General features: G+C 42.3%; 2 protein-coding genes across 7 annotated transcripts in view; both read right to left on the reverse strand.

The window, feature by feature from the left end:
• Positions 1-16,991: 16,991 nt before the first annotated feature.
• Positions 16,992-44,571, reverse strand: PSMA6 (proteasome 20S subunit alpha 6). Its single transcript, XM_023189650.2, has 7 exons — positions 44,310-44,571; positions 26,602-26,696; positions 25,680-25,761; positions 23,552-23,707; positions 21,391-21,569; positions 19,962-20,056; positions 16,992-17,217 (listed from the first exon to the last, which is right to left on the reverse strand). The coding sequence occupies exons 1-7, from the start codon at positions 44,383-44,385 to the stop codon at positions 17,160-17,162; spliced, it is 741 nt and encodes a 246-aa protein (XP_023045418.1). The 5' UTR covers positions 44,386-44,571; the 3' UTR covers positions 16,992-17,159.
• An 18,580-nt stretch (positions 44,572-63,151) lies between these two features.
• PRORP (protein only RNase P catalytic subunit) overlaps positions 63,152-72,089 on the reverse strand; it is a 146,636-nt gene continuing 137,698 nt past the window's right edge. For 4 of the 6 annotated variants that reach the window (XM_023189619.3, XM_023189618.3, XM_023189621.3 and 1 more), the window contains 3 exons: positions 70,607-70,755; positions 66,930-67,125; positions 63,544-63,798 (listed from right to left, as the gene is read on the reverse strand). In XM_023189619.3, coding sequence (XP_023045387.1) covers positions 63,667-63,798; positions 66,930-67,125; positions 70,607-70,755 — 477 coding nt within the window. In that variant the 3' untranslated portion in view covers positions 63,544-63,666. Of the gene's footprint in view, positions 63,799-66,929; positions 67,126-70,606; positions 70,756-72,089 lie in introns of all 6 variants that reach the window. The other 2 variants (XM_023189617.2, XM_023189620.3) reach the window with 2 other exon arrangements.

A 72,089-nucleotide genomic window follows, 5' to 3' on the forward strand; every position in this document is an offset into this window, starting at 1 on the left:
GCCTGGACTGGGGTTTTTCAGAAATGAGAAATCAGCTGTGAGCACCTGCAGCCTCTCCTGCTTTAGAAGAAACAGCATAATACCCTGTTTTACAACGACCTTTTGTTTTTTTAAGTACACTTCACAGAGAAAGAAAAAAGAAAAACCCAGAAGGGATCTCCACGTAGTCTGGTAGTCTGCGGCAGGAAAGGGGCCTCTTACGGTTTTGTTGGTAGCTTTGAATCATTAGAGGCATCTGCTCAGGACCTGCTGAAGGCCCTCACAGAGTCCTTCCCAGGAAGGAGGCCTGGAAGCTGGCTTTCCACAAGAAACATCTGCATGCCCAATCTGCTTCTGTAAAGGCCGGACTGCCACCGTGCTGGATGCAGATAGGATGCAAAGTGGCCACAGATATCTCAGTGGCAGCTCAATAACTTGGAGGAGATACTCTGCAAGGACCTAAATTCTTAGCCCCTGGGGAGACTTAGTCCGTCTTGGTCATCACCCTATGCCCCAGAGCAGGGTCTGACTTATAGGAGGGGCTCAAAAGTATTCGTTGATCAATAAGAAGTATGAAGAAAATGTCTCCTAAATTGACAGGAGATGGTGCAATAACATGGACCCTGTACAGTCTTCTTCCTTGGGTTCCCTCTTGAAGCACATGTTCTCAGGTGGCTGGGGACACAGAGGCAAAGAGAAGCAGGTGGCCTTCCCAGGTCCCTCTGCAATGATGGGTCTCTACAGCCAATCCATTAGGATCACTAGGCCGTTTTTCAGAGGAGGCGATTTTGCCCCCTGCTGTGTCCATCCACAACTTAGAGCTTGACCACTGTCACTTACAAAATGCCACACAGCCATCTTCACCGACACTGTTTTGCCTTTCCTCTTGAGGACTTGTATGGGATGAGTTCCTAGAAAAAGTGGCAGCCGGGTGGCTGGAGGCTGCCCAAGCAGCGTGGCCCCAGTTTTACCGAGTGGGGCAAACAGGTCTCTGAGGTAGTTATCAAGCAGACGGCTAGACGCGGCCAACATCCGCGCTGCTGCTCACGGCCTCTATCCCTGGAAAACCCCAGCTAGGCCCGGCACTCTGGGGCTGTTCGCTGGGGCTCTCCCCAGATCATCCCTCCTCTGCCGAGGGAACAGGTCTTTCCTGTTCTTCTTCTGCTTCTCCTTTTCTTCCTCATTCCAGTCCTCAGTGGAGGCTTAATCACCGCAGTGCACTTGGTAAAACCTAAACCACTATGTTAACTCTGAGGTTTACAGGTCACCCCCCTGCAGTAAGGCCAGAGCCTGATTTCTGTGGAAAGCATGCCCCTAATCCAAACGATCTTCTTGTGGTAACTGCTCGAAAGGGACGTCAGCAGCTTCACCAGAGTTTATGCCAGTCCACTTGCCATTTGGGACAGTGCATTTCCTTGGTCTAAATGCACATTTCCCTACATTCCCCTCGTATCTCTGGATGTGGGAGAGGTCTCTCAGTGACAAGAGGCTGTAGCAGGGCCTGGTGTAGCTGCCACAAGCCCTGGAAAGGGGAGCCCCAGGCTGAGGTTGCCACTAAGAGTTAATTACTGTTAGACATTTGCATTTGTTATCCCCTGGTCTGGCTGTTGGAGTCTAGGATGATGTCAGCAAAGGCACAGATGACATAAACCTAAGGCACAAGGTCACCTTCTGAAAACACATTTGACTCCTCAGCACACCAGTAACCTCCCACCAACCAAGAGAGCAGCACAGGTGGCTGAGTCCCAAATACACTTGACTGTGATTTTTGTCACCTGCAGCTGCTGCCCACAGTGCTTCCCAAGCAGTGGCAAACGCCAGGCCTGACTAGGGTACACTCTCAAAAGACTCATGCCCAGAGCAGTGACCTGGGAGACTTGGACTTGATAGATGAGGGCTGAGGGCCTGGAACTTTATAGCCTGGAACTCCTGGGCTCAAGCAATTCTCCCACCTCAGCCTCCCAATTAGCTGGGGCTACAGGCATGTGCCACCGTGCCCGGCTAATATTTTAATTTTTTTTTTTTTTTTTTTGAGATGGAGTCTCACTCTGTTGCCCAGGCTGGAGTGCAGTGGTGTGATCTCGGCTCACTGCAACCTCCACCTCCCAGGTTCAAGCAATTCTCCTGCCCCAGTCTCCCAAGTAGCTGGGACTACAGGCGTATACCACCATGCCTGACTACTTTTTTTTTTTTTGAGACAGAGTCTTGCTCTGTCACCAGGCTGGAGTACAGTGGTGCTGTCTCAGTTCACTGCAACCTTTGCCTCCCAGGTTTAAGTGATTCTCCTGCCTCAGCCTCCCAAGCAGCTGGGATTACAGGTGTGTACCACCACACCTGGCTAATTTTTTGTATTTTAGTAGAGACTGGGTTTTACCATGTTTGCCAGGCTGGTCTCAATCTCCTGACCTCGTGATCCACCCGCCTTGGCCTTCCAAAGTACTGGGATTACAGGCGTGAGCCATTGCATCTGTCCATTTTTTTGTATTTTTAGTAGAGATGGGGTTTCATTATGTTGGGCAGGCTGGTCTCGAACTACTGACCTCGTGATCTGCCCACCTCGGCCTCCCAGAGTGCTGGGATTACAGGCATGAACCACCTTGCCCAGCCAATATTTTAATTTTTTGTAGAAACAGGGTCTCCCTGTGTTGCCCAGGCTAGTCTCGAGCTCCTGGGCTCAAGTGATCCTCCCGCCTCGGCCTCTCAAAGTACTGGGATTACAGACATGAGCCATCCAAATTGAGCAGATTGTGTGGAGAGTTCACCATCCCACATCAACTTTCCCTATTATCAGTATCTTGCATTGGTGTGGCACATTTGTTACAATTCATGAACTAATACTGACACATTATTATTAAAGTCCATATTTTATATTAAGGCTTACTTTTTCTATTGTACATTTCTACAGGGTTTGATAAAGGCAAATGTCATGCATCCACTCCCCAGCTACTGGGGAGGCTGAGGCAGGAGAATGGCGTAAGATTACTGTACCAAACCCAAGTTTCACTGCCCTAAACTAGTGCTTCACCTATTCATCCCTCTCTACTTCCCATTTCTTCCCACCCCCACTCTGAACTCCCAGCAACCATTATCTTTTTTTTTCCGCCACCAAAAATGTTTTAAAAGAATACAATGATATTGAGTCTGGGTGTGGTGGTTCACACGTGTAATCCCAGCACTTTGGGAGGCCAAGGCAGGCAGAACCGCTTGAGACCAGGAGCTTGAGACCAGGAGCTTGAGACCAAGCTTGGGCAACATTGCAAGACCCCATCTCTACAAAAAACAAAAAATTAACCAGGCATGGTGGTGTGTGCCTGAGGTCTCAGCAACTTGGGAGGCAGAGGTGGGAGGATAGCATGACTCCAGGAGGTTGAGGCTGCAGTGACCTATGATCACACCATTGCACTTCAGCCTGGGTGACAGAGTGAGACCCTGTCTCTAAAAAAACAAATAAAATGGCATCAAAAACATTTATGACACAATTGGGGGAAATCAGGATATAAGATTGTTTACAAAGTCTAAGATGTCAACAATGTAAACAAGGCTGGGGGGAAAAGCTCCTGGAACTACTAAGCATTTATAGGAAGGTTGCAAGATATAAAGGTAATATATAAAAGTTAATTGCTTTCCTATATACCAGCAATGAACAATGTGAATTTGAAACTAAAAACACAACACCATTTACATTAGCACTAACGAAATAAAAGACTTAGGTATATATCAAAATATACACAGGATCTTTATGAGAAGACTACAAAATTCTGATGAAATAAATCAAAGATCGAAATAAATGGAGAGATGTTCCTTATTCATAGATAGGAAGACTCAATATTGTCAAGATGTTATTTCTTCCCAACTTGATCTATAGATTCAACAAATTCCAGTCAAAACTCAGCAAGTTGGCCCAGTGCGGTGGCTCATGCCTGTAATCCCAGCACTTTGGGAGGCCGAGGTGCACGGATCACGAGGTCAGGAGATGGAGACCATCCTGGTTAACACGGTGAAACCCTGTCTCTACTAAAAATACAAAAAATTAGCCGGGTGTTGTGGCAGGTGCCTGTAGTCCCAGCTACTCAGGAGGCTGAGGCAGGAGAATGGCAGGAACCCGGGAGGCGGAGCTTGCAGTGAGTTGATATTGCGCCACTGCAGTCCAGCCTGGGCGACAGAACGAGGCTCCATCTCAAAAAAAAAAAAAAACACTCAGCAAGTTATTTTGTGGATATTGACAAACTCATTCTAAAGTTTATCTAGAAGTGCCAAAAAAAAAACCCCAGAATAGCCAACATGATACTGAAAACACTCAAGAACAAAGTCCCCCCGGAAGACTGACACTATCTGACTATCAATACTAAGCAACAATAATCAAGACAACATGGTATTGATGAAAGAATAGACAAATAGATTAATACAACAGGACAAAGATCCCAGAAATAGACCCACAAACATATAATCAACTGAACTTTGACAAAGGAGCAATGGTAATTCAATGGAGAAAGAATAGTATTTTTGATAAATAGTGCTGTAACAATTGGATAGCCACATGGTAAAACATGAATCTAGACACAGGCCTTACACTTTTCACAAAAATTAACTCAAAGTGGATTATAGACTTAATGTAAAGCATCACATTATGAAACTGCCAGATAATTAACGAGAGGAAATGTAGGTGACTTGGGTTTGGCAATGAGTTTTCAGATACAACATAAGCAGCACAATTCATGAAAGAAAAAAATTGATGAATTGAACTTTATTAAATTAAAAACTTGTGCTCTGTGAAAAAAACATTAAGAGAATGAAAAGATGAGCTATACATTGGGATAAAATATTTGCAAAACACATATATGATAACTAGTATCCAAAATACACGAAGGATTCCTAAAATTCAACCATGAGAAAAAAACCCAATTTAAAAATTGGCAAAGGATCTAAACAGACACCTCACCAAAGAAGGTAAGCAGATGGAAAATAAGTATATGAAAAGATGCTTGTTGGCTGGGCATGGTGGCTCATGCCTGTATCCCAGCACTTTGGGAGGCCAAGGCAGGCAGATCATGAGGTCAAGAGATTAAGACCATCCTGGCCAACATGGTGAAACCCTGTCTCTACTAAAAATACAAAAATTAGCTGGGTGTGGTGGCACACGCCTATAATCCCCACTACTCGGGAGGCTGAGGCATGAGAATCACTTGAACCTGGGAGCTGGAGTTTGCAATGAGCTGAGATCATGCAACTGCACTCCAGCTTGGCAACAGAGCCAGATTCCATCTCAAAAATTAAAACAACACTGAGACGCCACTACATATCTATTAGAATGGCCAAAAAAAAAATTTTTTTTTTAAATTTTTTGAGATGAAGTCTCGCTCTATTGCCCAGGCTGGAGTGCAGTGGGGTGATCTCAGCTCACTGCAACCTCCGCCTCCCAGGTTCAAGTGATTCTCCTGCCTCAGCCCCCTGAGTAGCTGGGATTACAGGTGCGAGCCACTGCATCCAGCTAATTTTTGTATTTTTAGTAGAGACAGAGTTTCACCATGTTGGCTAGGCTGGTCTTGAACTCCAGACGTCAGGTAATCTGCCTGCCTAGGCCTCCCAAAGTGCTAGGATTACAGGCACGAGCCACCTCACCAGTCCAAAAAAAAAGAAAAAAGTTTTTAAATAACATACCAAATACTACTAGCAAGGGTGCAGAACAGCAGTAACTGGTGGGAATGCAAAATGGTACAGCCACCTGGAAGACAGCTGAGCAGTTCTTACAAAGTTAAACACAGTGTTAGTGTAAAATCCAGCTCATACCCACACAAAAACTTCACAAACAAATGTTTATAAAGCAGCTTTCTCCACAATTGCAAAAAAACAGTCCAGGCGAGGTGGTTCGTGCCTGTAATCCCAGCACTTTGGGAGGCCAAGGCAGGTGGATCACTTCAGGCCAGCAGTTCAAGACTAGCCTGGCCAACATAGTGAAACCCCGTCTTTACTAAAACTACAAACATTTTCAGGGCATGGTGGTGCATGCCTATAATTCCAGCTACTCAGGAGGCTGAGGCAGGAGAATCGCTTGAACCCAGGAGGTGGAAGTTGCAGTGAGCTGAGATCGCATCACTGCACTCCAGCCTGGGTGACAGAGTGAGACCTTGTCTCAAAACAAAACAGAATAATAATAACAATTGCCAAAAACCAGAAGCAAGCAAGATGTCCTTCAATAGATGAGTGGGAAACAAACTGTTGTACATCTATACCATGGAATATTATTCGGCACTAAAATAAAATGAGCTATCAAGCCACAAAAAGACATGGAAAAATATTTCGTGCGTATTGCAGATGAAATAAGCCAACCTGAAAAGGTTACTTACTGTATGAATCCAACTATATGACTTTCTGGAAAAGCAAAAACTAAGAGACAGTAAAAAGATAATGGGGCCGGGCGCGGTGGCTCAAGCCTGTAATCCCAGCACTTTGGGAGGCTGAGACGGGTGGATCACGAGGTCAGGAGATCAAGACCATCCTGGCTAACACGATGAAACCCCGTCTCTACTAAAAAATACAAAAAACTAGCCGGGCGAGGTGGCAGGCGCCTGTAGTCCCAGCTACTGGGGAGGCTGAGGCAGGAGAATGGCGTAAACCCGGGAGGCGGAGCTTGCAGTGAGCTGAGATCCGGCCACTGCACTCCAGCCTGAGTGACAGAACAAGACTCTGTCTCAAAAAAAAAAAAAAAAAAAAAAAGATAATGGTTGGCCAGGCGTGGTGGCTCACGCCTATAATCCCAGCAGTTTGGGAGGCCGAGGCGAGTGGATCAACTGAGGTCGGGAGTTCGAGACCAGCCTGACCAACATGGAGAAACCCTGTCTCTACTAAAAACACAAAATTAGCTGGACATGCTGGCGCATGCCTATAATCCCAGCTACTCAGGAGGCTGAGGCAGGAGAATCGCTTGAACCTGGGAGGCGGAGGTTGCAGTGGGCAGAGATTGCACCATTGCACTCCAGCCTGGGCAAAAAGAACAAGGCTGTATTTAAAAACAAACAAAAAAAAAGTAAAATGTTTTATTGAACTATAATTTCTTAATCAGTTTCCTTTTGCTGTATATCTGGGGTATTTTCAATTTCTTCATACATGTTTCTTATTTTAAATATGGAAAATGCAGAAGAATATAGGGGAAAAAAATGCCCTTGCAATTTCACCAGAATAACCACTGTTGCCATTCGATTGTCTTCTAGAATTCTACTGTTTCCCTTCTGCCAGTGGTTCTCCTTTCTTGGCAAATAGACTCATTTGAATATCTGATAAAAGCTATGGGCCTCTCCCAGGAAATTAGGACAGGCACCAAATTTTGCATACAGCCTCAGAGTTCTAGGGACATCTATAGCCCATCCCAGAAATGCCCCGCAACAAGAAGCTGGGAGATTGATCCATCAGCTCCAGGCGGCATTATTTACACCAAAGTTTCAAGCTGTATTAGGCTTACACGGCCTGAGCAGGTTTTCCTGATTTCAGAGAAAGCCCTGAGGCAGGGAAGCATAAAGTACTTTCTGGGTGGGGTGCTGTTGGCAGGAGTCAGGACTATCCGCCACTGTATGGCAGGAACGAGGAAGGCAGAGTACCAAAATGTCTGCTGCAGGGATCACACTGCATACTTTATCCTGTTTTTTTTTTAACATAATATTTTTCATATCATTAACATAAATGTTTTCATATCATTAAATATTCTTCAAGACAGAGGTTTTAATGGCTGCATAATATTCCACAGTATTGAATGCAACGGAATTTATCATTGTATATAAAATTATATTATTGTACATAAAAATTACTCTGACACAATTCCTCATCTCTAATTACTTCTCTTAGACACATTCTTACAAATGGGATAACTTTTCTTTTTTTTTTTTTTTGATTCTTGATAAATATTTCCATATTGCCCTCCAGAAACATGTTTGTACTTCCACCAGCAAAAGGAGTAGCTATGTTTATTTATTTATTTATTTATTTTTTGAGGTGGAGTCTTGCTCTGTTGCCCAGGCTGAAGTGCAATGGTGCAATCTCAGCTTACTGCAACCTCCGCCTCCTGGGTTCAAACAATTCTCCTGCCTCAGCCTCCTCAGAGTAGCTGGGACTACAGGCACATGCCACCACACCCGGCTAATTTTTGTATTTTTTAGTAGAGACGCAGGTTTCACCATATTGGCCAGGCTGGTCTTAAACTCCTGATCTTGTGATCTGCCCACCTCAGCCTCCAAAAGTGCTGGGATTACAAGTGTGAGCCACTGAGCACGGCCTGGAGTAGCTAACTTTTAATGTACTTCATCATTCCTTCATACAACAAATACTTATGAAACACTTGCCATATGCCAAGTATATTATGTGCTATCAATGTAAAAGTTTTAGTCATTTGATAGAAAATATGTTATCTTACAATTTACATTTTAAAATTATTGAGTTGTTTTTCAGGTTTAGACTAGAAAACTTTCATGACTTGTCTGTTGTTGGTATATTTTTCTATTTATGTGTTAATATTTTCTCACTATTTGAACTTTGCTTATGGGGTCTTGTTGTTAATAAAATTTTACATTTTTAAGTAGTGAAATATACAGTTGTTTTCCCTTCATGATTTTTATCCATTGTTATTTTTTATTTATTTATTTATTTATTTATTTAGATGGAGTTTCACTGTTTTCACCCAGACTGGAGTACAATGGTGCGATCTTGGCTCACTGCAACCTCTTCCTTCCGGGTTCAAATGATTCTCCTCCCTCAGTCTCTTGAGTAGCTGGGATTACAGGCGTCTGCCATAAGGCCTGGCTAATTTTTTGTATTTTTAGTAGAGATGGGGTTTCAAGGCTGGTCTTGAACTCCTGATCTCAGCTGATCTGCCCACCTCAGCCTCCCAAAGTGCATTGTTGTTGTTTAGAAAGTGGATCACCATGTGGAGATCTGTTTTTCAACTAAACTATTTTATTTTCCATCTCTTTTTCTTTCTTCTAGCTCTCTTTTTAAATATATATATTTTTAATTACCCTGTGAAGCCTCTTAGATTTTATTCTGATGTAAGATGTAAGACGAGGAATATTTTTTCCTACATAGTTATTTTCTCCCTGGAATTATTTTCCCATTGATTTGTGGTGCTAATTTTATCATATATTAAATTCTTAACATATGCTAAGGTCTGTTGCTTGAAAATTCTGTTTTTTAAATTTTTTTTTTTTTTTTTTTTTTTTTTAGTGTTTTGACTAGAATGACTTTAAGTCTATATATTAGTTTGGAAAAGAACTGACTTTACAACTGTCAGCACTTCCATCTAGCAGCAGGAGGTCTTGCAGTCAAGTTTTTTACTTTCCTTCATGTGGGTCAATATTTCCAGTTAGAACGATTCCTATTTATATTTTTGTTGCTATTGTGCCATACTTATATAATTTTCTAAACATTTATTCCTGGTATATAGGAAAGGTACTTACTTTTTAGACATTTTTGGGATGGTTGGGGAGGGGGCAGTCTGAGAAAAAGTGATTGTAGATTTCATCTAACGTCCTGACAAAGATGCATCTTGAAGTCAGACTATTGTGTGTTCTAGTCCTGTCATTGACACATTGTAGTTGTGTGATCCTGGCCAAATTACCTAACTTGGACTCAGTTTTTGTTTTTGTTTGTTTTTTTTTTTCAACCACAACAGGGTGAAATAATAATAGTATAGGTCTATTATTCTTTATCCAAAAGGCACGGGGCCAGGTTCTTTTTTATTTGAGACAGTCTCACTCTGTGGCCCAGGCTGGAGTGCAGTGGTGCAATCTTGGCTCACTGCAACCTCTGCCTCCCAGGATCAAGCAATTCTTGTGCCTCCGCCTCCCAAGTACCTGGGACTACAGGCGTGCGCTACCAAGCCTGATTTTTTTTGTATTTTTAATAGAGATGGGGTTTTGCTATGTTACCCAGGCTGGTCTGGAACTCCTGAGCTCAGCCAATCTGCCCACCTCGGCCTCCCAAAGAGAGGATTATAGGCGTGAGCCACCACGCCTGGCACAGATGTGTTTGGGATATAATGTATTTTGGATTTTAGAGAGGTAATATGATGTCTAAATTTATTATCCAAATTTATAATTTGGATTTAGAGAGGTAATATAAGTTATATATTCCATAACTCTACCACTGGAGTCTGGGGCAGCACCCTATAATTAAGCACATTCATATTTCTGCAGAAATAAAGTGAGATATAAAAAGCCAGCTGAGTTTTAAGAACTTCCTGAATTTTAGAACTGCAGACAAGCAAATTATAGATGTTCAACTTAAACCAGTTTAAAGGATATTGTATCTAAAACAGGGCCTGTCCCAATAAAGACTAATACCATATTAGGTAATTTTCTTATTTTTTTAGGTAAATAATCTAAATAGCAAATTGTAATTCTATCTCCATTCCAATACCTCTTAAATTTCATTTCTTATTGTATCAGCTGGGTTTTCCAGAATGTAAAATAAATGGAATTAGAAACCATCTTGGAGCCACGTATGGTGACTGTAATCCCGCCTGTAATACCAACACTTTGGGAAGCTGAGGCAGGAGGATGGCTTGAGCCCAGGAGTTGGAGACCAGCCTGGGCAACATGGCGAGACCCTGTCTCTGCAAAAATAAAACAGGCTTGGCACGGTGGCTCACGCCTGTAATCCCAAAACTTTGGGAGGCTGAGGCAGGTGGATCACGAGGTCAGGAGTTTGAGACCAGCCTGACCAACATGGTGAAACCCCGTATCTATTAAAAATACAAAAATTAGCTAGGCATGGTGGCACACACCTGTAATCCCAGCTACTCAGGAGGCTGAGACAAGAGAATCACTTGAACCTCAGAGCGGAGGTTGCAGTGAGCCGAGATCGTGCCACTGCACTCCAACCTGGGTGACAGAAGGAGACTCCATCTCAAAAAATAAAAATAAATAAAAACAAAACAAAAAAATGTAAACTAATTCACCATTATGATGTCAATTTAGATTTTTTTTTTTTTTTGAGACAGATGTCTCATTCTGTCCCCCAGGCTGGAGTGCAGTGGCGTGACCACAGCTTATTATGGCCTTGACCTCCTGGGCTCAAGTGATCCTCTCACCTCAGCCTCCTGCATAGCTAGACTACAGGTGTGTGCCCCTATGTGAAGATCGTTAATGTAATAATTTGGTTGTGGCACAAATTTGGATCTTGGATTTGGAGGCTAGTGAGGGGGCTGAGTACCTGGTTTGTTGCTGACTTGTAACCTAAATGGTACAATAACAATACTGTTTATGAAAAATGTGGTACCAAGACAAGGAAAGCCTCATGTCTACCCAAATAGCTTCACGTTTCAAGAATGTCTGGACATATCCCTCTGAGTGTCAGAATTATCATATTTCTCATATTTAAAAAAAGCATATCTATATTATTATTATTTTTTTAAGTCTAGCTCTGTTGCCCAGGCTGAAGTGCAGTGGCAGGATTTCAGCTCACTGCAACCTCTGCCTCCTGGGTTCAAGCGATTTCCTGCTTCAGCCTCCCAAGTAGCTGGGACTACAGGTGTGCACCACCACGCCCAGCTAATTTTTGTATTTTTTAGTAGAGACGAGGTTTTACTAAGTTGGCCAGGCCGGTCTTGAGCTTCTGACCTCAAGTGATCCACCCCCCTTGGCCTCCCAAAGTGCCGGAATTACAGGCATAAGTCACCGTGCCTGACTTCATATCTGTATTCTTTTTTTTTTTTTGAGACAGAGTCTCGCTCTGTCTCCCAGGCTGGAGTGCAGTGGCCGGATCTCAGCTCACTGCAAGCTCCGCCTCCCAGGTTTACGCCACTCTCCTGCCTCAGCCTCCGGAGTAGCTGGGACTACAGGCGCCCGCCACCTCGCCCGGCTAGTTTTTTGTATTTTTTAGTAGAGACGGGGTTTCACAGTGTTAGCCAGGATGGTCTCGATCTCCTGACCTCGTGATCCGCCCATCTCGGCCTCCCAAAGTGCTGGGATTACAGGCTTGAGCCACCGCGCCCGGCCCATATCTGTATTCTTATGTTTATTGATTGATTGATTGATTTTGAGACGGAGTCTCACTCTGTTGCCCAGGCTGGAGTGCAGTGGTGCGATCTCAGCTCATTGCAACCTTGGCCTCCCGGGTTCAAGTGATTCTCCTGCTGCAGCCTCCTGAGCAGCTGGAATTACAGGTGTGCACCACCACATCTGGCTAATTTTTGTATTTTTGTAGATACAGGGTTTCGCCATGTTGGTCAGATGAATGCCTGACCTCAAGTGATCCGCCTGCCTGGGCCTGCCAAAGTGCTGGGATTACAGGCATGAGCCACCGTGCCTGGTCTGTATTCTTACAATTTCTTACTAATCAAAATGTTCTTTGGGTAAAGATATTTAAAGATTTCAGGCATTTTTCTTGGCATTTTGTATAACCTTTCTGCATTAACCCTTTGTTATCCATTCCAGGTAGTTTGTTTAAAAAACAAAACAAGAAACAGATTTACTGATTGCCTAATTGATTGACACAGAGTTTCACTCTTGTTGCCCAGGCTGGAGTGCAATGGCATGATCTTGGCTCACTGCAACCTCCACCTCCCGGGTTCAAGCGATTCTCCTCACTCAGCCTCCCGAGTAGCTGGGATTACAGGCATGCACCACCATGCCCGGCTAATTTTTTTCATTTATAGTATAGACGAGGTTTCTCCATGTTGGTCAGGCTGCTGTTGAACTCCTGATCTCAGGTGATCCACCTGCCTCAGCCTCCCAAAGTGCTGGGATTACAGGCATGAGCCACCGCGCCCAGCCAGAATTACAGTATTTAGTGTCTACCCTTTTATTTTCATTTTTAGAGAAAGGGTCTTGCTTTGTCACCCAGCCTGGAGTACAGTGTTGTGATCATAGTTTACTGCAGCCTTGAACTCCTGGGCTCAAGTGACCCTCCCACCTCAGCCTCCCAAGTAGCTAGGACTCCAGGTGTGTGTGCACCACCACACTTGACCTAATTTTAAGAATTTTTCTGTAGAGACAAAATCTTGCCATGCCAGTCTTGGGCTCCCAGTGTATTGGGGATTATAGGCATGAGCTACTGCACCCAGCCTAATGTTCACCTATTTAAATTGATCTTTTCTATTTCTTCTCATTCTTTTAATTAAGCATAACCAATATTTAAAACTATTCTATATTTAATCCTAATTCATCTAGATTTTGCCTTATAATGTAAAAATGTACTTTTCTAACAAATTACAGAATTTTAGTTTTTTTACCTCTAAAAAGGAGCCTCTAACAGTAAAACTGAATTAGTTGCTAGTCTCTCATCCACTGATTCTAGGAGGGTGAAATCAGTCAAGGCTCTAAGGGTGTGGAAATTCAGCTTGTCTTTAGAGGATTAGCCCTTTTACATAGACCCCACTTTCGAAACGATGGCAGCACTTTCATAGAGCCTAGTGGATTAGGATGGGTAATCCCAGAACCACCACCTGAAGAACAAGGAAGAACCCTGCTTCCTTGTTAGGAAACTACTATTCCTGACAGCTCTGAAGAGGATGTGGTTGAAGTTTCCTGCTTCTACTGGTCATATATTTATGCGGCCTCTCCTTGTGTGGGCCTGATGGCTGCAGAAATAAGGGCAACTCTGACTTCTGCAGAGTTGGCATGAGACTCTGCAGCCACACTCACCTGCATGAGGTCAACAGCACCAGACTTGCTCTGTGCAAAAGAGGACACAAAATATATTACCCTCAGACTTTCCAAGATTTTTAAATCATCTCTAATTAGTGGTTCACGTCACCAGTCTGGGGACTTTAAAGAAAACACAGGTTACAGCTGGGTGTGGTGGCTTACACCTGTAATCCCAGCACTTTGGGAGGCCGAGGCAAGTGGATCACGAGGTCAGGAGTTCGAGACCAGCCTGGCCAAAATGGTGAAACCCCGTCTCTACTAGAAATACAAAACAATAACAACAAAAAAAATTAGTCAGGCACGGTGTCAGGTGCCTGTAATCCCAGTTGCTCAGGAGGCAGAGGCAGTAGAGTCGCTTGAACACAGGAGGTGGAAGCTGCAGTGAGCCCAGATTGCGCCACTGCACTCCAGCCTGGGTGATAGAGCAAGACTGTGTCTCCAAAAAAAAAAAAAAGTTACCATGAATATACTGTTTGTTCTTTCTTCCTGAACATTGTGATGCTGGGTCTCTAAACTTTAATGTAAACCAACTCCTTAATGTTATCTTCAAGTACTTATTAAGGAGGCACAGAAACTACACACATTCTAAAAAAAAAAACAAAACTACACACATTCTGACTTTTCTAGCCCTGTTTCCTGAAGGTAACTACAGTTTGTACTCTTGAAAATACTGGTTCTTGCTGAGTATAAATGCTTTTCTCAAAACTACTAAAGATCATACTAATCCTTTCATTATAGTTAAAGCATTCTATAGGACTTGGAGTCCACATTCAGTAATACCTTATTTGAATGAGAAATTGTAAAATAAAGGCCTTGCCTCACATGCCAACTTATAGTCAGGGCAGCTTTCTTTCTGGAGACAGGGTCTTACTCTGTCACCCAAGCTTAAGTGCAGTGGCACAAACACAGCTCACTGCAGCATCGAACTCCTGGGCTCAAGTGATCCTCCTGCCTCAGCCTCTCGAGTAGCTGGGACTACAGGTGCAGGCTACTATGCCCAGCTAATTAAACATTTTCTGTAGAGACAAGGTCTTACTATGTTATCCAGGCTCATCACAAACTCCTGGCCTCAAGCAATCCTCCCACTTCAGCCTCCCAAAGTGCTGGGATTATAGGTGTGAGCCACAGTGCCTGGCCAGAGTAGGTTTCAAAACCAAAGTTGTAGTTTGTTATTTAATTATACCATACAGCTACAGTTTACATTTCTGGCTTTTTTTTTTTTTTTGAGATGGAGGTTTCTCTGTCACCCAGGCTGGAGCTCAGTGGCACAATCTCTGCTTACTGCAACCTCTATCCCCCAAACTGAAGCGATTCTCCCTCCTCAGCGTCCTAAGTAGCTGGGACCACAGATGTGCACGCAAAGTTTTTATATTTTTGGTAGAGACAGGGTTTCACCATGTTGCCCAGGCTGGTCTTGAACTCCTGAGCTCAAGTGATCTGCCCGCCTAGGCCTCCCAAAGTGTTGGGGTTACAGGTGTGAGCCAGCACGCCTGATGCTGGCTATGAAATTTCTTAAGCCAAGTAAACTTGTGCCAGTGTCAGTAAAATGACTAAAGCTACAATGTGAAGATCGTGAATATTTGTCTGCATATACCGAAGGCTTAATACTTAAAATAGGAGGTAAACCACAATGAGATATCACCTCACTCGTTAGAGTGACTATCATCAGAAAGACAAAACCTAACAAGTGTTGAGGATGCGGAGAAAAGGGAACCTTTACAATTAAGGGAAATGTACATGAATACAGCCATTACAGAAAACAAAATGAATGTTCCTTAAAAAATTAAACAGAATTGCTCTATGACCCAACAATTGCACTCCTTGGTATGTATTCAAAGGAAGTGAAATCCATATGTTGAAGAGATATCTGCAATCCCATGTTTATTGCAGGACTATATGCAATAGCCACGATATAACTGACTTAAGTGTTCAAAGTGAATGAGTGGGTAAAGAAAATGTGATATATATACACAAAGGAATACTATTCAGCTATTAAAAAGAATGAAATCCTGTCATTTATAACACGAACGAACCTAGAGGATAATATATTAAGTGAAAATAAGCCAGATACAGAAAGACAAATGCCACATTTTCACTCATATGACAAATCTAAAAACGTTGATTTATATGTAGTGAATAGAACAGTGGTTACTGGAGGTGGTAGTGGGAGGGATGGGGAGAAGGTGGTGAACAGGTAAGAAGTTACAATTAGAAAGGAGGGCCCCAGGCCGGGCGCGGTGGCTCAAGCCTGTAATCCCAGCACTTTGGGAGGCCGAGACGGGCGGATCACAAGGTCAGGAGATCGAGACCATCCTGGCTAACCCGGTGAAACCCTGTCTCTACTAAAAAATACAAAAAACTAGCTGGGCGAGGTGGTGGGTGCCTGTGGTCCCAGCTACTCGGGAGGCTGAGGCAGGAGAATGGCGGGAACCTGGGAGGCGGAGCTTGCTCCAGTCTGGGGGACAGAGCGAGACTCCGTCTCAAAAAAAAAAAAAGGGGGCCCAGTGCAGTGACTTACACCTGTAATACCAGCACTTTGGGAGCCTGAGATAGGACTGTTCGAGGCCAGGAGTTTAAGACTAGCCTTGGTGACATAGGGAGACCCCTATGTTAATTTTTTAAAAGATAAAAAATTAGCCAGGCCTGGTGATGCATACCTATAGTCCTAGCTACCTGGGTGGCTAAGGTGGGAGGACTGCTTAACCCCAGGTATTTGAGGTTGCAGTGAGCTATGAGCACGCCTGCCACTGCACTCCAGCCTGGGTGAGATCAAGTGCCTGTCTCAAAAAAAAAATAAAAAAGGAGTAAGATTTGGTATCCTATTGCACAGCAGAGTGACTACAGTCAACAGTAAGGTACTCTGGATCCAGGCACTGTGGCTCATGCCTGTAATCCCAGCATGTTGGGAGGCTGAGGCAGGAGGATCACTTAATGACAGCCAGGAGTCTGAGACCAGCCCATGCAACATAGTAAAATCCCAACTCTACAAACAAATAATAAAATTAGCTGGGTGCAGTGGTGTACACCTGCAGTACCAGCTACTAAGGAGGCTGAGGTGAGAGGATTACGTGAACGAGGGAGTTCGAAGCTGCAGTAAGCCATGATCACATCACTGCACTCTAGCTTGGGCAATAGAGCAAGATCTTGTTTCAAAAAACAAAAAACAGATAAAGTATTGTGTACCTCAAAATAGCCAGAGGAGAGGATTTTAAATGTTCTCACCACAAAAACATGGTGTTTCAGGTGATGGATATGCTAATCACCCTAATTTGATCATTATAATGTATACATGTATCGAAACATCACACTGTACCCCATAAATATGTACATTAGGCGTCAAAAATAAATTTTAAAATAGGAGGTGAAAACAACAGGATGCAATTATTTTCCCAAAGCGTTGTTTTTATTTATATAGAGTCCTAACCACTTCAGTGGCAGGAGGAGTGGGAGAGGTTCCTTTTTTAATCCAGGGACCTCCATAATGTTGGTTTGTTGTTACCAAACACACAGGTAAGTGGCATCACGGATCTGGTAAACTAACGACAATGTTTAGTCTCTCTCTGCTAGAGCAACAAGGTGAGCATCAATCTCTGCTTCTGTAAGAATCCTAGAAGGCAAAAGGGGGAAAAAACCAACCATTTGAAAAAAAAATTTCAAACACACATAAAAGTAGGATAGTATAATCAACTCCCATATACCTATTGACCTACTTCAACAATTATCAATTTATAAACCAATCTACACACACTTATCCTCCCTCAGATTATTTTGAAGGAATTCCCAGATATTATATCACCTTCACCTATACACAAAAATGTTTACTTATTTGACAACAGATTTAGAATTGTATCTTGAAAACAAAATTCTTTAACTGCAGCTAAGAAAGAAAATATTTCAACTGAATAATATAAAGCTAAACTATAAAGCATTTTATTTAGCTTCTATGTCAAAATGCATTTATTTTCATTTTTTAATTTTTTTTGAGACAGAGTCTTGCTCTGTCACGCAGGCTGGAGTGCAGTGGCGTGATCTCAGCTCACTGCAAGCTCCGCCTCCCAGGTTCAGGTGATTCTTCTGCCTCAGCCTCCCAAGTAGCTGGGACTACAGGCACGTGCCACCACGCCCAGCTAATTTTTGTATTTTTAGTAGAGACGGGGTTTTATCATATTGGCCAGGCTGGTCTGGAACTCCTGACCTCGTGATCTGCCTGCCTCGGCCTCCCAAAGTGCTGGGATTACAGGCGTGAGCCACCGTGCCCGGCCATCAAAATACATTTATATGTAGTATAACTCAAATTTATGTCAGCTCAAAGATAAAAATTCGTGAAGAAATTTTAAGCATATTAAAGTGTTCAGATTCAGTGAAAATAAAGTTGTAATTCTATGAATAGTCTACCAGCCAGAGAGTGCTCCATGTTGAACATATATTTTCTTTTTTTTTGAGATGGAGTCTGACCCTGTTGCCCAGGCTGGAGTACAGTGGCATAATCTTGGTTCACTGCAACCTCCACCTCCCGGGCTCAATCAATTCTCCTTCCTCAGCCTCCAAACTAGCTGGGATTACAGGCGTCCACCACCACACCCGGCTAATTTTTGTATTTTTAGTAGAGACGGGGTTTCACCATGTTAGCCAGGCTGGTCTCAAACTCCTGACCTCAAGTGATCTGCCCACGATGGCCTCCCAAAGTGTTGGGATTACAGGCGTGAGCCACCATGTGCGGCCCTGAACATGTATTTTCTAAATGATGTTTGCCTTGAAAGGAATCAATTATTTGGCAACCTTGTTAATGTGACCTATTACTACTAGACTTCTAACAAGTAAAATTTGTCAAAAGGACATTTTTTAGTGCAACTGAAGGCAATATTAAGTAGTTTAAATAGTTGTTGATGCTTATGCTATGTATTGTAATTATTTACATATATTTACTATCACAGAACTTATAAATGATACAAAGTTTTTTGAAGACAAGGTTTTTGGTTCCTTACCAATTTTAAAAATAACAGATACAAATACAAGTTTAAAGGTGGCAGGAAGGTCTCCAAACAGAAAAGAAAACAAGAACTAATTGTAGGTTCCTTAGAGAGATTTTAAAATTATTACTGCTGAAATTTTTATTGCTTAAAAAAAAAAAGGCACCTTTTTCGAAAGCAACTTGATCTCTACCCCTACCCCTCACCCCTACCCCAATCCAAGTTATGACTTCTTCCTATAGGGAAAAAAAGCTAGGATAGATTCGGTTCTGGTGGTGTTGTGGCTATGGGGTCTCACTATGTTACCCAAGCTAGAGTGCAGTGGCTATTCACAGGCACTATCATTGTGCACTACAGCTTTCAACTCCAAGGCTCAAGCCATCCTCTTGCCTCAGCCTCCTGAGGAGCTGAGACTACAGATGCATGCTACATCACCCAGCTCCTGTCTTTTTTTTTTTTTTTTAAGTCCTATGAATTCTTCTAAATCTGTCATGTTTATTTGACTTATCTGTGGGCAACCAAAAGAACAAATTAGGAAAAAAAAAACACCACGAAAAACCTCTTCAAGGTCTAGTTAAGCTTAGTTTATCACTCCCGTACCCCATACCACAACCATGACCATGTGTCTTTATGGTTGTGATCTAACAGTAGATACACCTCATAGTTAAAATGCCTCCCAGTAGTTCCTTGCATCTGTGGATTTAACTGCAGTATTTTCATTAGTTAAATATAACAGCATCCTGGTCCATGGTATATCAACTGACTCACAGGGTTGCTGGGAGGATTAAATGAGCTGATTATGTGAAGCACTCAGTATGGATTTGAATCATGGAAGCTATAAGGCTGATGTGTGGGAGTTAGTCACTTAGTGAGTAAGAACACACACACCCATATCCAGCATCTGCAAGTCAAATAGCTGTATTCAAAATGTGGGCTTTCCAAAGATCTCCAGATAAGGGTCTGACATATACCAGTAGCTCATATTGCTCCTAAAAGTTCTACTTAAATAACCACTAAATAACCAAAGTTCTATCTGAAAAACTTGCAAACTACTACTTTGGGAATTGAATTTGTATTGGCCTTAAACTAAAAAAAAGAAAACACTATGCTAACTTTTTTCCTTACATAAGGAAGGTAGGAAGGTAACTTTATGTTATCTCTGGTGTTAAGATATAAAACCACTCTGAAATAAGGAGAAAAGCTTTCGTATCTGACTCTTAAGAGAGTACAGTATGTTTTAAAACAGATCTCAGGTGCTGGGGAAAGAAAAAAAAACTATAATGACAGTTACAGAAAAAAGATTTCCCCCACAAATTATAGGACACATGGACTCACATGCCTCCACCTTTCTAGTCTGCATTTGGCCCACAATATCACTCACCTGAATTTAGGATTTTCAACTGTCACTACTCCAACTTCTATTTCTGAAGGTTTGAAATCAATTGATAGAACAGTAGACAGACATGTAATTGCAGTCTGAAAAAGAGTACGTAATGTTAAAATATTGTATTTTTTAGAGATTCCAAGGTTTTCTCATTCCTAGTTTATTCAAATCAGGAGTCAATCAGGAGCTCCGTGTTTTAATGAGGTAGTTCAATGTTACTAACAGACTGCTTAACTCTAATGCATGGCCTCCCAATGATGAGAAACTTGTTTCTACCAAGTCAAATAATAAAGGGGTCCATTAATTAAATAGGATGATTTATATAAAACAGTTTATTGGCTTCATGACCCAGGCACCACGCTTCACTTAGCACTTGGGGTGAAATGGGAAAAGGATAAAGATGAATTATACTCCCTGTACCTTCAAGGAATTTACAGTAAAAACAATTTAAGAATGTTTTAAGTGTTTTTGTTGTTGATTTTTTTTGTTTTGCTTTTTTTCTTTGAGACAGGGTCTCACTCTGTCACCCAGTCTGTAGTGCAGTGGCACCAGCTTGGCTCGCTTCATCCTCAGGCTTGTGGGTTCAAGCAAGTCTCCTGCCTCAGTCTCCTGAGTAGCTGGAATTACAGGCGCCTGCCACCATGCCCGGCTAATTTTTCTAATTTTTCTATTTTCAGTAGAGACGGGGTTTTACCATGTTGGCCAGGGTGGTCTCGAACTCCTGACCTCAGGTGATCTGTCTGCCTCTCAAAGTACTGGGACTACAGGTGTGAGCCACCATGCTTGGCCTTAAGTGTTTTTATACCTGATGTGGTTATTTATATAATTAATTAAGAATTGCAATTTTAAAAACCTTCAAGAAACATTTAGACAGGACCCAGTACTTCCTGAACACGAACTAGCTTTTTATCTCCTTTAAGCATACTTCGAAACCAAACATAAAAGCATTAGATTGTAATTTTTATTTGGTCATTTATCAGAAGCATGTTGTTAGCATGTTCAGAATGGTTTTAATTCCAGACGTAAACACTCCAAATCTACTAAAATTTTTGTTTTTAATTTCCTGGCAGTAAATAGGACTGGCCTCGAACACCTGGACTCAAGCAATCCTCCAGCTTCAGCATCCCAAGTAGCTGGGACTACAGGTGTATGCCACCATGCCCAGCTGGTTCCTATTTTTATTTATATTTTCCTACTATATGTGTCTTCTTGAAAGCCACCTCAAATACATTATGAAATAACGAATTAAGTGAATAAAAGTAACCCAAATTTGTCTATGCCAGCTGTATGATATCAATTCCATTATTAAGTTGACAAACTTGAATCCTAGGATATAATTCAGGAATAGCTTTTTATAGAAATTATACAAAGATCCTCACTGTTCTATATAACATAAAAAAAAGTCAGCTCCTTTTAGTTGACTTACTTCCACTGTCTGTTCAAATGTCCAATCAAATTTCTTCTTCACTTTTTTTTCAAGGAAGCTGGTTGACTCAGTTTGTTTAACTCCTGCTGCAGTGGCTTTAAACCCACAGTAGTAACCTGCAGGATCACACTTATATACCTGAGGGCCTTGCTCTTCATCTATACCAATTAAAATCATACCTAAAAAGAGAAAAGACCCTAGTTAAGTATGTTTTAGTTTTATACAATGACATCTCCTCTTTCTTGGTGGTGTCACATAGCTGCCACTAATCATTACTTTAGCCATCAATTTTAGGGTATGTATTTTCCTTTAGGAAAACTGAAAAACAAAATACAGGTTATCACCACAGGTAAATTAGGTAACAGATAAATTCCCATTTCACAAAAGGATTTATCACAGATTAAAAAAACAGTCTGAATAACTACAAATATAATTTAAAAATAGTTTTTCCAATCCTTGCTGTTATCCAAGCATGTTTATTTGAACCCTAATCCTTCAAGATATTGCCAGGTCAAATAAACCTCAAAAACACTTTTTTTTTTTTTTTTTTAAGAGACGAGATCTCGCTGTTGCCCAGGCTGGTCTCGAACTCCTGGGTTCAAGTGATCTTCCTGCCTCAGCCTCCCAAAGTGCTGGGATTACAAGTGTGCACCATGGTGCCGGGCCCAAAAACACTTTTGTATACCTTTTCTGGAAACAGATACTAAATAATAGCATATTACATGTTCTGAAATATTTTGTTGCAGACTGACCTATTTCACTTTAACTCAGTAGTTCCTCAGTTTGTTTGACCAAGAAATACCCTTTTTTTTAATTTTTATTTTTTTTAAGAAATACTTATTAAGGTTCCAGGGAACAGTGTATGGGACACACTTTGGCAATGCTGGTGCAAACTGAAATACACTTACAGGTTACCTGCTCACCTTTACACTGCTCATCTTCATTACGGTTGGTATATACTCCTCTAGTAAGTCACACAAACCAAGCTCTAAATTCTATACATGTAACTTTGTTACAATTCTAATGTCACCACATTATAGGCATACAATTAAACACCATCATTAAATTTCTTTCTACTCAGTGTAGGTAACAGAGTACTTAAGGTTTAACTGCTTTCTTATATTTGATATATACAAAATATAAGGGCAACACAAAAAGGTACCCACTTACTGCTTGGGGAAACAACAAATACTTCTTTCCTTCAAGGTCTTGCAAGATGAATAGGATTTAAGTAATTTTTTTTTTTTTTTGAGATGGACTCTCGCTCTGTCACCCAGGCTGGAGTGCAGTGGCGCAATCTCGGTTCACTGCAATCTCCACCTCCTGGGTTCACGCCATTCTCCTGCCTCAGCCTACCGAGTAGCTGGGACTACAGGCGCCCGCCACTACGCCCAGCTAATTTTTTGTATTTTTAGTACAGACGGGGTTTCACCATGCTAGCCAGGATGGTCTCGATCTCCTGTCCTCGTGATCCGCCCACTGTGGCCTCCCGAAGTGCTGGGATTACAGGCGTGAGCCACCACGTCCAGCTGGATTTAAGTAATTTTTAAGTGAGAAGCCAAGAGTGTCAGATGCTAAACAGAAATCATTACACTGACTGCTTTAATGCTCATAAATGAAAGACACAATGTCAGAAACAAACATGCATTGAATTTTTCAGGCTAATTTATTACATTACATCTAAAAATCAGTAAATCTCATCCCTCTCCCAATATAATTTTACTTGTTTTCAAAAATAGAAATTTATTCTAAAAATGTGAATCACAGACCTGTGTGTGACCCTAATTCTTTAGGGTGGTCAAAAGAAACAGCTACATTTTTAAGATGCCTGATGGAGGTATTTCTATGGAATTAGTAATCTGGAATTGCAGTAGAATCTCATTACAACATCCTAATAAAATTAGGACTTGCATCTTTCAAATCACATACTCCAAATGGAACTATTTTGATAAAAAGTCTAACAGCATCTAAAGCTTAAAGATAATGCCTGACATACTGTTGTGAAACCTATCCTTTAGTTCTGATTTGTTAAAAAGATTTTCCCACTCTATTTTCCAAACCACATGTTCAGAACTCAAGTGTTATTTAAATAACTCTGTATACATGTTCTGTAGAAAGTTACAATTCATCAATTATTTGGGAGACTTCTTAGCATACTTACAACAACCAAGAGGCCTCATTTCAGCATTCTGTGTGTAGACCTGAGAAATATCGGCAATTCTTTTACACAGCATGTCCACAGGAATCTCATAGCCATACTTGTATTTCCAGTTAGCTGCCTCATAGCGTGCCCTCTGTACCTGGGATCTGCTGTCAGCTTATAGCATAAAAAACAAAGGTTTATCTGGTTAGAAGGAAAGAACAAACCTGAAAGCCAGGCAATTTTCCCACCATATAGATATACATGAGTTAAAGAGAAAGGGTCCACTATGGCTTTTTGTACCCCAATAAATACTAAATAACTCATCAACAAGTATACAAAAAAAATTTAAAAACATTAGGCTTTCTACACAGTACTGCCCTTTTATACTGAGCCTTTCATTAGCAGTCAAAATAGTTTCTACAAGTACCCAGTAAGAATAAGCATTCAAGAGGCAGGGTATGGTGACTCAACACTTTGGGAGGCCAAGACAGGTGGGAAAATTTGAGGCCAGGAGTTCGAGACCAGCCTGGCCAACATGGCGAAACCCTGTCTCTACTAAAAATACAAAAATTAGCTGGGCGTGGTGGTGCATACCTGTAGTCCCAGCTACCCGGGAAGTTGAGGCATAAGAATTGCTTGAACCCAGGAGGAAGAGGCAGCCTGGGTGACAAAGTAAGACTGTCTCCAAAAACAAACAAACAACAAAAGTATTAAGGAGAATAATCTTTCTTAATCTTTGTTTTTAGGCTTAAATTAGTAAATTAGTTTTTCATTTATTTTTTAGAGATGGGGTCTTGGACTGGCACCCAATAAGCCATCATAGCTCACTGCAGCCTCCTACCTCAGCCTCCTGAGTAGCTAGGACTACAGGGATGTGCCACCATACCAGCTAATTTTTCTTTTTTCTTCTTCAGATGGAGTCTTGCTCTGTTGCCCAGGCTGCAGTACAGTGTCATGATCTTGGCTCACTGCAACCTCTACCTTCCGGGTTCAAGCAATTCTCTTGCCTCAGCCTCCCGAGTAGTTATGATTACAGGCACCTGCCACCATAGCTGGTTAAGTTTTTTGGTATTTTTATTTTTATTTTTTGAGACAGAGTCTCACTCTGTTGCCCAGGCTGGAGTGCACTGGTGCAATGTCAGCTCACTGCAACCTCTGCCTCCTGAGTTCAAGCAATTCTCCTGCCTCACCCTCTGGAATAGCTGGGATTACAGGTGTGCGCCACCATGCCCAGCTAATTTTTGTATTTTTAGTAGAGATGGAGTTTCACCATGTTGGCCAGGCTGGTCTCAAACTCCTTTTTTTTTTTTTTGAGACGGAGTCTCACTCTGTCCACCAGGCTGGAGTGCAGTGGCGCCATCTCGGCTCACTGCAAGCTCTGCCTCCTGGGTTCACGCCATTCTCCTGCCTCAGCCTCCCTAGTCAAACTCCTGACCTCAAATGATCTGCCTGCCTCCGCCTCCCAAAGTGCTGGGATTACAGGTGTGAGCCACCACGCCTGGCCTTTTCCTGTATTTTTAGTAGAGACGGAGTTTCACCATGTTGGCCAGGCTGATCTCGAATTCCTGACCTCAAGTGATTCACCCGCCTCAGCCTCCCAAAGTGCTGGGACTACAAGTGTGAGCCACTGTGCCCAGCCCCCAGCTAATTTCTACATTTGTTATAGAGATGGAGTCTCACCATGTTGCCCAGGCTGGTTTTGAACTCCTGGTCTTAAACAATCCTCTCACCTTGGCCTCCCAAAGTGCTGGGATTACAACTGTCAGCCACTGTGCCCAATCTAAAATAATTTTCATAATAATTCTCACTCACTTCTAACCGGTGCCATTATAACCAGGTTTGAGATACACTGACGTAGGTCCTCTTAAACTACTAACACTAGCTGAAATAAGATAAAATCATCTATGAAAGGGGTCTCAGCCCAGTTTCTCTGACAGTAGCATAAACATTTAATTATACTATATGTATAGTTTCAAAAAAGCTCACAATACTCTTAAAGTATTGATACTAGTCTTGAAGACTGTAAATCCACTCATGGCACCTGAAAATCAGGAAATCAGTATAAGTTTAAAATTAATACAAAACTCAAAATACTTTGAAGAAAATAACAAAAGGCTTGTATATCTACACATGTCTAGCTAATTACCTGTCATTCCGGTCATCACACAACCAATGTTTTCAGTTATCTTGAATAAGTGAGTCACTGTGCTGGAATCCAATAATTTGTCCTAATAAGCAAAATAAACAAAGATAATTTTAAAAAACATGTACAGGTTTCTGTGTAGTTATAATAAAAAAAAATGTTTTTATTTTTAATTTGCCCTGCTTCTTGGAGAAAACAATACTATGGAACCATAAAAATAAGCTGTATAATAAATGTCTTCTGACCATTTTATAGTTAAAATCAATTTTAAAAAAAGGGTTTCGAGGGGCTCTATTTTCCTTTTCTAGATGATACTTTTCCTGTGGACAAACAATAGCTTAATAAAAATGTCTCAAGGTCCCCAAAGACAAAAGACTTAAATCCCATTATGCTTACAATCACACCATGAAGTTTAATATGCTAATTCTGTCCACACAGCTGAACTGCATATAGATGTTCAATAGACACTTCTTGGATGACAGGAAAGCAGAGTTAAAGCAAGAATCATGTTAATATTTGTTGTTTTTTTATGTTAATATTTGTATATAAAAATACACTTTTCTACAAACCCATGAAAAATTCTTTTTGTTTTTTTGAGATGGAGTTGCGCTATTGTTGCCCAGGCTGGAGTACGATGGTGTGATCTCGGCTCACCGTAACCTCCACCTCCCAGGTTCAAGCGATTCTCCTGCCTCGGCCTCCCAAGTAGCTGGGATTACAGGCATGTGCCACCACGCCCGGCTAATTTTGTATTTTTAGTAGAGATGGGTTTTCTCCATGCTGGTCAGGCTGGTCTTGAACTCCCGACCTCAGGTGATCTGCCCACCTCAGCCTCCCAAAGTGCTGGGATTACAGGCATGAGCTACTGCACCTGGCCAAAAAATTCTTGTATTCTGTAATTAACTATTTGGGCAGTATTACTTACAGGTACTTTCTTCTGTGTGACAATTACTGCACAGTCTTTCCCTCTGACAGCTACTGATGTAAGGCCACCCTGGTTAATAGCCTTAAAAGCATATTCTGGAAAACAGAACAGTTTTTTTTTAAGTTGGAATAAATTATTGTAGATTCTTGCAATGAAATAATAAATAGTCATTAAAAACAATGATAAAGAGCTACATGAACACGGAAGGCTCATATAGGATTCCAAGATGTGCAAAATAAAAATAATGACCATAAGTCACAGTTAAACCAACTCCATTTCTTCCATTTTCATTTTACTGAAATTATTTTCATTAGGCTGATGCATCCAATTTCCAATAAAGTTTTTTTTTTTTTTTTTTTGAAACAGAGTCTTGCTCTGTCACCCAGGCTGGAGTGCAGTGGTGCGATCTCGGCTCACTGCAACCTCTGCCTGCCAGGTTAACGCTAGTCTCCTGCCTCAGTCTCCCAAGTAGCTGGGATTACAGGTATGTGCCTGTAATTTTTGTATTTTTAGTAGAGACGGGATTTCGCCATGTTGGCCAGGCTAGTCTTGAATTCCTGACCTCAGGTGATCCGCCTGCCTTGGCCTCCCAAAGTGCAGGGATTACAGGTGTGAGCCACTGCTCCCCACCCCAATCATATTGCATACTGATCATAAAGATCATACTGCATCTTTATTAATGATGTTTTGTCATTTCAAAAGTTTTTTTTTGTGGCCACTATTTCTAAGTCTGGTTTTCCCAGGTCAAATTTAGCTGCTCTAAATTTTTTCCAGACTTAATACTTCTGTGAACTTTTGGTCAGTAACTAATTTGACCACATGTAGTTTTAATGGCTGTTTGATTATTCTGCATTGATTTTTGTCTACCAAGTTGAATATTTCTGGATCATGCTTTTTGCAATTTTCGTGTTACCTACAACATATGACTCTATCTTTCTTTTTTTTTTTTTTTGAGATGGAGCTGTCACCCAGGCTGGAGTGTAGTGGCATGATCTCAACTTACTACAACCTCTGCCTCCCGGGTTCAAGTGATTCTCCTGCCTCAGCCTCCCGACTAGCTGGGATTGCAGGTGTGCACCACCATGCCCAGCTAAGTTTTTGTATTTTTAGTAAAGTGGGGTTTCACCCCATTGGCCAGGCTGGTGCCGAACTCCTGACCTCAGGTGATCTGCCTGCCTCGGCCTCCCAAAGTGTTAGGATTACAAGCGTGAGCCACCACGCCAGGCCAACATATGACTCTATCTGTAACAGACTTCAGCTTATGCACTTCTAGCTGCTGTCAATCCATTCTATTGGTTAAAACACTAGGATCAAAATAATAGCTTACAAAAAAATCTACTTTGGTACCATGTAGTATAACTGATAATGGTTGTCTTTGGACAGTATGATTACAGATGAGACTACCAATTTATATGCTATATATTTCTGCAAATTTTTTTTTTTTCTTTTAGAGACAGAGTCTCGCTCTGTCACCCAGGCTGGAGTGCAGTGGCATGATCTCAGCTCACTGCAACCTCTGCCTCCCGGGCTCAAGTGATTCTCCCGCCTCAGCCTCCTGAGTAGCTGGGATTACAGGTGCCCGCCACAATATCCAGCTAGTTTTTGTATTTTCAGTAGAGATAGCGTTTCACCATGTTGGCTAGGCTGGTCTCAAACTCCCGACCTCAGGTGATCTGCCGGCCTCAGCCTCCTAAAGTGCTGGGATTACAGGTGTGAGCCACTGCACCCAGCCCAAATTTTTCTTTTTTAAAAAAGTTTTAGTAGAAATTAGGTCTCACTATGTTGCCCAGGCTGGTCTTGAACTCCTGAGCTCAAGTGATCCTCCCATATCAGCATTCCAAAGTGCTGAGATTACAGGCGTGAGCCACCAGGCCACTCTCTGCAATGTTTAAATTTAATAATAGACACATATTTTGGTGGGTTTTGAGATAGGGTCTTGCTCTGTTGCCTAGGCTGGAGCACCAGGGCATGATCATAGCTCACTGCAGCCTCGACCTCCTGGGCCCAAGCGATCCTCCAGCCTCAGCCTCCTGTGTAGCTGGGACCACAGGTGTATATCACCACATCCAGCTAATTTTCAAATTTTTTTCTGTAGAGATGGAGTCTTCCCATGTTGCCCAGGCTGGTCTCAAACTCCTGGACTCAAGCGATTCTCCTACCTCAGACTCCCAAAGTGATGGGATTACAGGGATGAGCCACTATGCCTGGCCTGTTTATTTTTAGTTAAAAATAGATATGGGGTCTTGCTATGTCGTCCAGGCTGGTCTCAAACTCTTTGGCTCAAGGGATCCTCCCACCTTAGGATTACAGGCATGAGTCACTGTGCCTGGCCTGGGCACATATTTTGTAATCAGGGGAAAAGCAACAAAAATCAATACATGTTCATGGTAGAAAATATGAAAACACAGAAGATAACTTTAAGATAATTATTCATAATCTCAATCATTATTTACATTTTGACATGTAACAGATTATTTCAAAATTCTGTCTTCGAGTGTTACTCTGGGCACTGAGTCTGAGCCCTGGCCTCATCTGTTCAAAAACTCACAGGTGATGAGGACCAGCTGCGAAAGCTACTGCCTATCACGCTAAAGACTCTCCTTTAATAGAAACTGTAATAAATCATCAAATATTTCTAAATGGCTAAATATTTAAGAGATGACAAAAGAATAGAGCAAAAATGATTACAGAAAAATCGCCTTAAGGAAATCCTTGGTTGGGTGCAGTGGTTCATGCCTGTAATCCTAGCAATTTGGGAAGCCAAGGCGGGAGAACCGCTTGAGCCCAGGAGTCTGAGGCCAGCTTGGGCAACATGGCAAGACCCTGTTTCTACAAAAAAAAGTTAGCCAGGCATGGTGGTGCGCCTATGGTCCCAGTTCCTTGGGAGGCTGAGGCAGGAGGATCACTTGAGCCCAGGAGGTCAAGGCTGCAGTGAGCTGTGCTCGCACCACTACACTCCAGCCTGGGCAACAGAGCAAGACCCTGTTTCAGGAAAAAAAAAAAAAAAAAAAAGAAAAGAAATCTTCAAATATGGCTTGGATTTAACTGGTTTTATCATTATTATCATTATGGAGCAAGAGACAGCATCTTGCTCTGTCACCCAGGCTGAGTGCAATGGCACAATCATAGCTCACCACAGCCTCAAACTTATGATTCAGACCCTCCCACGTTAGTCTCCCGAGCAGCTGGGACTACAGGTGGGTATCACCATGCCTAACTAATTTAAAAAACATTTTTAGGGATGGGGTCTCACTACATTGCCCAGGCTGGTCTCAAACTCTTGGCCTCAAATGAGCCTCCCGCCTTGGCTTCTGGAGTAGCTGGGATTATAGCAGGTATGAGCCACAACCCCAATTTAATTGGTTAATTATAATAGCAAAATTTTACCATCCCATTACACTACAAATACCTTTTTTTTTTTTTGAGATGGAGTCTTACTCTGTCGCCCAGGCTGGAGTACAGAAGTGCGATCTTGGCTTACTGCAACCTCTGCCTCCTGGGTTGAGCAATTCTCCTGCCTCAGCCTCCCAAGTAGCTGGGATTACAGGTGTGCACCACTACGCCTGGCTAATCTTTGTATTTTTAGAGATGGGGTTTTGCCATGCCAGCCAGGCTGGTCTTGAACTCCTTACCTCAGGTGATCCACCCACCTCGGCCTCCCAGATGCTGGGATTACAGGTGTGAGCCACTGCATTCAGCCTATGCTACAAATAACTTCTAAAAAAAAAGCTGGTGCCTCCCTATCTGTGGGGATTGGTTCTAGGACCTCCCATGGATACCAAAATCCACAGAAACTCAAGTCTCTGATATAAAATGGCACAGCATTTGCACATCGCCTATGTATATCCTCCTGTATACTTGAAATTATCCCTAACTTGGCCAGGCATGGTGGCTGACACCTGTAATCCCAGCACTTAGGGAGGCAGAGAGAGGTGGATCACCTGAAGTCAGGAGTTTAATACCAACCTGGCCCAAATGGTGAAACCCTGTCTCTATTAAAAACACAAAAATTAGCCGGGCATGGGGGCAGAGGCCTGTAATCCCAGCTACTCAGGACACTGAGGCAGGAAAATCGCTTGAACCTGGGAGGTTGAGGTTGTAGTGAGCTGAGATTGTACCACTACACTCCAGCCTGGGCGACAGAGCAAGATTCTGTCCAAAAAAAAAGGAAATAAAGAAATTATCTCTAGCTTACACTACACAAGCTAATACAATGAGTGAGACTCCATCTAAAAAAAAAAAAAAAAAAGAAAGAAATTATCTCTAGCTTACACTACACTAGCTAATACAATGCAAATGCTAAAGAGTTGTTATACTACATTGTTTAGCGAATAGTGACAAGAAAAACATCTGTATGTGTTCAGTACAGGAGCAATTTTTTCCCTTAATATTTATGATCAGCTGGTTGAATCCATGGATGAGGAACCCATAAATATGGAGGGCGAGCTGTACAACTTTCACATTGCTTCTTGGTTCTGATCCTGATATGGCTAATAAAGCTTCTATCAGATCAGCCCTCCACAAATAAAAACTAACTCTAAACAAAACAACAACTACCTAAAGACACCACAAAGTCAGATTCTAGAGGGGAAGTCAACAGTTGGAGAAAGGAATGGCATGAGTTGAGCTTCCCATTTTTGTGGCTCATAATCTGAGAGCAGTAAAGGCTGAACTCCCACAGAAAATTCAGTCTTTTTGGCCTGAAGAACTAGAGAACAGTTTGGGGTAACAATAGCTGCTAGAAAAACGAGGGAGAGAAAGGAGAGCACTAGGGAGTGAGAGTCCCAACTTCTATATATGAACACTGCCCAAATCTCTGGCAGATTCCGTAACAACACACACAAGGCAGACTCCAAGCGGCCTAATTAAAGATAAAAGAAACAGAGTGAGATTTAAGATGCCACCCAAGAGACAGACTTTGTAGCTTGAGAATAACCAAATTAACTGCCTACTAGAACAAAATAAGTCAACACTCTTTGGAGAAATGTAACAGAATCCAGAGTCTTCACAAAATAACATTCATAAATGTCCAGGATACAATCCAGAACTCTCAACATACCAACAAACAAACCAAGTCAACCTAAAAAACCAAAACCAAAACCAAACAACAAAACCCAGGAATATTGTGTTTAATTCTCAAAAAGAACAATCTTGAGATGACCCAGATGTTGGTGTATTAGCAAAGATTTAAAAACAGTTATTGTAACTATGCTCAATGACATGATGGAAAATGTTCACAAAATGAAAAATGACAGGAAATCTCAGCAAAGAGAAAATGAAAGAAGCAAAAGTAAATTGTAGAACTGAAAAGTATAATACATAAAATTTAAAAATTCACCAAATGGACATAACTGTAGAACGGAGGTGAGAAAGGAAAGAGTGAGTGAATATGAAAATGCATCAAATTATCCAATCTTAAAAAGGCAGAAATAATAGTCGGAAAAAAACAATGAATCTGTGGGTCTACATCAAAATGTGTAAGACGTGTATAACTGGAGTCCTATATGGAGAGCAAAGAATGGGGAAACAAAATCTGGAGAAATAATGGCTAAATATGTTCAAAATATGGCAAAAGACAAAAAAACTTCAGATTAAAGAACCTCAGAAAACTCCAAGCAGAATGAAAACAAAGAAAATCACATATAGATTCATTATGGTCCAATGTCTGAAAACCAAAAATAGAAAAAATTTTGAAAACAGAGAAAAACAAATTACATACAAGAGAACAATATATAAATGTCTGCTGATTTAATCTGAAGATAGTGGAATAACATTCTTAAAGGGTGAAAAGAAAAACCTGCCAAATCAGAATACATACAACAAAAATATCCTTCAAGAATGAAGGTAAAATAAAGACACTTTCAGATGGGCACAAGAAACGCTAAAGACAATTCTTCAAGCTGAAGAAAAATGATACCAGATAAAAATTCTGATCTTAAAAAATGGGCAACATCAAAAATGGTAAATATCTGAGCAAACACAAAGAATTATTTTATTCCTTTCCTTAAAAATACATGACTTTTTAAAGGAAAAGTTGTAACACTTGTGGAGTTTCTAAAATATGTAGATGTATTACTTTATAGAAGGGAAAGGGAGTAAGTAACATTTCAAGCTTTGCACTTTTTTTTTTTTTTTTTCTTTGAGATGGAGTTTCGCTCTTGTTGCCCAGGCTGGAGTGCAATGGCACGATCTCGGCTCACTGCAACATCTGCCTCCTGGGTTCAATCAATTCTCCTGCCTCAGTCTCCTGAGTAGTGCGGATTACAGGTGCCGCCACCATGCCCAGCTAATTTTTGTATTTTTAGTAGAGATGGGGTTTCACTATATTGGCCAGGCTGGTCTCGAACTCCTGACCTCAGATGATCTGCTCGCCTCAGCCTCTCAAAGTTCTGGGATTACAAGCGTGAGCTACCATGCACGGCCAACTTTTCTACATTTTAAGTGAAGTGATAAATACTAACTCTAAGAAGACTAAGAGATGTATATAATCCTTAGAGCAATCACTAAAAAAAAAAAAAAAAAAAAAAAAAAAAAAAAATGCAAAGTAGTAACCAAAAAATTAATAGATTAAAATGCAATTCTAAAAACTACTCAATCCAACAGAAGGTAGGAAAGGAGGTACAGAGGAACAAACAAGCAAACAAAACAGAAAAGCAAATAGTAAAACAATAAACTATAAATCTAACCATATCAACAACCGCATTAAATGTTAAAGGACTAAATATTCCAATTAAAGGCATAAATTGTTAGAATGGATAAAAAAGCAAGACCTGCCAGGCACGGTGGCTCACGCCTGTAATCCCAGCACTTTGGGAGGCCGAGGCTGGTGGGTCACCTCAGAAGGTGTTCGAGACCATCCTGGCCAACATGGTGAAACCCTGCCTCTACTAAAAATACAAAAATTAGCCGGTTATGATGGCATATGCTTGTAATCTCAGCTACTTGGGAGGCTAAGGCAGAAGAACTGCTTGAATCTGAGAGGCAGAGGTTGCGGTGAGCTAGGATCGGGCCACTGCACTCCAGCCTGGGTGACAGAGCGAGACTCTGTCTCAAGATTAAAAAAAAAAAACGGCCGGGCGCGGTGGCTCAAGCCTATAATCCCAGCACTTTGGGAGGCCGAGACGGGTGGATCACGAGGTCAGGAGATGGAGACCATCCTGGTCTACATGGTGAAACCCCGTCTCTACTAAAAAATACAAAAAACTAGCCGGGCGAGATGGCGGGCGCCTGTAGTCCCAGCCACTCGGGAGGCTGAGGCAGGAGAATGGCGTAAACCCGGGAGGCGGAGCTTGCAGTAAGCCGAGATCGCGCCACTGCACTCCAGCCTGGGCGACAGAGCGAGACTCCGTCTCAAAAAAAAAAAGAAAAAAAAGGCAAGACCCAACTATATGTTATCTATCAGAAATATGGTGATAAATGGATGAAACAGCAGCATACCACATAAACAGTTAAGCATAAGGAAGCTGAAGTGGCTATATTAATATCAGACAAAGTAGACTTCAAGACAAAATATTATCAGAGATAAAGACAGACATTTCATAATGGTAAAAGGATCAATTCATAAAAAAGACATAAATATATATGCACCTCATAAGAGAGCTTCAAAACTGACAAACTTACAGGGAGGAATGGCCAGTCCCACATGGTTGAAGATTTTAACACTGCCACTCAGCAAATGTTAGAAATGGAAAGAGAGAGAAAAAAGAACGGAACCACATTAGCAACCACCTTGACCTAGTTGTTACGTGTAGAATACTACTGGCAACAAATGAAAAACATAAAGAAACTATGACATAATAAATGTGTATTGTTCAAACGCCACTAAATTTGTAGTGATTCTGGCTGTGTGTGGTGGCTCCTGCTTGTAACCCCAGCACTTTAGGAGGCTGAATGAGGAGGATCACCTGAGCCCAGAAGTTTGAGACCAGCCTGGATGACATGGCCAGAAATCAAGCAAGAGTAACAGACAACAAGAGAAAAACCAGCTAAGTCAAAAACTGGTTCTTTGGGTCAATAAAATCATTAACCCTCTGGTAGACTGGTAAATGCATCCCCAAAAGATATCTATGTCCTAGTCCCTGGAACCTGTGAATGTTACCTTATATGGCAAAAGCAGGCAGAGGGTCTTTACAGAGGTGATTAAGTTTTTCCTAGGGAAAAAAAAAATTCTAGTAACACTTGATCCCCAATCCCACATAGCAACTGGCCACAGAGAAAAAAAAAAATCACCTAAGCTGAGCAGGTGTTTTGTAGTTTTCCACAGGTCCCACCATTTCCTGTTATCTTTCACCCAGCCTGTTTCACTCACTGGCATTACTTATCTGGTCTGTGTAAGCATTTGCGTCCGTCATCCCTGAACTAAATAAATGAATACATGCTTATTGCTTAAACAATGCAAAAAGGTAAAAGCCACAAAAGATAAGAGTATCTTCCCTACCACATAAACTTTTGTCCCACAAAATAAAAAACATTTTACATATAAAAAATGCTTCTCAACAGAGAATGCATTTGCGAATTTACCAGGATTCATTAAGGGGGCCCTCGTTCTTTATATAGACCAGTGCTGTCCAACAGAAATTTCTGTGATGCTGGCAATGTTCTATATTTGCAATGTCCAATATGATAGTCATTAGTCATATGTGGCTATTGAGCACATAAAATGTGGCCAGTGTAACTGACCAACTGGATTTTAAAGTGTTTTTTTTTTTTGAGATGGAGTCTCACTCTGTCACCTAGGCTGGTGTGCAGTGGAGCGATCTTGGCTCACCACAATCTCCGCCTTCCAGGTTCAAGTGATTCTCCTGCCTCAGCCTCCCAAGTACCTGGGATTACAGGCACACACCACCACACCCAACTAATTTTTCTGTATTTTTAGTAGAGACAGGGTTTCACCATGTTGGCCAGGCTGGTCTCAAACTCCTGACCTCAAGTGATCTGTCTGCCTTGGCCTTCCAAAGTGCTGGGACTATAGGTGTGAACTACTGCGCCCGGCCAAATGTAAAGTTCTTTGTTAGGAATATCATTTCTATTATTCCTCTCCTTCTTCTCTGAACTTCCCTTCTCAATCTTCTTCACCGCTTTCATCTCTTCAGCCAGCTCCTGAAATACTGGTATTTCCCAGAATTCTATTATTTTCTCCATCCCTGGATGATTTTACCCTATACCATGGATTCAGCTATAACCTAGATAATCACTTACTTATCTGTCTTCTCTAGCTCTGGACTTATAATCATAAATGTCTATTTCTTCAAATACCTATGCTTATTAGCCACAGACACGACTAAAAATAAACTCTTCCTCTTTATAAGCCTGCTTCTTTTCTTACAGTCCTTATTTCATAATTGTATTACTAACCACTCAGTTTTTTAAGCTACAAACCTGGGTTATCACTCTTGACTCTAACCTCCTACCTTTTCCCAAGAAACGTCCACTCTTATACCTATGATTTGCTTTAACATACTCTAGAAGAGAGTGTGTGGGAAAGGGAGGAACCAAGAATGACAAAATATTGACATCAGATGAAGCTGTGTGATGGGTACATGAAGGTCACTATACTAATCTATCTACATTTGTCTAAAGTTTTCTACAATAAAAATTTTAAAAATAAGCTCAAGAGACCCCTCCATCCTTTCTCTCTCATTACCTTAATTCACTCATTAGGGTTTATATGAATTACTGATACTGAGCAAACCTCTTCTAACTGTTCTTCCTGCCATCAGTCCCCTTTTCATTTTCTTTTCTGAGACAAGGTCTCACTCTGTTGTCCAGGCTGGAGTGCAGTGGTGTGATCGTACCTCATTGCAACCTGAAACTTTCGGCTCAAGCAATCCTCCTACCTCAGCCTCCAGAGTATGTGGGACAACAGGTGTGTACTACCACACCTGGCTAATTTCATTTTATATATTCTGCAGAGACAAGGTCTTGTTATTTTGTGCAGGCTAGTCTTGAACTCCTGGCCTGAAGCAATCCTCCAGCTTTAGCCTCCCAAAGTGTTGGGATTCCAGGTGTGAACCATCAGTCCCCTTTGTAATCCCATTTCTACACTCAACTTCCCTATTATGTTACTTAATTACCCTGCCATTCTTAAAGCCACCCCCCCTCCAGCTCTGTCCAAAACACATAGAACAAAGTCCAAACTCTAGCATGGTACTCAAGCCCCTTCAAAATACTGCTATAATTACTCTTCCAGTTGTTACTGTCTATACTCCATCCACACTGACTGATCTATGCACTGGTCCCCCAAATTTCCTTATTTTATCTTCATCTGGGCCAATTCATCTCTGAGAAGCTTTTCCCGGCTCTCCTAGGCAGTTAGTCACTTCCTATAGCACCCTTTTTGTACTATTTAGTACTCATCAAGTTGCGCATAATTTCAATAAAGGCTTGTATAAATGAATCCCCATTTTAACGCTACAGCCATTAAATGTTTTAAAATAATTTCCAGAAAAATGGAAACTGCCAGAACAAAGAATCTAGAGACAAAACCTAGAGTATCTTTTAAAGAAACACTGGCAGGGTAAAAAGTAGTATCATGGTTTAGAGCAGATACAGACAACCTATGGTACATGAAGGCCAATTAAGAAAAAAGAGCCCGGGTGCGGTGGCTCATGCCTGTAATCTCTGCACTTTGGGACTTTGGGAGGCTGAGGTGGGTGGATCACTTGAGGTCAGGAGTTCAAGACCAGCCTGGCCAACATAGTGAAACCCTGTCTCTACTAAAAATACAAAAATTAGCCGGGCGTGGTGGCAGGTGCCTGTAACCCCAACTACTATCGGGGCTGAGGCAGGAGAATTGCTTGAACCCAGGAGGCAGAGCTTGCGGTGAGCCAACTGCGTCACCACACTCCGGTCTGGGCGACCGAGTGAGACTTCATCTCAAAAAAAAAAAAAAAAAAAAGGAGGCTGGGCACTGTGGCTCACACCTCTAATCCCAACACTTTGGGAAGCGGAGGCAGGAGGATCAGTTGAGCCCAGGAGGAGTTCAAGCCAGCCTGGGCAAACACCAAGATGTCATCTCTACTAAAAATAAAAATAAAAAGTTATCTGAGCATGGTAGTATACACCTGTATTCCCAGCTACTTGAGAAGCTGAGGCAGGAGAATTTCTTGAGTGCAAGAGTTTAAGGCTACAGTGAGCTACGATCACACCACTGCACTCCAGCCTGGGCCACAGAGTGAGACCCTGTCTCAAAAAATAAATAGCTGGATGCAGTGACTCACGCCTATAATCCCAGTACTTCAGGAGGCCAAGGCAGGTGGATCACTTGAGGTCAGGAGTTTCAGACCAGCCTGGCCAACATGGTGAAACTCTGTCTCTACTAAAAATACAAACATTAGCCAGGCATGGTGGTGCATGCCTGTAATCCCAGCTACTTGGGAGACTGAGGCAGGATAATTGAGTTAACTAGGGAGTTGGAAGTTACAGTGATCCAAGATCGTGCCACTGCACTCCAGCCTGGGCAACAGAGTGAAACTCTGTCTCCAAAATAATAATAATAATAATAATAATAATAATAATAATAATAATAAAGAAATAAAGATAAAAATAATAGCTTATGGGCAGCATTTTAAAAGGATATTTTTTAAAGTCAGGATTCAAATGTTGGCAACAGTACTTAAACACTATTTACATCACCAAATACTTTGGTTTGGGCTAAAATTTTGGAAACTTGTAAAACCCCAAACTGAGTAAAGTATTCTTGAATGTCCAAGATTATGCAAGAAAATAATAAATGAGAGTCCATTTTCCTTTTTTTTTTCTTTTTCTTTTTTTGAGATGGAGTCTTACTTTGTTGCCCAGGCTGGAGTGCAGTGGTGCGACCTCAGCTCACTACAACCTCCGCCTCCTGGGCTCAAGCAATTCCCCTGTCTCACCTCCCTAGTAGCCGGGTCTACAGGCGCCTGCCACCACATCCAGCTAACTTTTGTATTTTTAGTAGAGACAGGGTTTCACCATGTTGGCCAGGCTGGTCTCGAACTCCTGACCTCAGGAGATCCACCCGCCTCGGCCTCCCAAAGTGCTGGGATTACAGGTGTGAGCCACCATGCCCAGCCCCATTTTTCACTTTTTAAATGGGAAAAATTATAATGCATTACACTCGACTCCAAGCCCCCAATTTTCTAAATCTTAAATACATAGTAAAATACTTAAGTATTAGATTGAACCACACAAAACTGCCATTTTTACAGGTTAAAAAAAGTCAAAACTTTTTTTTTGTAGTTCTACAAAACAACCATGCAGTTTCACGGTTCAACCCAACAACAAACCATTAGGTTAAGAAGTAAATTGCTTCCTTGCTCAAACAAAATGGTATAAACAGTTATTCTGTATGCAGAAATGTCACTTCCACATTAATATCTTATTTGCTTTGTTTCCTTCCCTACAATTTTCTCCAACACTTCCCCAATTTTTCTGAGATTCATTTGTATACTAGAAAAATACAATGGCTAAACATAAAAGGCAAAATGTTCAGGACAAGCACACAATGCAAGACGATGGCTCATAGTGTGCACAGCTCAGGCTATGAGAACAGCAGAGATATATATTTCCTTTATATCACTCATCAGGCTTTGCAAAGCATTTACAGGTGATTTTGAGGTCCTACCAATTGTTAGAAATGTAACTTAAGACTTTTCCCACCCATAATTTTGTTTAGAATGCTGTAGAGTTTCAGGATGTAAATATGATTTTCTTCCATATAAACATAGGCTTGAAAAATAAAAGTGAATTGAGAGACACACATTCTATGAGTTTAGTTATTAAAAAACAAGGGATGTTCTACTGGGGCAAGGAAAGTATATTCACATTCAATTTCAATGCTGTGTGGCAAAAAAAAAACTTTTGTTATTAAGATTTTTTTGAAGCTGCTAATTTGCTTTTCCCTAAACTTTTAGGCTACGTAATTGAGATGTGTGGTTCACTATAAAGTGCCTCTTTACCTTTTACTCTTTAGAACAATGATTCCTTAAGCGGGTGGGGTCATTAGAAATCTTGGCACTGGGGGAGGGGGAATATAAGGTTTGAAAATACAGCAGTATTTGATCCCATCACCTTTTTTGTGTAGTTATATACATATTTATGTATATATGCACATGTATGTATGTATGTGTATGCATGCACACACATGCATTGAATTTCAAATCAGATTCAAGGAGGACATGAGAAGCCTGGGTTGAGAAATATTGCTTTGAAATAAGAACATTTTTTCAATTGCAAAAGAGGCAAATGGTAAGTACTTCTCAGTCATTTGTGAAATTTCTGACTCCATTTACATCAGCCATTTGTTTCTTCTTGACAGCATCCCCTACAGAAAACACTAACTGAAGGTGGGGCATGGTGGTTCACACTTCTAATCCCAGAACTTTGGGAGGCCAAGGTGGGCAGATCACGAGGTCAGGAGTTCAAGACCAACCTGGCCAACATGGTGAAACCCTGCCTCTACTAAAAATACAAAAATCAGCCTGGCATGGTGGCAGGCGCCTATAATCCCAGCTATTCAGGAGGCTGAGGCAGGAGAATCATTTGAACCCAGAAGGCGGAGGCTGCAGTGAGCTGAGATCACGCCACTGCACTCTAGCCTGGGCGACAGAGCGAAGCTGTCTCAAAAACAAACAAAAAAACGCAGAAAACACTAATTGAGTGCTTACTTTATATATATACGATGCAATGTTTTAAGACTTTACATTTATTGTCTAATTAAATCCTTAAAGCCCTATAAGGTTGGTGGTTTTTATCTTTACTTTACAGATAAAAAGTTCTTAGAGCTGGTATGCAGCAAGGACTTCAACTCAGGAATTGTGGCTTCAATACACAATGACACTTCTGTATTTTATTTTCAGTATGTCTCCACCAGTCTATTTCTTTCTAGTTCCCTATCAGCATGTTCCCTTCTTTGTAGCAACCAGGCAATGCTCACATACACCTCACATACACCTGGCAAGCAAATCCAAATGACTACTACTCCTCTTCTTTGCCACACCTATCAGCAAACAGAAGAGAAGGGCCTAAAAGTAGCCAGGCTGAATTTGGCCAACTAGGGCCTCAGTCCTATTCCCCCACAACCCACCTCCTCCCTCTAGAAACTTGGGCAATTCCCAAAAGTAGATTACAAAGCTAGGTGTTCTACAATTTTTAACATACGAATACATGCACACACATACAACTTCTATATGTACATTAAGAGAAATATTTCAGGCTGGGAGCAGTGGCTCATGCCTGTAACCTCAGCACTTTGGGAGGCCGAGGTGGGAGGATCACCTGAAGTCAGGAGTTCAAGACCAGCCAGACCAACATGGTGAAACCCCATCTCTACTAAAACTGCAAAATTAGTCAGGCATGGTGGCGCATGTCTGTAATCCCAGCTACTTGGGAGGCTGAGGCAGGAGAACCGCTTGAACCCGGGAGGCAGAGGATGCAGTGAGCTGAGATAGTGCCATTGCACTCCAGCCTGGGCAATAAGAGTGCAACTCCGTCTCAAAAAAAAAAAAAAAAAAAAGAAAAAGAAAAAGTCTTTCTCTCCACTCCCTGGGAGCAAACACTGCCAATAATGTTATTAATAATTATAAATTATGTTTATAATTATGATTGGCATTATAACCTTTTTTTTTTTTAGACGGAGTCTGGCTCTGTCACCTAGCCAGGAGGTGCAGTGGCATGGTCTTGGCTCAGTGCAACCTCCACCTCCTAGGTTCAAGCGATTCTTGCGCCTCAGCTTCCTGAGGAGCTAGGACTACAGGCATGCCAGCATGCACAGCTAATTTTTTTTTTTTTTTTTGAGGAGGAGTCTCATGCTCTCACCCAGATTGGAGTGCAATGGCACGATGCTGGCTCTAAAAACCTCTGCCTCCCGGGTTTAAGCAATTCTCCCGCATCAGCCTCCTGAGTAGCTGGGATTATAGGCACCTGCCATCATGCCCTGCTAATTTTTGTATTTTTAGTAGAAACAGGTTTTCACCACATTGGCCAGGCTGTTCTCAAACTCCTGATCTCAGGTGATCCGCCCACCTCAGCCTCCTAAAGTGTTAGGATTACAGGCGTGAGCCACCGCGCCCGGCGCTAATTTTTTGTATTTTTAGTAGAGACAGAGTTTCACCACGTTGGTCAGGCTGGTCTTCAACTCCTAACCTCAGGTAATCTGCCCACCTCGGTCTCCCAAAGTGCTGGGATTACAGGCGTGAGGCACCACACCTGGCCAAGCATTATAACTTTAAATGTATACCTCTATTTTTTGATATATGAACTTCAGACAACATTTATCTTTTGAGTCCCAAGTATGGAAGGAGTATACTTACCTTTCATTAATCTCCCCTCACCATCATCCCATTTTTAAAATATTATTTTCCTACTGTCAATGTTAACAACTTGCATTCTGTAATCCTTCCATGCTTTGTCTTTGGAGGATTCTAAAGTTTATAAACAGACAGTATTGAAGAATATTACTATTATGTATATATTTTACTGGAGAACTAAGCATGGAGGGACCCATAAAAAGGGAAATATTCCATACAGAGGTACCAATCTAAGAGACCGAAAAACAAAGTGGGCCAAAGAATCAAACAAGCATCTAATAACATTCACTGAGCATTTACTATGCGGCAGGCACACGTTAAGCACTCTACATACATTGCCTTATTTAATCCTCAAAATCACCATTTAAGGAAGAATGATTATGAGCCCAACTTTGGAAAGAGAAACTAAGGCTAAGGTTACATGCCTGGCAAGTGCCCATATCAGCTAGTATGGAGCAGGGCAGAGATTTGAATCCAGGCATGACTCCAGGGCCTGAACTCTTCACCACTAAACTGCTTGCTCGTACTATTCTTTCACTTTCTTTTTCCTAACAATGTCTAATTAATGCCCTGAATAGCAGAGGGAGTGTGTTATTCACAGAGATTAAAATCATTCCGTCTAGGCCGGTGCTAGACCGGGTGCTCATGCCTGTAATCCCAGCGCTTTGGGAGGCTGAGGTGGGTAGATCACCTGAGGTCGGGAGTTCGAGATCAACATGGAGAAGCCTTGTCTCTACTAAAAATACAAAATTAGCGAGGCGTGGTGGCTCATGCCTGTAATCCCAGTACTTAAGAGGTTGAGGCAGGAGAAACGCTTGAACTCGGGCGGCGGGGATTGCGGTAAGCCGAGATTGCGCCATTGTACTCCAGCCTAGGCAACAAGAGTGAAGTTTCGTCTCAAAGGCTCAAAAAAAAAAAAAAAAAAAAAAAAAATCTGTCTAGATAATGAACTTGTTTTCAGATAGATGTTCTCTTCCAAATCTTTTAAAACTATCACAATGACACTGTGTTCAGCCCTTCTACTCACCAAATCTGGGAAGCATTAACGATTATGTTTTATGGCTGGATTTCACAATACAGTATACAGAAACAAAGTATAGGTCTCGGAGTGACTTTTCCTGTTCACACATTAAAAATCACGAATAGAACACTGAAAGCAGTAGTCTGATATATGAAAATTATTTAAAACTCAGGAATTTAACACAATAAATGAAAATTCCTTGATGATAGTTATCTCTTTGTTCTATCCTTAATCATGTTTTTCAATTGGGGATAAATTAAAAGGGCTATTGAATTATCCAACATCATGATGTTTCTTGCTACATTATATACACTATGCAGTAATACACTGAGCAGTTTCATTCCCAGTTATCTTTATTTCTAAAATTTACAGATGAAGAGAACCTCATTTACAGACCAATTCTCTCCTTATGATTCCAAGCACAGATGATTATATTACTGTGCAAGGCACGGAGCCACTGAACTCATTCAAAAATAAAACTATCACGGACCAGATGTAAATCAAGCTCTCCTGACACTAAATTCTCTATGGCAGGAGGTCAAGGGTCTGGCTTATAATCATAACCTAAACCTTGACACCATTTCAACGCAACAAAATACATTCCTGTATTTCTGATAGAAACTATCAGAGTAACTGATAGTTTCTTTCCACTACAGGTGTTCTTCAGTAAACTAGTACACAGAACCTCATCTACAACTCAGAATCGGCATTTAAATTACTGGAGCATTCAAACAGATGTGGGTAAAAAGGGGATGCCAATTTCAAGAGCAGCTCTAGAATTGAGAGTCACTCATTCTATCAGTTTCCCAAAGATGTCTTGAACTCTGTAGATACTTATAAATTGGCACTTCTAATTTTTGTTATCCGTTTAACGTATCTGACACTCTAAGCTGTGAGCTTCAGTATGGAAGAGGGGTAACATTCATCTTTGTATCTCCTAGGACTAGCAGTGTCTGGTACACAGCAGGCTCCGAATGCCTGTGTGGAATTAACCACAGGAAGTCCACGCTGCAAACAAAGGAAAACGGAGAGGAGGCATATTAGTTGAGACGTTAACGAATCAATTACCCTTTAGAAACAGGCCTTGTGCCTCGCCAGCAATAAGTGAAGGGGCCTCAGGAAGCCGGAGTCAGGCATTACAGCCCTACCTTCCTTAACTCTCCATTGGGTCTAGACAGTGTGGCCGCTCGCCCTGCAGAGAGCCAGGCCTTCAGGCCCCCGATCCCTGCGTCCAGACGGGGGTGCAAACACCACAGAGCTCAATCCAGCCTCAGCCGTTCTCCCTTCCCAGCTCCGGCCCAGCTTCGGCCCCAGACTAAACTCGGGCCGCGTCTGCTCGCTCCAGGCCGTACCATGACAGGGCAATTCAGGTGGACCACAGGCGAACCTGGTTCACTCACCTACTTGGTAGAGCCGACCCTCGGGTGAAAAAATAGTAATGTGGCGGTCAAAACCGGCGCTGGAACCACGGGACATATTGTTAAAAGCACTACTTCAAACACAATCCCTGGGTCCCGTAGCTCCCGCACCAGGCGTACAAGCACCTCCCGGAAATTGCAGCGACTGCTTCCGGGGTATCAGCCGCATTTCTTCCGCTCTTGCACGCCAAACTCATGGCTCTGGAGCCAGTTCAAGCGCTGAGTTCTGAGGCCCCGCCCCCCACGGGGGTGGTGGATGGAGGGCGGGGTGACTTCCAAGGTGTGCGCTTGCGCCAAGCCGGCCTCTTGAGTGGATTGAAGAGGTGGAACTTGGGTCGTGGCGGTTTCAGGCTTTCATCTGGAGAATGAATTGACTATAGCAAGGACGAAAAGCCTTCCTGGGGGCCCAGAATAGTGATTTGCCTATCAATGTGACCTAAATAGTCCGTGTAATTAACAAGTCTCTTACATGTATTATGTGTCTGGTCAGACTGCTGGCTTGCCTTCTTCCTAACCTCTTTTACCCTCCACTTTGGTTCCTATTACGGGGGAAACAGGTTGCAGCTGCAGTAGCTGCAGCTGTTAAATTTAGGCACTGAAGGAAGCGGGTTCAAGTAGCCGCTGGAAAGAACATTATTTTCTGACAACCAGGCAAGATCTTCCTTTGGCCAGCAGCCCCGACAATTTCTAGTCTTTTTTTTTTTTTTTTTTTTTGAGACGGAATTTCGCCCTTGTTGCCCAGGCTGGAGTGCAATGGCGCGATCTTGTCTCACTGCAACCTCCCCATCCCGGGTTCAACCGATTCTCCTGTACCAGCCTCCCGAGTAGCTAGGATTACAGGCGTGCGCCACCACGCCCGGCTAATTTTGTATTTTTAGTAGAGGCAGGGTTTCACCATGTTGGTCAGGCAGCTCTCGAACTACTGAGCCCAAGTGATCCACCTGCCTCGGCCTTCCAAAGTGCTGGGATTACAGGCGTGAGCCACCGTGCCCGGCTAACTTTTAGTCTTGAAAGTGGAACTCCAGCCTGGCCAACATAGGAAGGCCCCGTCTCTAAAAAATAAAATTAGCTGGGAGTGGTGGCGCGCGCCAGTAGTCCCAGCTACTCGGGGGGCTAAGGTGGGAGGATGGCTTGAGCCCAGGAGATCCAGGCTGCAGTGAGCTATGATCACGCCACTGCACTCCAGCCTGGGCGACAGAGGAAGATCTATCTCAAAAAAAAAGAAAGTGAACTGAGGTTGAAATACGGGTAATGAGGTTAAGCACCCTTGATTAATACTGAACTAGAGCTGAAGAGATGGGGCTTATGGCAGCTAGTGTTGCATGGATTAATGACAGCAATTCCAAGCTGGAGAGGTAGCTCCCGGAGAACGGCTTTTCAAATCGCAAATTTGTGCCTATGTTGACTTTCCCCAAGGCACACTACTATTTAATGAATATAAAATGCAAAACATAATGTTAGAATAGTTGTTTTTCTCCCCAGATACAGATGGTTTGTGTATAAAGAAGGCAAGATACACTAATGTTTGTGGCACTGCCTGCTGTAATACTGAAGTAGGGATTCTTACCTCTTTAATGTATTTCCTAAACTCACTTTCTATTTTAAAGGAAAAATGTTCTAAGACTCTCATAAGGGAATTCCAATCTCTCAAGAGTGTTTTTAAAAATTAATTTCAATTTTATTAATCTAAAAAATCCAAAACTGAAACATGGTTAAGAAAACTGGCACAAAGGGTACTTTCCAGCACTGGCTAGTTCCCAAGTGGACTGATAAAAGTTTTCCCTTGCTTCTGGTTCAGGTCCCTACTCTCAGGACCAACTCCTCTTGACCTTTTGAAGACTTTTATCTTCTCAGACTCTGAAAGAGCCTGGTATACTGTAATTCCTACTGTTTGCCTGCATAGTCATAGTTGTAGAGTTCTTGGTAAGGCTGCTAGGAGGATGAACTTAGTCCCACAGCCTCAACAGCTAGCTCTATGCTGGTGTCTCCCAAATTTAGGTCTCTAGCTGGACCCTTCTCTGGAGCTGAATCTTCTCTAATTACCAATGGGATATTTTTCACATCAAGACATATGGCACCTCAAAACCGCACGTTTAAAAGAGAACTCCTTATCTCCTCTACTCCCTCTCAAGTCAATTCCCGCCCCTTGTACCACATTTTCCAAGTCTTCAGAGCCAAAACTTTGCAGTGGTATTAATTCCCTTATACTTCCCCCCTCTGTCTTTATTTGTTCCTGCTCTGTTATTCTGGCTTTTTTAGTTTTTTCGAAATGGAGTACTGCTTTGTCACCCAGACAAGTACAGTGGCATGATCACTGCACCCTTGAACACCTGTGCTCAAGTGATCCTCTGGCCTCAGCCTCCCACGTAGCTGGGACTGCAGCTGCACACCAACACTCCTGGCTAGTTTAAAAAAATTTTTTTTAGAGACTAGGTTTCACTGTATTGTCCAGGCCAGCCTCAAACTCCAGGCCTGCAGGGATCCTTTGGCCTTAGCCTCCTGAGTATCTTTTTTCTTTCTGTTACATAATTCATAAATTTAGGCTGGGCATGATGGCTCACACCTGTAATCCCAGCACTTTGGGAGGCTGAGGTGGGTGGATCATTTGAGGTCAGGAGTTAAAGACCACTCTCGCCAACATGGTGAAACCCCATCTCTACTAAAAATACAAAAATTAGCCATGGATTAACGGTGTGCATCTGTAATCCCAGCTACTCAGGAGAGGTTGAGGCAGGAGAATCGCTTGAGCCTGGAGGTGGGGGTTGCAGTGAGCTGAGATCATGCCACTGCACTGCAGTCTGGGCAAAAGAGTGAGACCCTGTCTCAAAAAGAAAAAAAATCATAAATTTATTCACTGTTTATTGTCCCTCATTCTCACCCCAATTTAACCTCTGCGATGGCAAGGAGTTTTGTTTTGTTCATTGATACAGCACAGGCAACTTCAGCAATAACCAGCATATATTAAGTGCTCAATAAATATTAGTTGAATGAATGAATCCCTTATGGCGTGGGAGTTAGGAGTTCATCCTTTTTTATTTGAATCTGAATTTAAATTCTATTTGTGACAGTTACTAGTTGGTATTAAACTCCTAGGCTTAAGCCAGGAGTGTCCAATCTTTTGGCTTCCCTGGGCCACATTGGAAGAAGAATTGTCTTGAGCCACACATAAACTACACTAACACTAATGATAACTGATGGGCTAAAAAAAATTGCAAAAAAACTCATAATGTTTTAAGAATGTTTACAAATTTGTGTTGGGCCACACTGAAAGATATCCCGGGCCACATGCGGCCCGCAGGTCATGGGTTGGACAAGCTTGGCTTAAGCAATCCTCCTGCCTTGGCCTCCCAAAGTTCTGGGATTACAGGTGTGAGCCAGCATGCCTGGGCTGTGATGGGATATTTCAAATCACTCATATCACACACCCTGCAGTCTATGAGAATTATTTCACACATTCAAACAAATCTTCATCCCCTCTTGTGATATTTAAGCTGGGCACAGGATTTTGGATGGTGTATATATTTTAATACTCTTAAGGATACTTCCTAGAAGGAATCAACTTCATTTTCAACACAAACATAAATTGAAAGCTAGGATTAAAAATCAGGCTCCTTGAGGGTGGTGGCCACATCTGTTTTTGTTGTTGTTGTTGGCTTATTTTTTGAGATGGAGTCTCGCTCTGTTGCCTAGGCTGGAGTGCAATGGCGTGATCTGGGCTCATTGTAACTTCTGCCTCCTGGGTTCAAGTGATTCTCATGCCTGAGCCTCCCAAGAAGCTGGAATTACAGGCATGCACTACCACACCTGGTTAATTTTTGTATTTTTAGTAGAGACAGGGTTTTGCCATGTTGGCCAGTTTGGTCTCAAACTCCTGGCCTCAAGTGATCCGCCTACCTCGGCCTCCCAAAATGCTGGGATTACAGGCATGAGCCACCATGCCCAACTAGCCACATCTGTTTTGTTCACCAGTGTATCCTCAATACCAAACAGTGCCTAGCCTGAGGTAAGCACTCAGATCATTTGTTGGATATGCATGAATATGCATTCTCACTGTTTAGGTTTTCTTTTTTTTTTGAGGCGGAGTCTTGCTCTGTCGCCCGGACTGGAGTGCAGTGGCCGGATCTCAGCTCACTGCAAGCTCCGCCTCCCGGGTTTACGCCATTCTCCTGCCTCAGCCTCCCGAGTAGCTGAGACTACAGGCGCCCGCCACCTCGCCCAGCTAGTTTTTGTATTTTTAGTAGAGACGGGGTTTCACCGTGTTAGCCAGGATGGTCTCGATCTCCTGACCTCGTGATCCGCCCGTCTCAGCCTCCCAAAGTGCTGGGATTACAGGCTTGAGCCACTGCGCCCAGCCACTGTTTAGGTTTTCTATTATGTTTAATTGTTTTTCTTTATTCAAAAAGATATATCAGTAAATGAGAGATCCAAATTTCAAAACCCTAAAAGGTCAGAAATTTTATATTAGAATTAGATTTTTCCACATAGGTAAATGAATTCCTCTGGGAAATCTTTCAGAGAGACAAAACATTTGCCAATTCCATCACAAAGGGAAATCCCCTGGAAGCTGACTTCATAAATATGTGCCATCGGGCTCCAGGCAGCAGCTAAACTACTCACTCAGGTGGACTTTCCCCTAGGTCAGGGAGCTTTCAGAAATGTCTGGGTACCAATACTGCAGCTCTAACACAAGCCTGGGTGGCAGACTTGCTGTGTCTGTGTGGAAAGTTTGATCTTCCTCTCTGTGGGGCCATCAAATTAGACTTTTTGAAATGACTTTCTGGTTTTTTGAAAAAATTTAGAGATGACTTGACATCTCGTGAGTCTTGGAAAATCTCCTGGGGGCCTCCATTTGGCAAGGCCCACATTCTCCCCTGGGGGTGGAGGTAGGTGGAAGGTAGGGGTTACCCACAAGGCAAAGGTAGAAAGTGGCAGCGTAGATTCCCAGAGACTGCAGACATGCTGAATCACATGGTGTTTAAAGGCAAGATAAGAATGTAGCCCTTAGCTTAAGGTGCTCTGCTGGCAGTTTTAGTGAGGCAGGGAATAGAAAAATGAAGGCTGTGTTTCCACATGATATTAGTAGGTGTTGAAACACAGTGCCCTGTGAGTTGGCCACTTGCAATACACATCTTAGGGGAGTCTCCCGATGTTAAGGGGCCCCAAAGGACAGCTGTAGCAAGGACAGAGCTAGGGATGTAGCAGTTCTGGGTAAAGAAAGACGTAGGACTCTGCCCAGCTCTCTGGCCAGATTTTCACTAATTCAGAGCTTCCTCCCTGAGGAGAAGAACCTGGCTCTTTATCTTTCCCTTTTTTATCTTTCTCAGATCCTTCAGTTCTTCCTGCACCCCAGTAGCTATGGTTTACTACCTAGGACTTCAGTCATTCTGGATGAGTGTTGGAGAAGGAGAAAAGAGTACGAAATTTCTCTACTCTAGTTCTATAATTTATGGGTAAAGGACAAATGTTGATCAGTGACAGACTGGATTAAGAAAATGTGGCACATATACACCATGGAATACTATGCAGCCATAAAAAAGGATGAGTTCGTGTCCTTTGGGACATGGATGCAGCTGGAAACCATCATTCTCAGCAAACTATCGCAAGAACAGAAAACCAAACACCGCATGTTCTCACTCATAGATGGGAATTGAACAGTGAGATCACTTGGACTCTGGATGGTGAACATCACACACCGGGGCCTACTATGGGGAGGGGGAGGGGGGAGGGGGGAGGGATTGCATTGGGAGTTATACCTGATGTAAATGATCAGTTGATGGGTGCTGACGAGTTGATGGGTGCAGCACACCAACATGGCACAAGTATACATAGGTAACAAACCTGCACGTTGTGCACATGTACCCTAGAACTTAAATTAAAAAAAAAAAAACAGAAAAAAAAATTTATGGGTAAAGGAAAGGGACAAATGGAGCACCAAATGTGGTTTGGGGTGTGACTTCTGTGACTTACATGAGGCAACTTACATGAGGTTATGCTTCTCATAAGCCCTTCAAACCCCTTCAAACCCTTCAAAGCCCTTCAAACCACAGATTCCAATAAAGCAACACTCCTCTGCCCCCTTGTCCGTGACATCTAGTGTGGTTCTTCTACCCTCTGGTACCAATGGTGGATGCAATACAGTGTTTATCAAGAGAGCAGTCACACAACTATCATTATTTCCCTTCTGTGCCATCCCCTTATTAACCAGTCAATGTGGTTCTGTGCCTGGATTCTCTCAGCCATTCCCCAAAATAAATGCTGTCCTTTGGTTTGGAGGGAATAAACTTGTATCACTTCAACTCAAAGGACATTTAAATACAACTATGCATGAACCCCTCTATAGAGCCAGAACCTTTAGCTTTTCAGTTCACCTTGTTTTTAGCTATAATAACTTCAGTATTACCCTCTTATGACTTTTGATGTTTCTCGTTTTTCCAAGCTCTGCCTTAAATGAGAACCTGATGCTCAGCTTCTTGTTTCTGGAAGCCAAGGACTTTGAAAAACACTGAGAATTCTCATGGGTCTCCCCACAATACTGGAAGAAACAACGGAAGACCCCAGCTGGCTTGGGCTTAACCGTTGGTGGTTTTTAACATACAGCTTCCCCTTAGGCATGTTAACACAGGAAGCCCTTTATAGCTTGAGAGAACAGCAAAAGTTCCACTGAACAGTAAGATGGGGAAGGGTGGGAGAAGGGAACGGTCATATCGTGAACTTTGAAAATGGCCAGGTTCTGCTCTGTCAGCAGCACTGGGTTTGAATCTGAGCCTTGCCACAGATTACTTGGTGACCATGATCTCAGTTTCGTCTCTCAAACAGGTGAGTATGCTATGCCCACTTTAAGAGGCATAGAGTCCACTACGGTGAAATTAAGCCACGTACTATTTGACTGGAACTCAGCTTCTTTGGGAAAGAAGGGGGCCCACTGATGAATAAGGCCTGAATTGTCGGCTATTTCGCTTTAATCTATCCCTAGTAAAGAATGAAACCAAACAGGTACTGCATGGGCCTGCACTGCATGGGCCTGCACTGCATACTGCTATTATTCAGAAGTGAAACTCACTGTCTTAATTTGGAAAGCAGCTAATTCTTACCTATCATGTCTCACACACATGCAGCCTCGCCCATTAATGTTGATGGGGGATGGGAGTGCAAGATCAATTATTTCATAGTGCCTCCCTACATCTTGGAATCTTTATGAACTTTATTTAGACTTTATTCACTCTATTCCGCACCCCCACCCCCAGCTCCTGAGGGTGGGGAAAGGGAGGTGCAGAGATTGGCCGGTCACTAAGAAAGTGAGTCAAGAACAGAGAGGAAATAAGACTCAACAGCCTTCCCTTTAGCCTAGAGACACTTCCTCTTCCTTGAGGTTTCCTAATTGGCTTACTCTAATTCCTATTTTCTTACCACAAAATTAAGTCATCTGTGATGCTCAGAATGAACCAAATTCTCTTGAGGGTAATTGGAGAGAGGGAGAGAGAAAATGCAAATGAATGAGGTTTCTGATCATTTTGACCAATATTTTCAGCCACTAATTTAGAAACTAGTTCTTGAGAGTCCAGTTATTGATAGAAAAGCAAGAGTGTGCTACAGTTTTTTTTTTTTTTCTTTTTTCTTTTTTTGATAGAGTTTTGCTCTGTCACCCTGGCTAAAGTGCAGTAGTACGATCTTGGCTCACTGCAACCTTTGCCTCCCAGGTGATCCTCCCACTTCAGCCTCCCAAGTAGCTGGGACTACAGGCATGCACCACCATGCTTGGCTGATTTTTAGTTTTTTTGTAGAGATAATGTCTCACTATATTGCCCAGGCTGGTCTTGAACTCCTGGGCTTAAGCAATCCTCCTGCCTCGGCCTCCCAAAGTGCTGGGATTACAGTCATTGCACCTGACTCCAGTTTTATTTTCTACTTGCTTTTGAATGACTTGATGAACCTCAGCTGAGATCCTCAAACTTCACTCTAAATGTATTTCATCCATAATGGCGAAACAAAGCCAAGTTCCAAAAATCAACCACGGACAGCAGATTTAGGCACTGAAACATTCCAAAGATTAAAAACTCTGGGATGATGTCTTACAAGTACATAGCAAGAGGCCGGGCGCGGTGGCTCACACCTGTAATCCCAGCACTTTGGGAGGCTGAGGTGGGTGGATCACGAGGTCAGCAGATCAAGACCATCCTGGCTAACACGGTGAAACCCCGTCTCTACTAAAAATACAAAAAATTAGCCGGGTGTGGTGGCGGGCGTCTGTAGTCCCAGCTACTCGGGAGGCTGAGGCAGGAGAATGGTGTGAACCCGGGAGGCAGAGCTTGCAGTGAGCCGAGATCGTGTCACTGCACTCCAGCCTGGGTGAAAGAGTGAGACTCCATCTCAAAAAAAAAAAAAAAAAAAAAAAACAAGTACATAGCCAAGTTTTATTTGTTACTACAGTACCATGCACAGAGTAGAAGTCTAATGAACAAACCTTTAATTCACTGAATATATCATATGATTATAGAGGATGGCACTGAGAAGTTATTATTTTTTGAGGATCAGTGAGGCATCAGACACCACAGATTAAGTTCCCACTTAGCCATCTCACACACAAAATACCAGGGAGCAAGAGGGGAATTCACTTAAAGGAGAAGTAGGCATTAGAGGTAAAAATCAGGAAGACATTTTCAAACAACTTCTCCAAAGTAATTCAACATTTACTGAGCCCCGTCTTTGGGCAAGACGCTGGGCTAGCTGCTCTGGGAGACACATGGATGAACTTGATGGCATCCCCATCAGAGTTCCATGGGGAAGATGAAACATGAATGAAAGCAAAGCTAACATGAGGCAGTCTGTAGTACATAAGGAAATGTGTAACAGCAGCACAGATGAGAAAATGACCTTATATACTCATGGGCCAGAGGGAATGTAAGACTACCTGTTGGAAGATGCATGTCCAAGCTCAGCTTAGGACAGGGAGAACTCTTAACAGGTGTGTTAAGAGCAATGTTAAGAGCAATGTGGTAGGTACCACAATGCAACATGGGAGTGGCATAAATAAACAGAGGAAGAAGAAAAGAGCCTGTGTTTAGGGCAAGCTAGGCAATGGCCTAACTTACCTAGGACACAAAAAATGTTTTGGATTAGGGTACAAATGAAAGGAGCTGGCCTTGGATACTAAGCTAAGGAATTTATGGTCTATCTAGTTGGAAGGCTATGGGGAGACTTTCAATGTTTTTGAGCAAGGAGAGTGGCCAAGACTAGAATTATGCTTTGGGAAGATAAACCTGGTAGCTGTATTTATGAGGAACTGTCACTGGGGACGTCAGCCAGGAGGCTATTGATAATAGACCAAGTGAAGGTTTTTGAAGATCTGAACTGGGGTAAGTAGCAATAGGAATGGAAAGGAGAGATTATCTGCAAGAAATTTTTAAAGGCTGGATGCGGTGGCTCATGCCTATTTATAATCCCAGCACTTTGGGAGGCCAAGTTGGGAGGATTGCTTGAGCCCAGGAGTTTGAGACCAGCTTGGGCATCGTGGCAAAACCCTGTATGTACAAAAAATAAATTAACCAGGTGTGGTGGTGTCCACCTTATAGGGTGTGTGCCAATGGTCCCAGTTACTTGGGAGGCTGAGGCAGGATAATTGTTTGAGCCCAGGAGGTCGAGGCTGCAGTGAGCTATGACTGCATCACGGCACTTCAGCCTGGGCAACAGAGTGAGACCCCATCTCCTAAAAAAAAAAAAGAAAAGTTCTAGTCTAATATCCTATTACACCTATTGTAAACATTTTAGACTGTGCAGAAGATGAAGTAAAAATCATCCACAACCCAACATCCAGAGATATCTATTAACATTGTAGAATCAATGAAATGTTATTCCTTCCAGACATTCTCCTCCAAGTATTTTCTTTCTTTCTTTCTCTCTCTCTCTCTCTTTTTTCTTTTGTAGAGATAGGGTCTCCTTGTGTTGCCCCGGCTGGTCTTGTACTCCTGGGCTTAAAAGATTCTCCCACCTCAGCCTCCCAAAGTGTTAGGATTACAGGTGTGAGCCACCACACTTGACTAGCAGAGTATTTTCTTTCCTTCATTTAAAAAATGGGATCTTACTAGACATATCATTTTGGAGCTGCTTTTTCATTGACTCTACGCCAATGTACAAAGTATCAGCAGGGCACAGTGGCTCATGCCTGTAATCCCAGCACTTTGGGAGGTGAAGGTGAATGGAACACCTGAGGTTAGGAGTTTGAGATCAGCCTGGCCAACGTGGTGAAACCCCGTCTCCACTAAAAAATACAAGAAATTAGCCAGGTATGGTGGCGTGTGCCTGTAGTCCCAGCCACTTGGGAGGCTGAGGAAGGAGAATCACTTGAGCCCAGGAGGCAGAGGTTGCAGTGAGCCGAGATCTTTCCTTTGCACTCTAGCCTGACCCTGTGGGGTCTCTGTTGCCCAGGCTGGAGTGCAATGGCTCAATCTTGGCTCACTGCAACCTCTGCCTCCCAGGCTCAAGCAATTCTCCTACCTCAGCCTTCTGAGTAGCTGAGATGACAGACACATGCCACCGTGCCCAGCTAATTTTTGTCTTTTTTGTAGAGATGGGGGGAATCTCACCAGGCTGCCCAGGCTGGTCTTGAACTCCTGGACGCAAGAAATCCTCCTGCCTTGACCTCCCAAAGTATCATTTTAATCATTGTAACGTTAAAAGTTACGTTTAGGTTAGGTGCAATGGCTCATTTCTGTAATCCCAGCACTCGCTGAGATAAGTGGATTGCTTGAGGCCAGGAGTTTAAGACCAGCCTAGGAAACATAGTGAGACCCTGTCGCTAAATTTTTTTTTTTTTTTAATTTACAAGTAGGTTAGAAAATTATCTGGGGGTGGTAGAGCACGCCAGTAGTACCAGCTATTCAGGAGGCTGAGGCAGGAGGATTGCTTGAGCCCAGGAGGTCAAGGCTGCAGTGAGTCATGATCACACTGCTGCTGCACTCCAGCCTGGGTGACAGCAGGACCCTGTCTCAAAAAATAAAAAATTAAACTATAGTTATTTACTTCTTCCCTTATTTTGAATAGTTACTTCCAGTTTCATTATTGTCAATTACACTATTATGAATAAGCTGTTTTCAAAGTGGTTCAGTTTGAGTGTCTCAGGTGAAGCTGCTCAGATGCAAATGTAGAATTGGAAAGAAACCAGTGATAGAGATGATGCCTTCTTTTGAGAAAGTTGCTATGAAACTGTCTCTGGGAAAGCACAGTTTTGTCCAGTCAGAAGCCTAAAGCTATTTATAAGTAAATGGGAAATAGCTGGAGGAAAACGATTAACTGAGAACAAGATCCCAATTCAGCAAGAAGGAACAGCATGGAAGTAGGTGGAAAAAGTAACCTAGGGCCGGGAGTAGTGGCTGATGCCTGTAATCCTAGCACCTTGAGAGGCCAAGGCAGGAGGACTGATAGAGACCAAGAGTTCAAGACCAACCTGATCCTGTCTCTATTTTATAATTAAAAAAAAATTTTTTTTTCTTTTTAAAGTAACCTAGGAAAGAAAAGGGAGAAAAGATTCAGAAGAGGAAAATTATTGGAAAAGGCAAACATTGATGAAGAGGTTCATAACAGATGGCTTTTAGTTTCTGGTTAAGTCTGCTGAGCGTGAGACTGATGTGACTGACTCAGGACTTGGACTCATGGGTGTCGTTTTATTACTATTGTTTATATAATTGTGGAGCTCATTGAGGCCCTTACTTCTCAAATTATAGTCTGCAGCACTGGCATCATGAGGTATGTCAGATCTGAATCAGAACTGCCATTTTGAGTGGGATCCCCAGGTGATTCTATGCCCATTAAATTTGAGAAGCACTGTGATGGCCCATCTTCCCCACTTAACAGAAAAGGAAATGAAGGCTCCAGGAGATTAGCTGCTTGCAACTTACTTTTGCAGAGTTAAGACTGCAAAGGTTGGGAGAGCTCCTTCAGGAAATTAATGGGAATTTCATGACTTTTCTAGCAATACTATGGTATATAGGAGTGGAGAACGTGGAATGGTCTGTGGCTACTCAAAATAAGGTTTAGAATTGAAAAGATGGAGATCAAAGGAGGTAAAAAGTACGAAAGAATCTGCACTGCTATTGAAGCTATCCTCTCATTAATGCTATGACAGGCAGGGTAGGGAGAAAGGCAAGCAAAGTCAGATGAGAAAGGGCAACAGAAGCTTCCTAGGTGAGGAAGGGGTATGTCCAAGAACCGGTCAATGGGAATTTAACCCAATGGTGGTTGGGTTAAAGGAGTGGGGCAGGTAAGGAGGCTGTGGACAAAACAAGGAACTTGAAAGTTTACAATCCTGAAACTAATCAGAAAGGTTGGCCATCTCATAGGGAGCCAAAAATCACCAAATCAGTTAAGCGTGGTTGTGCGTGCCTGTAATCCCAGCTACTTGGGAGGCTGAGGTAGGAGGATTGCTTGAGCCCAGGAGTTTGAGACTTCAGTGAGCTATGACCACACCTGTGAATAGCTACTGCACTGCAGCCTGAGCAAGACAGTGAGATCCCATTTCTAGAACCAACAACAACAACAACAAATCATGAGACTGGAGTTAAGAAACAATGAGATCAGGCTGGGTGCGGTGGCTCATGCCTGTAATCCCAGCACTTTGGGAGGCCAAGGTGGGCTGATCACTTGAGGTCAGGAGTTCAAGACCAGCTTGGCCAACATGATGAAATCCTGTCTCTACTAAAAATACAAAAATTAGCTGGGCATGGTGGTGCGTGCCTATAATCCCAGCTACTCGGGAGGCTGAGGCTTAAGAATCGCTTGAATCCGGGAGGTGGAGGTTGCAGTGAGCTGAGATCACGCCACTGTGCTCCAGCCTAGGTGACAGAGTGAGACTCCAACTCAAGAAAAAAAAAAGAAAAAAGAAAAGAAACAATGAGACCAAAATGTGGATGGAGTTGGAATCTCTGGTGATACTGGCAGTGGGAGTGGAAGAAAAGCACATTTTTTTTTTTTTTGTATTTTTAGTAGAGACAGGGTTTTGCCATGTTGGCCAGCCTGGCCTCGAACTCCTGATCTCAGGTGATCCACCTGCCTCGGCCTCCCAAAAGGCTGGGATTACAGGAGTGAGCCACCATGCCAGGCCGAAAAGTACATTCTTATAACATGTATAAAGTACAAACTAATCAATACTGATTTCCTCACATAAATTTTCCTTGGTGGGTTGATGAACGAAGAGTTACATGATTTGCTTTAAAAAATAAAACGTTCTTTATCTGTGTAAAGCAGCAATTGTTCCTTAGATGTTTTCTTTAAAAACATGGTCTGACCAGAGTTTATTTTTTTAGGAGCTGGAGATCAGAGGGCCTGACTTAGAAAAGACCCATTACATCAAGGATTTGACCACTCCTACCAGAATAGCACTAAGTGCCAAAGGACGTGACCCTTAATTTGAGCCAATAGCTACTATCAGGGTTCAGCTTCCGTGAACACAGATTTCCTTCTGAACAAAGCAAGCCTTGAGTAGAAGTTTGTGAGTATACAGCTATGCAAGTAGTATTTTACGGTGTCCAGCAATGCTCTAGTTTAAGGTGGCTGCCCCTTTTTATGAATTTACATTATTAATTATTAGAATACATGAGGCCGAGTGCGGTGGCTCACACCTGTAATCCCAGCACTTTGGGAGGCTGAGGTGGGCGGATCACCTGAGGTCTGGAGTTCGAGACTAGCCTGACCAACATGGAGAAACCCTGTCTCTACTAAAAATACAAAATTAGCTGGGCATAGTGGTGCATGCCTGTAATCCCAGCTACTCAGGAGGTTGAGGCAGAAGACTTGCTTGAACCAGAGAGGCAGAGGTTGCAATGAGCCGAGATCGCGCCATTGCACTCCAGCCTGGGCAAGAAGCACACAAACACACACAAAAAGAATACATGAGGATTAAGTGACTATAAGAACGGGGAAATTTTTTCATTTTCTGTCAGGTGGAAAAAAAACATGTTACAAAAGAGTTCATAGAGAATAAGTATATATTATAGAAAAATAAAAAATGATTATATATGTATAGAAAAATATATACATATAACAACTTAATAGCAATAGACTGTCCAGTCTTGGAATACAGGACAGAAAAAAAAGCAGCTTTGGATTCTAGAGCAAGGTCATTGAAAAGAGGAATAAAATATAAGAATGATTTATTTTCAAAGAATCAGTAATATAAGTACATCTAAGCAACAAGTCTGGGTGAGGGACTTACCTCTCCGAAGACGTGCCATAGCCACGTCCAAAGGAAGCTACTTCACGAGGTGGAGGCTCCATCCCATTCTCCCAGCTTAGGACACTACCCTGCTCCAGCAGGGCCACATGGATGGAATTGTCAGGGAATTCCATTGGTATCCTATTGGATACTGACATTCTCTGTTCTGATACAGTCATAGAAAGCACAAGAAACCTCTTTTATTATTTATTTATTTATTTATTTATTTTTGAGATGGAGTCTCGCTCTGTCATCAGGCTGGAGTACAGTGGTGCAATCTCAGCTCACTACAACCTCCGCCTCCTGGGTTCAAGCAATTCTCCTGCCTCAGCCTCCTGAGTAGCTGGAACTACAGGTGCACACCACCACGCCCAGCTAATTTTTGTATTTTTAGTAGAGGCGGGGTTTCACCATATTGGCCAGGATGGTCTCAATGTCTTGACCTCAGGTGATCCGCCCGCCTCGGCCTTCCAAAGTGCTGGGATTACAGACAAGAGTCACCGCACCTGGCCAGGAAACCTCTTTTAATAGTAGACTTTAACTATTTAGATGTGAACTGAACTTGTTATCTATATAATGTTCTAGTCCATCTGAGAGTGATGAGGCAACCTGACCTGGTCTCATTAAAATGAATTAATGTTTAACATATTCAAAATTAAAGCCCCTACTAATGATTTCTTAAGTATTTGCTTCTTGGGCTGGCTTTTAGCACTGGAGAGATGAGTGGAGTAGTCATTTTAATGTGCTTGATATTAACTCTCTACATCAAATTTCTTGTCAGAAGTTACCAAAAAAAACCCTTCCCATGTTACTGCTATTTATAACAAATTATCACGGTTATCATAATAACTCAATCCATTATATAGGCGTATACTTCTGAGGGCACTCTAGTAGCAAAACAAACTATTTTTAGCTGCCATCATGACTAGATAATTGTCTTCCTGTTTATTTCAATTACCACTTAAAAGCAAGTTGTGTATGTAGTAGAGCCTCTGGAAGCACTCGTCAGATCAAATAATGGCAAAAAATGAAACAAAACAAAAAAACCAAAAACAAAAAACTAAACTTGGGGAGAGGGAATGTCAGGAAATCATGAAAAAGTATAGATGGAGATGATGAAAGAAAATTAAAGATTATTTCTCAAATTTTATTACATTTATTCATCTGTGTTCCTGTCTCTTGTATTTTCATCCTGTTATTTTCTATGGCTTCCTCTATGTAGAGCTCTAAATGGAACTTCCTTTGTTTATTTAGCATAGACTTAAGCAGACTGCTTGTCACTGGCCAGGACTGCGCAGGTAAAAGCTGGTCCTATTTCCTTTCTGCTCACTCCTAAGTGCCTTCTACAAATTTCCCTTCTTATTCTTGCTCCCCTCCTGCCTCCTGTAGGGCTGCTGTGCTATAGAGATGCCTCATTTCAGGCTGTGCCGGGTGGCTCACGCCTGTAATCCCAGCACTTTGGGAGGCTGAGGTGGGTGGATCACCTGAGGCCAAGAGTTTGAGAGCAACCAGGGCAACATGGTGAAACCTTGTCTCTACTAAAAAAGGAAAAATTAGCCGGGTGTCATGGCGCGTGCCTGTAATTCCACCTGCCCGAGAGGCAGAGGCATGAGAATTGCTTGAACCCGGGAGGCAGAAGTTGCAGTGAACCGAGATCATACCGTTGCACTCCAGCCTAGATAAAAGATCAAGACTCGGCCGGGCGCGGTGGCTCAAGCCTGTAATCCCAGCACTTTGGGAGGCCGAGACAGGCGGATCACGAGGTCAGGAGTTTGAGACCATCCTGGCTAACACGGTGAAACCCCGTCTCTACTAAAAAATACAAAAAGCTAGCCGGGTGAGGTGGCTGGTGCCTGTAGTCCCAGCTACTCGGGAGGCTGAGGCAGGAGAATGGCATAAACCCGGGAGGTGGAGCTTGCAGTGAGCTGAGATCCGGCCACTGCACTCCAGCCTGGGCGACAGAGCGAGACTCCGTCCCAAAAAAAAAAAAAAAAAAAAAAAAGATCAAGACTCTGTCTCAAAACAAAAACAAAACGGTGAGAAATCTGCTAGAGGACCAAGGAAGCAGTAATTATATTTAAGTATAGACTTGAGGAGAAAATTAATTGCATATGAAGAACAAGCCACCTCAGATGAGGTAGTCCCAACAGAGTCCTGAGAGAATAAACTCAGCCTTCTCCCTTGAGATTTTCTTTTCACAGGGTCTGAGAACAGTAGGAGGAAAAGAGTATAAATTCAGAATGCCAGGGGCAAGCACAAAGTATTTTAGAAATACTTTTAAGTGGCAAAGTCAATGCTCTTTCAAATCCTTCATTGTTCACAAATGATTTTCAAGATACTAACGATTTAAGAGTACAACTTTTAAAATAATTCCTTCTTCTCGTGGTGTCCAGGAGCTTGCTTGACAGGTAGCTTTTTTTTCACTCAAATGATCAGAACACAAATGGGCAGCCTAAGTGTCTGGTTCCAGGGCTTCCTTCAGGGAATCCCTGTACTCCTCAAGGTCACTGTGGCAGCATAATTTACTCTGAGCAACCCTACACTGGTTCCCCACTCCTGGACAAGGGACCGATGTACCTCAGTTTATCTCAAGCAGAAGTTAGGGTTTTGTTTCTAAATGGTATTAGAGTTGTTTTAAAATGTAATTTCTCTACCACAATGTTCTATACTGGTGAGCCATTCAGGATACTTGGGCCCTTAAAAGATGTACTCCCCTGTTCCTTCCTCTCATTCTTACCTCCCTCCCTTTGAGACAGGGTCTCGCTCTGTCACCCAGGCTGGAGTGTAGTAGCATGATCATAGCTCACTGCAGCCTTGACCTCTGGGCCTCAAGTGATCCTCCCACCTCAGCCTCCTGAGTAGCTCGGACCACAGACATGTGCTACCATGCCCAGCTAATCTTTAAATTTTTTGTCGTCACGGCTCTCCCTATGTTGCCTAGGCTGGTCTCCAACTCCTGGCTTCAAGCAATTCTCCCATTTAGCCTCCCAAAGTGCTGGAACTATAGGTGTGGGCCACCATGCCCTGACTCCTCCCCCATCTCTATGTGCAAGTAGAAGAAAGAGTATTTGGGAATTAGAAGAGGTGGTTTATGGCTGAAATGTCTGCACTAACTAGCCGTGGGACTCAGGGAAGCCAGGTCATCTTTCTGGGTCTGTTCCTCATCTCCAAAATAGACTTTACATGCTCTAAGGTTTACTCCTGCTCTAAAGTTCTAGGTTTCTTCTTGTAGCTTCTTCCATCTTTTTTTTTTTTTTTTTTTTAAAGAGACAGGATCTTGCTATGTTGCCCAGGCTGGTCTCCAACTCTGGGCCTAAAGTGATCCTCCTGTCTTGGCCTCCCAAAGTGCTGGAATTAACAGGTGTGAGGCACCACGTTGGCCTCCTCCTCTATCTCTATGTGCTCTTTTTTTGGGAATTTGCATTAGGCTTTTAGATAGGCTTAATAAATACTTTTTGTTTTGTTTTGTTTTTTTTTTTTTTTGAGACGGAGTCTGGCTCTGTCGCCCAGGCTGGAGTGCAGTGGCCGGATCTCAGCTCACTGCAAGCTCCGCCTCCCAGGTTAACGCCATTCTCCTGCCTCAGCCTCCCGAGTAGCTGGGACTACAGGCGCCCGCCACTTCGCCCGGCTAGTTTTTTTTGTATTTTTTAGTAGAGACGGGGTTTCACCATGTTAGCCAGGATGGTCTCGATCTCCTGACCTAGTGATCCGCCCGTCTCGGCCTCCCAAAGTGCTGGGATTACAGGCTTGAGCCACCGCGCCCGGCCTTTTTGTCTTCTTAAAATGTTTTTCTTAAAACTATGATAGTTCCTTAAAAAAGAAGTTTAGCTTGCTGAAAGCACAGTTTTCTAAGTATGTAGTTTATGAAATTTGGAAAATAAACAGACTGAATTTATTAGGGCTTTCTCAGTATCTTTTAATGCTCTCAATATATCCAATGTTTTCCTGGAGAGCTCTTTTGTCTTGGTGTCCAGTAATGTTGCATTCAGTAAATGGGTAAGAAGATAAAATGTCCCCTCCTTGGGTTTTCCTGAATTGTTTCTCTGTACATAATACATACCCTAAATGTACACATGTATATGGTTTGATGTAAATGAGGTCATTGTTTATTTCATGTAAATAATTACCTTTTTTTACTCCAACTACTTTTTTTGAGGTATACTGTCATAAATGTAAATGTATCAATTTAAAATGTTTACTGTGAGGAATTTTAACTAATATATACATATAGCTATGTTACTGTTACCCAAATCAATATAAGAAACTTTCCATCACCCCGAGAAAGTTATCTTATATCCCTTTCCTCAGGCAATTACTATTCTGATTTTTATCATAATAGAGTAGTTTTTGCCTGTTCTTGACTATTGAATACAGTATGTAAAAATTAGCCAAGCCTGGTGGTACATGCCTGTAGTCCCAATTACTCAGGAGGGCTGAGGTAGGAAGATTGCTTGAGCCTGGGAGTTTGACGCTGCAGTGAGCTGTGATCGCGTCACTGCATTCCAGCCCTGGTGACAGAATTAGGTGAGACTCTTTTTCCAAAAAAAATAAGAAAAAGAGGAGTGAATGCCCCCTCTTCTCCAATCCAAATAATTGGATGATAAGTAATTAAAAATTGCTATTAATAGTAAGCTTTTAGTATCTTGGCCATCTCATTACAGAGGACGATAAATGATTCCACGTGGATAGGGCATAACATATAGAGAATGAGACTATGTCAGAAGAGAGAGAAGGGATTTGAAACAACATGAGTATCTCAGGGACAGATGGATTGGTTCTGCTATTGGTAGGCCTGGAAGGCAAGGTCAGAAATAGCAAAAAATGGATAACAAAAGCACTACTTGTCACCTAAGCTAAGTGGAATAGCTGGCCCAGTAGGAGAAATGTAGGTTTTGCTCTACACTGAGTTCTCCAACTCTTGATAAGCCTCCAAAAACAAATGTTAGGGGAAAAAAATGCAGCTGGCTATGAAAAGATATTTTATCTCATTTCATTAAAAAATCAATGTCAACACTGTTAATAGAATCATTTTATCCTCAGGATAGAGGCAATGCTCTAAACAAACACCAACTCAAGAGCCTCTGATGCCAACCCAGAGGGTACCCAAACACAAACTTAGCATAGAGGTAAGAGTCTCTATGTCTTTTGGTGGAGGCAAAGCCATTTGGTTGGTACTTCATAGGAATATCTTTCTACCAGGTCTTCATCATATGGTATGTGCCACGAGTCTCCAGTTGTTTGCACCACTGTGTCATAGCTGAGAATATGCTGTTGAATTAAAAAGAGAACAAAACATTGAGAACAACACTAAAGGGCTACCTGGCCATTTCTCTTTCTGACACTTCTCAAGTTTGCTTCAGAAGAATACTAATAATGGATTATCTCACTTAATAATGGATTTTCAAAGGGCAGCTAACTCTGTGAAGATGAGCCCTAGCATTAGGAGTTTCTTTTTTTGAGGGGTCTCATTTTTAAGTCTAAAGACTCTCTATAGAAGTATTACATTTATGTAAGACAGATGTTCTTTTGTTGGCTCATCAGTTTTGTGTGTGTGAGTGAAAAATTTCAAATACAGTCAGCCTTCCATAACTGCAGGTTTTGTATCCCTGGCAAACCACCACGGACTGAAATTATTTGAAAACAAAAAACAAACAAAAAAAAACTGAACATGTACAGACTTTTTTTCTTCTTGGCATTATTCCCTAAACAATACAGAAACAACTATTTATATAGCATTTACATTGTATTAGGTATTATAAATAATCTAGATGATTCAAAGTATACAGGAGGATGTGTGTAGGTTATATGCAAATACTATGCCATTTTATATAAGGGACTTGAGCATTTGAGGATTTTAGTATCTGTGAGAGGTCCTGAGACCAATTCCTCATGGATACCAAGGAACAATTGCATACAAAAGTAGAGAAATGGTATCATGAACTCCCATGTACTCATCACCTAGGTTCGGCCATTATCAATTCATCTCTAGTCTTATTTCATCCATATGGTGCCCCCCCACCTCAGATATGTAATTTCTTCTGTAATACTTCAGTATGTATCTCTAAGAAATAAGGTTTTATTTTATAAATGTAAGATCAATATCTGTATACTTTTATTATACTTAAGAATTAATAGTTCTTGGCTGGGCGCAGTGGCTCAAGCCTGTAATCCCAGCACTTTGGGAGGCCGAGACGGGAGGATCACGAGGTCAGGAGATCGAGACCATCCTGGCTAACCCGGTGAAACCCCGTCTCTACTAAAAAATACAAAAAAAACTAGCCGGGCGAGGTGGCGTGCGCCTGTAGTCCCAGCTACTGGGGAGGCTGAGGCAGGAGAAAGGCATAAACCTGGGAGGCGGAGCTTGCAGTGAGCTGAGATCCGGCCACTGCACTCCAGCCTGGGCAACAGAGCGAGACTCCATCTCAAAAAAAAAATTAATAGTTCTTCAACTATATCCTGAATCACTATGGTATCATTTGATACCATATTTACTACAAATCTATTGTTTTGGATATTCTTATTTATTTACTTTTATAGAGACAGGGTCTTACCATGTTGCCCAGCCTAGTCTTAAACTCCTAGGCTCAGGCAATCCTCCTGCTTCGGGCCTCCCAAAGTGCTGGGATTACACAAGTGAGCCACTACACCCAGCCATTCTTAATTATTTTTAAATTGACGAATAACAATTATACATATTTATCATGTACAGCATGTTTCTGAAATATGCATATATTGTAGAATAGCTAAATTGAGCTAATTAACATGAGCATTACCTTATATATTTACAATTTTTGTGGTGAGAACACTTAAAATCTACTCTTAGCAATTTTCAAGGATACAATACATTGTTATTAATTATTAACTACAGTCATCATGGAACTTATTCCTCTTATCTAACTGAAATTTTTTCTCCTTTGACCAACATCTCCCCACTCCCCTAAACTCCGTTGTTTTTTTTTTTTGAGACAGAGTCTTGCTCTGTCACCCAGGCTGGAGTGCAGTGGCACAATCTCAGTTCACTGAAACCTTCACCTCCCGGGTTCAAGCGATTCTTGTACCTCAGCCTCCCATGTAGCTGGGATTACAGGCACACGCCACCACGCCTGGCTAATTTTTGTATTTTTAGTAGAGATGAGGTTTCACTATGTTGGCAAGGCTTGTCTTCAACTCCTGACCTCAAGTGATCCACCCACCTTGGCCTCCGAAAGTGCTGAGATTACCGGCGTGAGCCATCACGCCTGGCCAACATTTGCTGACCATTGAACCTTATTTATTATACCACGGGCCAGTGTACTTTTCTGTAATAACTCACTTTGGATTCTCTCCCTTTGCTTTCACACAAGATATGTCCTTATATTATAGATATCTTAACTAGAATCAAAGAATTCAATTGAGACTGTGTTATAGAAATGAACAGGGAAAACAAATTACTTAAAAGTATAACAAACGATAAGAAATAAGTAATTTGAGCTATTGCAAATAAACAAAAATAAAAAACATATATAAGAAGTCATAACTTATGGCAGGGCACGGCGGCTCACACCTGTAATCCCAGCACTTTGGGAGGCCGAGGTGGGCGAATTACGAGGTCAGAAGTTCAAGACCAGCCTGACCAACATGGTGAAACCCCGTTTCTACTAAAAATACGAAAATTAGCTGGGCGTGGTGGCATGTGCCTGTAGTCCCAGCTACTCGGGAGGCTGAGGCAGGAGAATCGCTTGAACCCAGGAGGCGGAGGCTGTAGTGAGCCAAGATTGTGCCACTGCACTTCAGCCTGGGCGACAGAGAAAGACTACATCTCCAAAACAAACAAACAAACAAAAAAAGGCATAATTTATGACATAATTAATTGAAGTCAAAATTAGTGATATCCTAAATGTTTTTTGGTTTTTGTTTTTGAGACGGCGTCTTGCTCTGTCACCCAGGCTGGAGTGCAGTGGCGTGATCTCAGCTCACTGCAAACTCTGCCTCCAGGGTTCACACCATTCTCCTGCCTCAGCCTCCTGAGTAGCTGGGATTACAGGCACATGCCAACACACCTGGTTAATTTTTTTTTTTTTTTTTTTTTGTATTTTTGGTAGAGACGGGGTTTCACCATGTTAGCCAGGATGGTCTCGATCTCCTGACCTCGTGATTTGCCTACCTTGGCCTCCCAAAGTGCTGGGATTACAGGCATGAGCCACCGTGCCCGGCCCCTAAATGTTTTAATTAATTTGAGGTTGGCCTATGAAAACTTTAGCAGACTCTTTCTAGGAACTGGCTAGTAACAAATACTAACCTAAAACTGAGAAAAATAAAGCATTTAGAACCTTCAATTAGTTGTGACACTCTTTTTCTATGCCACATTCTTACTGTATACTTGACTCTGTTAATATTACATAGAGAACAGATACCATTACCTGAAAGGTCAGTTTTGATCCTGGAAACCCATTTATAATTGCCAGCTGATGTCCCTGCTGCCACTTAAAAAACAAGCGTTGGGTCTTGGGATCAGGCAGACAGGCCTTGTGGTCCCGCATCAGGTCTTTTGTGATAAACCTGCAGTGATTCCCGGAGTGCAGTGTGGCATACAGAAGGAATGGATCATCCTTGGAGCTGAACCAGGCATAAGAAAGAACACAATCAAGCACAGCTGAAGAGGCAGAAGATAGCGTTTTTTGCTACACTTTTTACTTACTTTCCTTGGAGGTGCCTCTGAATTCTTGACCAGCATGATCCTAGTAATACTTAAGAACTACCTGAAAGTCCTTAGCTGGTAAGCAATACCATCTAGAACACAGATGGAAAGCTGAGGGGAATGGAATGCTATGCCTGGGATTCTCACAGCTTACACTCATCCACTAGAACGATGAATTCTAACAGTGCTCTCCTCACACTTAAAAGTTGCTTCTCTTTGGGCATTTTTCCTATTTGCCTTATCTATCACAGAGCACACCTTTTCCCTCTCTCTTCACCCAAATTCAAGAAACACCCAAAATACTACTAGGGCAGGATGAGACTTTGTTGCAAGCCACCAAATAACTGGCTGCCCCTGAAGTTGAACTGGTATTTCAGAGCAGCTTCTAAACAGTCACCTGGATCAGCACCCCAAAACATCTTCTTTGGTAAGAGCCAGTGACTCAAAGCCTCCAACAGACTTATCATTTTAATAAATGTGCTGTGAAAATGGCAGTAACGACCTTGCTTTAGGAGATTCAGACTGCAACTTGTGATATGCCCTATGCCTTGATTCAAATGACCCTAAATAGGACCATTTAAAGTTTTCTTTATCCTGAAGTATTTCAAGTGAAATGATAAAATGATGAAATCTGCCTTATAACTCTCCAGGAAAAAAAGAAAAAGAAAAAAAGTGTGTGGTTTATAGAACAAAATTAGCAAAATGATGGTAATTGTTGGAGCTGGGTGACAGTTACATGGGGACTCACTATTCACTATACTATTCTCTCTAGTGTATGTTTGAAAAGCTTCTTTAGTACATTAGTGGAAAACAGATTTAGTGATAAACATTTAAATATTCAAATTCAAAGCCACAGAAGGTCAGTGAATTGATCGTTACAACTGAGTTTGGAACTTCAGCTGATGCAACAAATACAGACCCCAAACCAAGTGGTGAGACCACTTTCCAACAGGTTTCTTGGTCATAACGCTTCAAATTTATGTAATTCTTCCATATAAGGAAAACAATAATGATCATGACAGCAACTAACATAAATGTTTTCCATGTACTTGGTGCTGTGCCAAGAGTTTTACATGAGTTATTTACAGGTATTATCTTATTTAATCCTTAAAACAACCCCATAAAGGTTACACAGGAGATAAGGAAGACAGAGAGAAAGGAAACACTTTTCCCAAACAGGGAGTGGCAGGGCCATGATCTCAACCTGGGTAAACTAATTCCCAAGCCTGCAATCTTACTGTCTACCCCACGTTGCCATTAGGTCTTCTGCTCTTGGAGAAATGGAAGCACCATCTTCCAGCTAAAAAAAGAAGGGATGTGGTTTGGGAACTGGATGAGAGGTTTGCTTCTCCCTTGCTTTATGCATTGAGAGCCATTGCACTTTTTAAATAATAAATGATTTGGGGGCCAGGCGAGGTGGCTCATGCCTGTAATCCTAGCACTTTGGGAGGCTGAGGCAGGTGGATCACGAGGTCAGGAGTTCGAGACCAGCCCAGCCAACATGGTGAAACTCCATCTCTACTAAAAATAAAAAAATTAGCTGGGCATGGTGGCGGGTGCCTGTAATCCCAGCTACTTGGGAGGCTGAGGCAGGAGAATTGCTTGAATCCAGGAGGTGGAGGTTGCAGTGAGTCAAGATTATGCCACTGTACTACTCTAGCCTGGGTGACAGAGCGAGACTCCGTCTCAATAAAATAAAATAAATGATTTGGAGAATACTGACAAATCTTGAAGTTATCACATTCAGACTATGAAACCTAGATTTGGGGCTGAGGTATATACATTCATTACCTAAGCGAAGTTGGAAATAAAGTTTTGTTAGCATAAACAATATGAAAACCTCAATGCACAAGAGTGCACTGAGTTCACATGTGCTGTTGCGGATCTGTAGTCCTCCTAATTAGCTATTTTTTTCTTACTTTATAGCTACCGTAGGTTGGTTTTTTTTTTTTTTTTGTGACTGTCTCACTCCGTAACCCAAGCTGGAGTGCAGTGGTACGATCTCAGCTCACTGCAACCTCTGCTTTCCAGGTTCAAGTGATTCTACTGTCTCAGCCTCCCGAGTGGCTGGAACTACATGCGTGTGCCACCACACCTGGCTAATTGTATTTTTAGTTGAGATGGGGTTTGCTATGTTGGCCAGGCTGGTCTCAAACTCCTGATCTTGAGTGATCTGCCTGCCTTGGCTTCCCAAAGTGCTGTGATTATAGGCATGAGCCACCGTGGCTGGCTTACTGTAAGTTTTGTTACTGACCATGTTTACCATGTTCCTTTGGCTTCCTGGGAAGCTGCAGCTCAATAGCAATTTTCTCCTTACATTTAGCGTAAAATCTAGGCCTCCTGCTTATCTATCAGGATCCGTAAGGTCCTCTGTATTGGGGTCTCTGCCTTCTCTCTAATCTCAGAATTTATTACTTTCCCTCTTGCTATTATAGCCCAACTGGCCTTCTGGCTTTCCTTAAACACATGCCAAGCTTATGCCTGCCTCAGGCTCTTTTTTTTTTTGAGATGGAGTCTCGCACTGTCTCCCAGGCTGGAGTGCAGTGGCGCGATCTTGGCTCACTGTAAGCTCCACCTCCCGGGTTTATGCCATTCTCCTGTCTCAGCCTCCTCAGTATCTGGGACTACAGGCACCCGACACCGCGCCCGGTTAATGTTTTGTATTTTTAGTAGAGATGGGGTTTCACCGTGTTAGCCGGGATGATCTCCATCTCCCGACCTCATGATCCGCCTGCCTCGGCCTCCCAAAGTGTTGGGATTACAGGCATGAGCCCGGCCTGCCTCAGGGCTTTTAAAATATTTCATGTTATTTGGGATGTTCTTCCCACCACCTCTCCCCCTTTCTCAAATAACTCACTCCTCATCCAATTTGCCCCCTCAGAAAGGCTGTTCTTGACCCCTCATTCACAACCCTCTGAACTATCCCTTACCTAAACTCTATCTGCCTTGCTTTATTGTCCCCATAGTACTAATCACTGCCTGGAATGACATTACCTGTTTATTTGTTTATCTGTTTATTGTAAATTCTAAGAGGGCACTGCTCTTTCTCCAAGAACATAGAAAGTGTTCCTGTTGGTCAAGTATTTGCTAAATGATCTACTTAGGATCTTATGGCATGTATTCGGTGTACTAATCTCACTCCTGACTTATCTTCTCCCCACTTCTCCTTTATCCTGATTTCCTCATCTGTTTAAGTTTATCCTGCCATAGAAGCTGTAGTGTTTTTTTTTTTTTTTTTAGAAGAAAGTAGTTTTGTAAGTTGTCTCAAATCTTTTTTTTCTTTTTAATGAGGGTGAGTATACATATACACATGCATTTTAAAAATAGGTTTTAAAGTAGGTAACTAATAAGCAGATGTCTGGAGCACTGTATAATTCACCTGTTACCTCCAACACTTACATGTTATCAGCAAAAAAACAGCTGGCTTGCTTTTGCACCTCTGCCATCTCATCCTTTCTCCATCGGAAACTCTGTCTTAACATGTGCTTCCGGCCTAGGACTAGCAGTCGCAGATTCTGTTTGGCTAGTTGAGAGACGACATTCAAGAGCTAAAAAACACAAAGCCAGAATCCCAAAAGGTCAAGGGAAGACTCTCAAATTAGTGGAGTGATTTTTTTCCAGCAGGCCACCTCAATGGTGAACATGTGCTTCTGGCCTAGGACCAGTAGTCCCAGATTCTGTTTGGCTAGTTGAGAGAAGACATTCGAGAGCTAAAAAACACAAAGCCAGAACCCCAAAAGGTCAAGCGAAGACTCTCGAATTAGTGGAGTGATTTTTTCCAGCAGGCCACCTCAATGGTGAAGCACTCTTTTCTGGTAAGGGGTAAGAAAACAATCCATAATAATTTCCCATCTTTGAAAGCCTGAGGAAAATGCTTCCCTATTACACATTAATGTCTAACATCTGCCTATTGGTCAGGCTACATTGCAGAGAGGTTTTTCTTTTTTGTATGTGTGTGTGACAGGGTCTCACTCTGTTGTCCAGACTGAAGTGCACAGGTGCAATCACAGCTCATTGCAGCCTTGAATTTCTGGGCTCAAGCAATCTTCCCACTTCAGCCTCCTGAGTAGTTGGGACCACAGATGTGAGCCACCACGTCTGGCTTTTTTTTTTTCTCTGAGACACAGAGTTTTGCTCTTGTTGCCCAGGTTGGAGTACAATGGCATGATCTCAGCTCACTGCAACCTCTGCCTGCTGGGTTCAAGCGATTTTCCTGCCTCAGCCTCCCAAGTAGCTGGGATTACAGGCATGTACCACCACGGCCAGCTAATTTTGTATTTTTAGTAGAGACGGGGTTTCACCATGTTGGTGAGGCTGGTCTCGAACTCCTGACCTCAGGTGACCCACCCGCCTGAGCCTCCCAAAGAGATGGGATTACAGGCGTGAGCCACCATGCCCAGCCTGATCAGCCTAAGTTTTTTTTTTTTTTTGGTATAGATGGGATCTCACTATGCTGCCCAGGCTGGTCTTGAACTTCTGGCCTCAATAAATTCTCTTGCATTGGCCTTCCAAAGCACTGGGATTACAGGTGTGAGCCACTGCACCCAGCCTAGTTCAGTTGTTTTAAACTGTGCTCTTTAGGGCCCACTAGGATAGAGATAGAGAGGCTCAAGAAGGATGGGATTTTGTTTCCTAGGATTTCGTTTCCTATACATTTCAAACCTTGTTTCAACCCAAACAGCTCAACCTTTACATATTTATCACATTGGTATTCTGCATAAGTTTTGATTTGAATAAAGGCTTCTACTTCTTTTTAAGTTTGTAAATGATTAGACAGTGACTTTTCTATGTTATGACTTGATTGTTAATACTGCCTCCTTTCATTGAAATTCCCTTTTCTACAAAAGATCTGTCGATTTCTACCCTGTAGTCTACTTTCCAG

This window comes from Piliocolobus tephrosceles, chromosome 6 (genome assembly GCF_002776525.5).
Source record: "Piliocolobus tephrosceles isolate RC106 chromosome 6, ASM277652v3, whole genome shotgun sequence".
Taxonomy (NCBI): domain Eukaryota; kingdom Metazoa; phylum Chordata; class Mammalia; order Primates; family Cercopithecidae; genus Piliocolobus; species Piliocolobus tephrosceles.

Excerpts from the sequence above, each read along its gene's own strand:
- PSMA6 (XM_023189650.2), bottom strand. The coding sequence starts at position 44,385 with ATGTCCCGTGGTTCCAGCGCCGGTTTTGACCGCCACATTACTATTTTT. Across the intron at positions 26,697-44,309 it reads GGGTCGGCTCTACCAAGTAG|AATATGCTTTTAAGGCTATT; the intron begins GTGAGTGAACCA and ends TCTGTTTTCCAG. Across the intron at positions 21,570-23,551 it reads AATGAGGCCTCTTGGTTGTT|GTATGATTTTAATTGGTATA; the intron begins GTAAGTATGCTA and ends TTCTCTTTTTAG.